Source organism: Hirundo rustica, chromosome 2 (genome assembly GCF_015227805.2).
Source record: "Hirundo rustica isolate bHirRus1 chromosome 2, bHirRus1.pri.v3, whole genome shotgun sequence".
NCBI lineage: Eukaryota > Metazoa > Chordata > Aves > Passeriformes > Hirundinidae > Hirundo > Hirundo rustica.
The window spans coordinates 8,526,772-8,598,860 of NC_053451.1; the positions used below are offsets into that span (position 1 = coordinate 8,526,772).

Here is a 72,089-nt window from a genome sequence, read left to right on the forward strand (position 1 = left end):
TCCCTTAAAACCCCTTTTTTATGATACTCTCTGAAGATGATGGCTAAAATAAGAAGGTAATTTGTGACCACATAGAGTCAAAACCAAACCAAGCAGTAACCCATTGTCCCATTATGTTACTATGGAGTTGAACTTGTCAAAAATTAAAGGTAAAATCTATGAAACAGGTATGATTATCACATATACCTCACAGCAAGTATTTTGAAATCTGCTTAAAGCACACAACCTAAATTCTGAAAAAATTTTAAATAAATATAGAAAGAAATTCAAGCAACTTCAGCACTCAGCACTTCCTTGTATATTTTCTAGTTCTTGGGGAAAATTTAGTACCTTTGGACTGCACTGCAAGCATTAGAAAACATGACAAAACCAGCTGGGCATTAAGATGCAGTGCAGGAAGTTAGGAATTTTTTTTTTTTTTTTTTTTTTCCCCCTTTCTTTCTCTCGGGGAATTTTCTCCCATTTGTTGCCTAAGAATGATACTTCAGAGACAAAAGATGTAGCCAAGGCTGCACTTTCTTATCTGGGGGGGCTTTCTCTTGGGAAGGACAGAGACACCACCAAATTTTTGGCTGGGGTGTGAGGGGCTGGGCTCATCTCTTGCTCTCTTGGTCTTGGGACTGGAGGAGGACAGGGTGCTGCTGTAACTGTGGGGAGAATTCACTGCCACCACGGAATTCAGCCCTTTTCATGGATTCTCCTGCCATGAGTGAGGCTTTGCTTGTAAGAGCGGACACTGGACTGGGACCTTATTGTTATAAATAACTATGTAGTTGTTGGCTTTCTCTATTATATATTGGCTTTTGCAAATTATTTTGATAAACTACAGTTTGTAATCTCTTTTTAATTGCTTTTGATATAGTATAATTTGTCAGCCTTTTATGGTTAATGCCCTTATCCCAATGTGGATTGTATATTTTAGTGTGATAAATATATATTATAGTTTAGATTTTCACAAAATATTAGAATAGAAGCTATGTGCTGTGTATTACAACATTAGCTTTTGCAGAAATAATTGTAGATGTGAAATTATAACTAATGCCTTTATTTTTGTAACTAACTGACAACAGAGAAATAGCTAATATTGATTGAAAGTACTTGTAAAAATCACTAAAATACCTGTATAATAAGATAACATTGAAAAGAACTAGGCAAATAACACTAAAAGAACAAGGAAGAATCTACCACTGACCCATCGGCTATCAATTACTGTCAAACAATAGACCAGTTGTCAAGTGATAGGTTATACAGTTGTTAACCTAAATAGCACCTTCAAGGTTTTATCTGGGAAAAAAAAAAACCAAAAAACTTCTGTATCTTATATTTGCTTTGATTTTGGCAGCTAAGGTCTTTGGGTGGAAGGGCTGCTTTTTCTGTATCTGTGGGAGTTATTTTTAGTGGCTCTCCTGGTTTTGACACTGTTAGTTGTGACACTGCTTTTATGTTAACTTCTCCCAGGTTTTACTTGCTTTACTTTACTTTAGATGTCCTGTTACTTAACACTTATTTAATCAATGCATAATGTGCTCATAACTTTGATGTCTTTATATTTCTTGTCTTCAAAAATCTATCTACTGACAATAAGTATTTTTGCTATTCTAGATTATTCTGATTGGGATTATTATCTGATCACCTTTCTGTTGTTTAATTTTTGTTAAGAATTATCTCTCTGTGCAGGACAAAACAATTTTTCGTCATTTTCTTAATTTAAACATGTTACCTTAGTTTTTAACATATATGTAAAAGGCATCCTCCACAATTTTTAATAATAAATATAGTTAATTATTATGCTTATAATCAAAGTTAGTATTCCAGGCAGAATATTCAGTGTCTCTTTAACTTTGTTTATGCTTTTACTGAACTCTGGCTTTAGGTGCCAAAAGGGCAACATAGCTGATGAAGAAGACTCTGAAGGACAAGTCTGATGAGGTGTACCTGAGAGAGCTGGAGGTGTTTGACATGGAGGAAAGGATGCCCAAGGGAGACCTTATCACTCTCTACAACTCCCTGACAAGAAGGTGTAGTCAGGTGAGGGTTGGGCTCTTCTACTAATTAACAAGTGACAGGACAAGAGGAAATGGCCTCGAGCTACACCAGGGGTTTAGTTCAGATATTAGGTAAAATTGCCTCAGTGAAAGGGTGGAGAAGCACAGAAAGAGGTGACTCAGGGAAATAGTGAAAAAACTGTCGGTTGAAGTGTTCAAAACCTGTGTAGCTATGCTGCTTAAGGATATTGCATACTGGTGGACTTGGCAGTACTGAGTTAATGGTTGACTCCTTTATCTCAGAGGCCTTTTCCAACCTTAATGATTTGATCATGCTGTGTATTCTAGTGGCACCTGTTGTGTCGTGTGGCACCTGTGGTGCGTGTGCCCAGGGAGGTTACAACCACCAGCAGGGAAACAGATGAGAAAGTCTTTGTTATAAGCACGAGAATCCATTTATTCCCCCCTACCCTGGGCCAGGGAGGGGGTGAGCACAAAGAGAGGTGAAGATGAAGAGTGCAAGCAGGGGCAGGATTATGGGTTTTATCAGGTATTTTAGGGGAGGAGTCTTAGCGTTTAGGTCAAGGGAGGAGATCAGATTTCAGCCTTCCTAAAGCAGGACTCGACAACTCCTCCGTTTATAAATTGGTTAAAAGGTGTGTCAAATAACTTGTAATAAGGGGATTCTCAGGAATATGACTAATTGGTTTGCAAAATTAAAATGAACATTATTAAGCTGAATTAATAAGCAACAGAAAAGAGACTTAATTACAGAGGATAAAGTAACAGAAATGATGATACTGAATCAAATGAATACATTTTCACTTAATGGATTAATACTTCAATCTCCTTTGGCTTTTGATCTTCCTGCCAGAAGGGGTGCAGTTCTTTCATCTCCTCTTCACAAGGGGTCCAGTTCTTACTGTTTGGTCTTGGCTTTGGTGCTGGTGTTGTGGGTGTTAATGTTGTAGGTGATAATGACTGTGAAGTGAGGAATGGTGAAAGCGGCAGTGGTAGAGCTGTTAGCAGCACACAGCAGGGTCCGGCCTTGTCTCGGGGTTGTGCAGCTCTGCCACGCCTCCTCTGCTGTGCGGGCCCGGGGTGGGGGCAGCTGGGCCTGGCACTCTCTCTGGCCAGCCCCGCCTCTCCTCTACTGCTGTGCGGGCCTTGGGTGGGGCCAGCTGCAGCCGCGCAGCAGGAAGCGGGGGGGAGCGTGTAGGGAGAAGGGCCAGGACCAGAAGAGAAGGACTTTGGCGGGAAAGAAGGGATCTCAAAACTGCGTGGTAAGCGCCATTTTTTAGAAGGAGTGCCCGAGACGGTGCAGCCACTGCCTTCCCAGGTAGGGAATGGGGGATATGGAAAGACGGGGGTGCAAATGAGGACACAAGATGGCAGGAGGACGGTAACACACTCACGTCACTTCTAGACAGTTTCTGACCTTGTCCTGCCTTAAGGGAAAGGGGGATAGGGGTGGAGAGGGGCACAGGGTGACAGAGAGACGGTAGCAACTCCATGCCATCCTGGCAGTTTTCCCTCCTGGCCGCGCTCTTAGGAACAAAAAGTAAGGAAAGATATAGGCAGCTTCATAAAAACAGAAAAATGTGAAGGTTCACAGGAGGGAGGACCACTTATCTAGGGCACCAACACTCTGCATGCAAATCATCCATAATCAACCATAAGTAGTCTCCAGGGCTTTACCGTCTATAAGTTGTAGCAAACATGTCAGGAGACTTGGTAAGAGTCCCCAGCATGGTCCTTTTTACTGGCAGACTAGCTGCTTGTAGCTCTTAAAATCTCCCCATGAAGAATGAAAAGACTTGTGATGGTAGATGTTAGTGTCATTTCTTGGTTTCAGTAAGGTGGTCCCCTTACTGAATGTTTCCCTCCCTGAATACTACTTCCCTCTAGCCAGCTCCCAGCTCTCGCTAGCTCAGTTATTCAGGGGTTTTAGGGAAATATATTTCAGAGAGACAGAACAGAGATTTCAAAAGAGTGGCTCTCACCCCCAGCTTCCGTTCAAGCTTTATTCTCGATGTGATGTTCCAGGAGGCCGAGGAGAGAGAGAGTGAACCAGGAAGAAACAGGGGTATATCTAGTTTTGGGCCAAGGAAAAATATTGGCCCTGAGCCAATGGAGTCAGGAGTAGGTATGATAGGGAAAAAGGGTTGGACTACATAGCACTGGTTTCAGGGGGATTCTGAGGGGAAAAACCATTCCTCAGAGGAACACAACACCTCCCCATAAACTTTTACGCCCGTGTTTTTATAGGGGTCCCGCAGGGGAGACTTATGGAGTGCTTCTCCTGTTTTCTTCACTGGTTGCCCACATTCTTCACCATCTGTTGCGTCGTGTGGCAACAGTGACCATCGTGCCCAGGGAGGTTACAACCACGTGCTGGAAAACAGATGAGACAAGTTTTGTTATAAGCAATTATTATGTTGTTATTTCCCCCCTACCCCAGGCCAGGGAGGAGGTGAGCATGAAGAGAGGTGAAGATGAAGAGTGCAAGCAAGGGCAGAGTTATGGGTTTTATCAGGTACTCTACGGGAGGAGTCTTAGGGTTTAGGTCAAGGGAGGAGATCAGATTTCAGCCTTCCTTAAAACAGCACTCCACAGCACCTTTTCTCTTTTTTGTGGGCTTTGTGTCATAATACAATTAAGTAGGTCATATTACAAATTCAGATGTGTTTGGAAGGTTTTATTTAGGATTTGTGCATTGTCTGGTGACTGATTTACAACTGTAGATATTTTTTTCTTACAGATATTGATGACATATTTCAGGCTGACTTCCTTGAAGATACATGCTGTTCTTCATCTGTTTACTTTAAATTATCTACCTGTCCAAACAACTTGTTCAGTCACTCTATTTTGCTCTGAGATCCATGTTCCCATGTAAACTTCTGAAATTTACTCCACACATTTACTCAATCATTCTCTAAGTTTATGCATCACTCATTTAAAGAGTCTCCCACCTGAAGCAAACCTAGGGTGAGGTAAGGTGTAATGGTGCCCCTGATGCTTTTCAAGCTTAAATCATGATTTAGGTTTAATTATAAATGAGATGAAGGACTAAAAAACTTCTTCGATAAGCTTATATGGGTAGTAGTGAATTCACAGATGCATGAAATGAAAAAAGACTGTCAAAATTAAAAAAAAAAAAAATGTTGCCAGTAAGAAGATTCAAGATACAGCATTTATCAAGTTAGAAGTTACCAGAACTTGTTAATGAAACAAGGTGTTTAACATGACAGTGGTGGTTGAGTTTGAAGGAAGTTATTCTTATATCTCTTTGACTCTTTGCTCTGCTGACAAACTCAAATTTTTTTACTTGCTGTTAAGGTCTGACTTTTGGCTAATGGCAAATACTCTGCACCCTCATCAAAATCAATCTAGCAGAAAATATTTTTGCATGCACTTGTTGTCTTTATGCTGCCATTGTTAGACATGAGCAAAATAAGGGGTTAATACATATGCAGCTTTAGTAAGTATGAGCAACAAAAATATACATTTAAATTTACAACCTTTTGGTAGTTAAAAAAAGATTATGTCTTCTGTTCAGACTTGGAAATGAACCGTCTTTTCACATTCTTCATGACCCACATTAAAAGAGCATTTGGTCTCCTCTCTATCAAACTGTGAAAAGAGCTTCAGCATCTGCCTGCTGATGCTGAAGACCAATACAGCCACACTCCTTCATACACTCTACAAAGTCTTTTCAGAAAGTTGTTCAGTCAGATCAGTGCAAGATGAGGGATCAGAGAGGAAAATCCAAAGGTCCATAAGTTATGTAGTTCTCCCTTATTTATCCCCTCTCTTCCCTATTTCCTTGCCTCTCCCTCTCTTTCCTCCTCCCCACCCCACTCTGTCTCTAAGATAGAGTCCTCTCTAAGAGTCCTTCAGATGGCCCTTCCCACAATCTTTTAAACTTCATTCTTTCTCTCTTCCTTTTTATTTCATTCCTTACCTTTCAACAGTGTTTTAATTTTTGTTTCCTTCTTCTCTATGCATTGCCACAGCTTAGTCAATCTCTTGGATCCCTCCCTTTGTATCTTCCTTCAGCTTAATATGACTCTTAGGGTCCATAGGCTCCATTTGTTTGTCCCTGTCTCCAGATCATAAGAACCTGTTTTAGGCAAGGATACATGGCTTTCTGTCTGACTTAAAATAAAAGATGTTAGCTTTTAAAGAAAGTCTTATCTCACCTGTGATTAGAGTGGCTTGGCAAAATGCCAAGCGTGTGTCTTTGTAGCACTAAATGATAGTCTGCTTGGTTTCACTGATTAACACATAGCTGGAGAAAGGGTACTGTCAAGATAACATCTTGGTTTTTCCTTTCTTTTAATTTTTCCCAGATCTGCAAGTATTTAATCTTTTCTGCCTTGCTAAGCTAATTATCTGGCCAGGACATACTCTCTCCCTGTCTCTCTCTCTCTCTCTTTTTTTTAAAATTATTATTATTATTATAAGTATTAGTATTAGGGGTTTTTTTAATTATTATTTCCCCCTCTCTGTATTTCCACTTATTTTCCTGGAGATTATTCTTGGGGACTTTTTCTAACTTCTGTCTAATATCTTATTTCTTTGATACTTCCGGGTTTTATTCCTTCTGGACCATTTCCCTTTTCCTTGTAGCCTCTCTTATACAATGGAATAATTCAAAAGGACCTATTGTAACCTATCATCACATAGTTATTACTGTTTTTTTCAGTTTTTGGAGTGCCTCAACAACTCTTAAAAGAAACATTAAGAGTTAATTATTCAGGCAAAAAGAAATTGACCTCAGTTATAAGTGGTTTTGGCATATGAGGACAAAAAACACAGGACAACCCATATTACATGTCTTTCTTCTGCCTAGTTTTAAAATTGCATGGTGGGCTGATTACATTTATCTTTCTGTCTCTCTCATGGTTTAACTTGATCTCTTTATTGATGCTGTCTGTAGCAACATCATATTTTCAGATTTTTTTTCAATTTGTGTTCATGTTCTGCTATTCTTATTATTAGAATTATTAGCAGTAGTGGTAATTCTTAGCAGTAGCAGGAATTCTGTGGCCCACTTCTATTAAATATCCTTCAGAGAATGTTGCATTTTTCTTTGGCAAGGCAGGCTGTCTGAATCCAGAGATAATAAATCCACCCTTTAGGAAATAATGTTTTTATGATACATAAGGAAACAAGCTTGTCTTGAACTGATTAATTTGTTCTTCTATCCATGATGATATTCAGTAGTGAATCACAATATCCTCTACTTTCTATCCATAATGTACTTATTCCTCTGACACTAATCTCTTTTTGCTATGTTTCATATGAATTTTCTTGAGAAGCCATGGAGAAGGATGATTCAAAAAGCCAATAAAGGGCAGATAAAGTCTGTGTGTACAGTGAGCATTCTCATTATCTTCCAAGAATATCTCAAAAAAATTAAAAAAATTACTTGAGAACTGTGAAATGTGACAAAACAAGCATCTCCAGAAATAAACATTTGTCCTCAATCTTTCTGAGGTGTTGATTGCCTGCTGCAGTAGGCCAACAAAGAAATATAGACTCTTTAAACTAGCTTCCTGTGTTCCCTGTTAGGAGTAGAAACTTGCTTTTTCTAAAAAGGTGGTATTTACACCTTTATGAAGAGTGTCTTGTCATTGGCTTGCTAGATGCATTTCTTATTTAGAAAGTATGTTTTTATGCAGCAAATTTGTTGTGAGTCAATAAACTTCTCTGTAGTCAGCTTCCTTGCCCTCTTCCCCCATACCTTTAGAACATGGGAAATGGCTTGTACTTTGGTAAGTAACCCACTATAAAAATGTTTATCTGTTGTTAGTTATACAAGAAAATAAGACACACCTTTTTGTTGTTGTTTGATCTTAAAATAACCCCTTTTTTTTTTCTGTATCGGCTTCTAACTTTCTGCTATACTGGCTTAATACATTTATCTATACAGTGGGATGGGCTAGGAAACATTTAAATCATTTAAATCATGTAAACATTTAAATCTGAAATCTTGCATTCTAGTGAATGTAACAAACATTATTAAAAGAGCACCAAATGTTCAGAATATGTCAATTTTAAGCACACATGCACTGTAAATAGTTCTGTCAGGGACTCAAAAATGGCAGAATGCAGATATGAGTCTTAGGAAAAGTTATCTTTCACTGTTCAGTATGGTCACTAATGTGATGTGACATCTCAGCATGGTAATTATGTACAGTGCATTATGTTCCTGGCTTTTTCTATGATGATATTGTATAACACACCCAACCATTTTCATTATATTATATTTTCTAGAAGTGTGTTTACTATAATATTCAGAAGCTATTATTGTACAGTGCAATGTGATTCCTATAGCCTGGGAACTTCAGACATCCAGTGGTGAGCCAGAGCTATGCCAATCAGTGTTGTGGTAAGAGGATAGAACTTTGGCAGAAAATAACCCCCCTTGCTTTCCAGCTGGTCCTCAGATTTCAGAGGTGCTCGCTGCAGGCTGGGCTGAATTTCCAATACCAAACTTGGCACTATAAATCTGGTTGCATTTAATAAGATCCCAGAAGAACCAATTATGTGGGTTACACTCCTTAATGATCACAGATTCACCAATAGTGTTTGTTACAAGCAACAGTTTACAGATTCTTATTATTGCAGTGATAAATTGATCTACATAATGTGATAAATGGACTAGATCTGTAAAATATCAGTGTCTAGCTCTCTCTATAAGTGTCCCCAAGTTAAAAGGGCACAAATCTTACTAAAGAGGTGTCCCTATTTTGGGTAGGAGAGACGAGCAAATATGTCAACTTATCGGTGAGGGGATTGTATTCCCCTCCTCTACCATCACGGATTTCAAATGTCAGTTTGTTGCCCAACGAAGAGAAACACAAACCACAAAGTAGTTTATGCGGTACTTTATTCGGGCCCGGGGACCTGGGGACTAGCGTCCCAAATCAGAATCCCCCCGACCCTCATTTTCTTACAGGTTTTATACTATTTCTTACAGATTACATTATCAATGTACGTGCTATACATGACATTTCAGTTTAACATTAATCTTCTAATTTCTATAGACTATATCCCGTTCCCACAACACCTGCTTCCCTATCTTTATTTACACAAAGGCTCCCACCATAAATTCTATTCTTCTTTGACTACCGTGATCACCTAACCGCGACGTCTTGGTCCGTTCCTCATGCTTCATTTGTCAGCACATTCTTTCCTTGTACTTCTCCTAGCAACATGGTTAATTTCCAACAAGTCCCCCCTCTTGAGCATTCTTCAATTCTATTGCAAGGATGCTCAATTTCTTAGGTTTGAGTCTCAGCTACATGAGGTTGTATCACTTCTCTTCGGGTAACTGCTTGTATTACCCTTTTGGTGTGAGCCCCTTCTTTCAGAATCATTCCTAAAAGACATCTATATACAATGATCACTACAATTATCACGATTACAAACATTATTACATATTGTACTATAGATGATACCTAACCGGAAACCTGGATCCCTAAGGAGCTCAACAGGGCTCCTACCCAATTATGCTCAGCATCTTTTTGTATCTCCTTTGTTTTGGATTCTATTTGTTCTAATTGATCTATATCTTTTTCTATTTCCTCCATCACGTTTGGGATGTGCACACAGCAATGGTCTACTCTGTTTCTTAAATATCCACAAACCCCATGTTCCTTAAGTAGCAGCAAATCTAATGCCATTCTATTCTGTAATGTCATTCTAGTAGTCGCTTGCAGCTGAAGATTCAAGTCTCTAAAACCTTTTTTAGTTGTAGCTGCAAGCCTCTCCGTCTGTCCTAATAATCGGTACAACATCTCCCTGTTTCTGTAAGATGATATAGGGGCAAACAGTGATTCTAACATCCATCCTACTTTTACTCCATCATCAGGTTCATGCCAATCTTCCTGAATCGAAGCATCATCTTCTATCTCCCTTTTCTTTCTGCTTACCAATTCCTTTTCTTGCAGCTTAGAAGTTTTCCAGAATGGGCATAAGGTAGGAACCCCTAATGTAATTTGTGTAACTGCACCATCTATGGGCATGTGCGTAGTCCATAATCCATGTCCCATAACCCAAACTAAATTTCCTGGGCTCCTAACCGTGGTCGTCTTGCAATCGCAGGGCTCCTTTTCTTTCTTTGCAAGGGTGTGATTATATCCTCTACATTCACATCTCCACTGCAACAGCACTCGCACTGGTTCGAGTCCAATCTGCACTGGTGGAGTGTCACAGGTTAGTACCTGTGTACAATTCCATAACTCCATCATCTCCACCTTTTTCCTATATTGTTCTTTGAATAATGACTTCTGCCCAAAATCTTGATTCTTTCTCCCTTCCCACATTATGCACCAATTCACTTTCCCTAGGTAACTATAAGTTTCTAACAGACTAGGTCCCTAGATTGTTTTCTACTCTTCCATTGTCATTGTCTCAGTGGTATTCTGACATACTTCTTCTATCTTCTTTCTCTTATTCCGAACTCGGATCTTATTGCATGGCTCGGACACCTTTCCAATCACCAAACAATTTCCCTTAAGCTTGGATCCTCTATCCATCCATAATATCCTGGTATTTGCTGACAATTTTGGATCCTCTATCCACTGATAATATCCTGGTATTTGCTGACAATTTTGCTTACTAATCTTTCTTCGTAACATACAAACCTCTACCTAGTCTAAAATTTCCTTAGACACTATTTCACAGTTCCAGGTCACATTTGCGGTGGCACTTGGCATCTCCCTTATGGGTATAATTCCCCACGGGATCGGGTCTCCAGCCGCTTGAGGAAGAGGCAGGCAGGCTGTTATTGAAGTTGTATTTTGCATTCTTCCGAAGTCTCGAATTAGTCCTACTATTAAATTTTCCTGTCCTTCTATTATTTTTAGGGTTTGATTTCTCTCCGGGACCTGTCTGGTAACTCCTATGTCCCTTACTCTTAACGTTACCTGACTGTGACCCCACCAATTATCTCGGGCTATCCAACACCAATATTCTCCTTCGTCATTCCCTTTCCGTACATTATGCTATTTCCTTTCTTCCTGCCGTGATTTTATACTTTGATCCCGGCCTAATCCTTGTTTCATGCCACCACCCATACTCAGTGTAATTTTGTGATGTTGTACAATGTAAAGCAATATTTTCCCTTTCTACTGCTAAGATTGTTCTTCCAGTTGCTCCTATTCCCTGATCCGGGTTTGTTCTAGCGACCACTTCCCGAAGTCCAAATCCTCCATCTAATCCACACTTAACTATACACAGATAATTCCCTGCCATAGTTGTTGAAGCAAAAGATGTGATATTATACCACTCGACCCCTTCAGACTCTTTCTTCCACTCACTACTTCCTTCCTTCAATTGATCCCATTCCATCTCTCTCTCTTTCCACCAGCTAATCCTTATTCCTCTTTTGCAATTATTCTTCAAGGTGTATTGACAACTAATTCTCAATGGCGGGCCCAACCAAATATCCTGGCTCGTTCTCAAGGGTGCTACTATTACCGAACCTGCACTGGTATAGTTTTCATTCATAATTTCCAACTTGAAATCCCCATAATCAAAACTATCTTTTATCCATACTACACAGGTGTATCTACCTTCTCCAGAAGTTGTGATTTTAGGAATCCTTAAGGTAGTGTTTCCTGATTGCTGATGGTCATCCCAAAGTGTCATTATTCCTTTACTTACGATGTCAAGGCCTTTTCTCCATCTCACATTAATTTCATGGGATCCAGCTTTCTGGTTGTCAGAAAACAAACAGGTTAATTCAACATTTCCACTTTCCGGTACTAAGACTAAAGGGTCTGGTACATGAATTATAACTGCTGAGGCTACTAACTGACAAACAATCAGTATCAAGATGATCAGGGCTTTGCCCGGAATACTATCCGGGTGTCTGTTATTGGCTGCACCTCCCATCTCGTCGGTACCTTCTTCACCCTGGTGTAGTGTATCCAGTTATCAATCCCAGCGACCTTGACGGCAGTATACGTGGTCATCAGCACTTGGTAGGGACCATTCCATGACTCCTTTAGAGGCTCTATGCTCCAATTTTTCACGTACACATGGTCTCCCGGCGAGATGTCATGAACTGGGTTCTCTAGTGGTAGCGGGCGGTTCCACTGCAAGGCTCCCCCTACAGCTGCAAGAGTCTTATTCAAAGATAACACATAGTTTAATAATACTTGGTCTCCTGTTAAATGGGGGTCCCCCTGATAGGTTGCAGCATGATAAGCTTTACCATACAATACTTCATACGGACTGACTCTTATCCTCTCCCTGGGTTTTATTCGGATGCGCAATAATGCTATTGGCAGAGCTTGGGGCTACTGAACTTAGGCTTCCTGGAAATCTTTTTCAACTGATTTTTCAATGTTTGAGTCATCCTTTCTACCTGGCCACTAGACTGCGGTCTCCACGGAGTGTGTAAATCCCATCTAATCCCTAATGCCTTGGCTACACCTTGAATGATTCTTGCCACAAAATGCGGTCCCCTATCTGATGACATTCCTAACGGGATTCCAAACCGGGGGATTATCTCTTTCAAAAGGGTTTTAACCACTTCCTTTGCCTGATTCGTGCGACAGGGAAACGCCTCCGGCCATCCTGAAAAGGTACATACATACACTAAAAGGTATTTATTACCTTGGGCTTTAGGCAGCTCCGAAAAGTCTATTTGCCAGTAGTCTCCAGGCTGTGGGCCTACTTTTAACCCTCCCATCTGAACCTGTTTTCGCACTAGGGGATTATTTTTCACACAAGTGGGACAGGTTGCATTAACCCGCTTTGCCATTGTTAACATCTGATTAGAGATTACCTCATTCTTTAAAAATTTTACCAAGGCCTCCGCTCCCCAGTGGCACTTGTAATGTTCAGTCTCCAAGATTGCTCGCATTATCTTCGCAGGTACTACTACCTGCCCGGTTGCTGTTACATACCACCCTTTGTCATTCTTCTGAGCTTTCACCAGGTGGGCCAACTTCACGTCATCTGGTAGGTATGGAGGCTCATCTTTCATGTAGGAATCTGCCGGATTTCCCTTAGCTGGAATAAGAGCTGATTGAATCCTTATTTCCTTCGCTACTCTTTTAACCGTTTTATCTGCCAATCGATTACCTTGGTATATCTTTCCATCTTCTCTTCGGTGTCCTGGCACATGCATTACTGCTACTGCCTCGGGTTCTCTTACAGCCTCTAACAGGAGTAGGATCTCGTCCCTATGTTTTATTGTTGACCCTTGAGACGTTAACAATCCCCGCTCTTTCCACAGAGCTCCATGTACATGCACCACCCCAAAGGCATATTTTGAATCAGTCCAAACATTGACCCTCTTTCCTTTGCTCAATTCGAGGGCTCGAGTTAAGGCTCTAATTTCTGCTTTTTGAGCCGAGGTTCCAGGGGGAAGAGCCTTTGCTTCTATTACTTGAAGAGTTGTGACTACCGCATAACCCGCATACCTGGTGCCGTTCTCGACAAAGCTGGACCCGTCGGTGAACAACTCCCAGTCTGGGCTATTGATCGGTGCATCCTTCAAATCTTCTCTGCTTGCATAGACCTGCTCAATTATCTCCACACAGTCATGGACGAGTTCCCCTTCCTCTCGCTCCGACCTGAGGAATTCTGCTGGGTTTAAATGGGGTGTTATTTTCAGTTCTATATCATCTTGTTCCCGCAGCAACGCCTGATATTGCAACAGGCGGCTGGATGAGAGCCAGTGACCTCCCTTTTGCTCTAAGACTGCAATTACCATATGGGGCACATATACTTCCAGCTTCCTTCCCAAAGTCGGCTTCCTTGCTTCTTGTATTAGCAGCACCGTTGCCGCTACCGCTCGCAGGCATCCTGGCCAGCCGGCACTAATGGTGTCCAATTGTTTAGAGAAATACCCCACAGGCCGCTTCCATGGCCCTATTTTCTGTGTTAGTACCCCTAATGCCAACCTGTGTCTTTTAGTAACATATAGCTGGAAATCTTTGCTCAAATCTGGCAATCCCAGCGCAGGGGCTTCCTTTAAGGCCTGCTTTAGTTCTAGGAAGGCTTTTTCCTGTGCACGTCCCCAAGTCCAGTGCACTTCTTTGAGGGCCTCATATAGGGGCCGTGCCAGCAGTCCAAAGTTCAGAATCCACAGCCGACACCACCCCACCATTCCGAGGAAAGATCGGAGTTCCTGATGGTTTCGGGGGACGGGTATGGCGCAGATAGCCGCTATGCGGTTAGTCCCCAATTTCCGTACCCCCTTAGAGATTTCACACCCCAAATAGACAACCTCTGTTCTTACCAGCTGTGCTTTGTCTCGCGAAACTCGATATCCTCCTTGTCCCAGCATGTTCAGAAGGCTTATGGTTAATTGGGAGCAGATGTCTCGTTCCGTAGCTGCTAGGAAAGTATCATCCACATATTGGAGAACCACATAGAACATGCTTGGTACTGTTACCTGGGTTGTCTTCCACTCTTCTAGTTCCCGAGCTAGTTGGTTTCCAAAAATGGTAGGGGAGTTCTTGAATCCCTGTGGTAGTCGGCTCCAAGTCAGCTGCCTTCTTCGTCCTGTGTCTGGATTTTCCCATTCGAATGCAAAATATTTCCTACTTTCAAGTGCCAGTGGGATGCAGAAAAAGGCATCTTTTAAATCAATCACGGTAAACCATTCAAATTTCTCTGATACAGATGTCAACAAGGTATAAGGATTAGCAAGTACGGGATGAATATCTTTGGTTATCTCATTTATTGCTCTTAAATCCTGCACTAACCTATACTTTCCATTAGGCTTTTTAACTGGAAAAATAGGAGTATTATATTCGGATTCACACTCCTGCAAAATGCCTAAATTTAGGTATTGATCAATAATTGGGGCTACCTCTCGCCTGACTTCAGGTTTGATTGCATACTGCTTTAGTCGTACTGGTTCTTTCCCCTCTTTTAGTTCTACTACTACTGGCTGTGCTGCCTTTGACTTTCCGGGGGTCCCAGTTTCCCATACCCAGGGAACTACAGCTTGCTCAATTTCTTCTCTAATGGGTTGGGGCTCTACCTCCTTAATAATGAACATTTTACCAATATTTTCTCCCGGAATTTCTAACTTGACCCTACCTCCTTCAAAAATAATTCTGGCCTGTAACATCGACAATAGGTCTCGTCCTATCAATGATTCAGGCCTATTTGGCATGTACAAAAATTGATGATCAAATTCCTTTCCCCCAAACTTTATATCTACTGGCCGAAGAAATTCCCTTTCTTCAATTTTTCCAGTAACCCCCACTACTTGTATCTTTGTGTCACTTAATGACCCTACCCGTGTATTAATTGCAGAATATGTGGCACCTGTATCTATTCTAAATTCTAACGGTTCTCCCTCTACTTCCATGATAACCTTGAGAGATCTCGGTCTAGTCAGCGCCATTACCAGCGCCTGGGCGACCTCTGCCGACGAATTCCCAAACTGCCTCGGAATTCCAATCCCACTATTCAATGGGCACTCATTTTTCCAATGTCCTTTATTTTTACAAAGGGCGCATTGGTCATATCCCAATCTCACCTGGCCCCTGCCACGACCCCTACCAAATCCTCCTCTGCCTCGAGCACGCCCCCTCCCATTACCTCTCCCCACAGCTTGCTGGAGTACTGCCAACATGCTAGCTTGTTGCTTCCTGACCGATTCCTTTTCCTGATTGTTATAGACCTTCCAGGCAACTTCCAACAATTTTTCTAAATTACGGGTATCCTCACCTTCTAGCTTCTGCAATTTCTTTCTAATATCCTCCTGGGACTGCCCCATAAAGATTAATGCCAATTGTAACCTTCCCGCTTCCCCCTCTACTTCTAAACTAGTATACTGTCTCGCAGTTTCCTTCAATCGTTCTAAGAAAGCAGAAGGGGATTCATTCTTTTCTTGTTTCAGTGAATAAAGTTTGGACCAATTTACCGTCTTTGGAATGCCTGTTCTAACTCCTTCAATTAACAATTCCTGGTATCCCTTCAATGCTTGGTGTCCCCGTGCTGTATTGGGGTCCCATTCAGGGTCTTCCCTTGGTACTAATTCATTCAGAGTTCCATCCGCCACCCGCAACCTTATCAGTTCTCTCGCCCTTTCTGTCATAGCCCGCAACACCATTTTCTTCTCAGTAGAGTCCATCAAGGTATCTAATAAAACCTGTAAATCATTCCAATCAGGGTTCTGAGTTTTTATTACCATTTTTACTACCCTGGCCGTACGGTCAGGATCCTCCCTATAAGATCCTGCAGATTGCTTCCAGATTATCAGGTCATTTGGGGAAAACGGAACTTTCACCATTACTCGATCTCCCTGGGGTCCCACCGCCTCTCTCAGCGGGGCCATTACGTGTGTTCCCCCCTCCCGGCCCCCTTTCTTAGAGACTAGGTGACCCCTTGTTCGTTTAGATATCGGGGTATGCCGTTTACTCTTGCCATCCCCTTTTTCCCTTGTTTCCCCACCCTCTTCTCCCTCTTCTTCCGAAGCGGTTTCAGGTGGGGGAGCACTAGGGGAGACCAGTAGGGATACATCCTCCTCAGGGTCTTTATATTTAACCAGATAGTCCGCCTTTTGATCCCGATTCTCGCAACCCCGACACTTCTCATTTGCCACAGTTAGAACCATTATTCCACATTCTTTCTGCCAATCCGTTCTCCGTCCCAAGTAATAAAACAGATCCAAATATGGTATCTCTTCCCATTTACCATTATCCTGTAAATAATGCATCATTGGAGTAATAATATCATGATTCAGCGTCCCATTCCTAGGCCACTGCATTCCCGCGGTGTCATATTGCGGCCAAACATGATTACAAAAATCAATCAACTTATCTTTAGCTAATTCTTGACCAAAATTCCCTTCTTTCCATTTCCTTATTAAACAACCTAGTGGTGAGTCCTCCGGGATTTCAATCCCTGTCGAGGACGTTTTAAACCCTTTAAATGGCAAATTTTTTTTTTTTTTTTTTTTTTTTTTACCAATTTATGTCCTTTACCACCTTATATCCTTTACCACCTTATATTCTTTACCACCTTATATCCTGCTAGCAGGTATTGATCCTACTCAACTTTCGTCGAGATTTACGGTCAATTTTTTTTCCACCAACCTGGGACGTCCAAGCCCAACTGTGCGGAGCGTAGGTCCGTCTTAATCGGCAGGCGTCTAAAATCCTTTAAGAATAAAGCACCTTTTGGGCTTACCTCGTAGTTGTCCGACAGGTGCGGGGTCGGGCACGGGTTGATGTCTCCCCAGAAATCACCTGGTGCCGGCGTGGAGTAGATCACCTCGCGAACCGCCCCAGCAACCTTCGGAGTCCTGCCACGGTCACCAGAAAACTGTTGCCCAACGAAGAGAAACACAAACCACAAAGTAGTTTATGCGGTGCTTTATTCGGACCCGGGGACTAGCGTCCCAAATCAGAATCTCCCCGACCCTCATTTTCTTACAGGTTTTATACTATTTCTTACAGATTACATCATCAACGTACGTGCTATACATGACATTTCAGTTTAACATTAATCTTCTAATTTCTATAGACTATATCCCGTTCCCACAACACCTGCTTCCCTATCTTTATTTACACAAAGGCTCCCACCATAAATTCTATTCTTCTTTGACTACCGTGATCACCTAACCGTGACGTCTTGGTCCGTTCCTCATGCTTCGTTTGTCAGCACATTCTTTCCTTGTACTTCTCCTAGCAACATGGTTAATTTCCAACAAGTTTATACTTTTGGGAGAAGTGGAGGTGAGACTGTAATCAAATGTCCTGTTACTGACCTCATAAATGGGGGAGAAGAACATTATATGTAAATAGCAACTACAAAGAGAAAGCTTACAAAGCCTGTGAGTCTTGTGCAAGGGCAGAATAGAACCGTGACATGTTAGTATCACTCCCTCTTCCAAGTGGCTGATTGCAGTGTGTGACAGTTTCAGTTCGAAACTGGGTGGAAACACCAATTTGTGTAGTGGTTTGAGTGTCTACTAGAATTATTTACTCTTTCTCTGCTATGAGATAGGATTAGGGGAAAAGCAAAGCAAACTCAAACTCAAAAGGGTATAAAGACAGGTTTATTAATAAAACTACAAGAAAGAAAGAAAAAATTAATAAGAATCAGAATAAAACCTTCAAAACATTTCTCCTTCCCCACAAGTTTCCTTTCCCTTCTCACGGACAATGTATAGAGACAAACTTGGAACTCTCAGTCAGTTTACCAGCTATAAAATAGTCTCTCATCCATTCTTTTAGAGAGAGAAGTCTCTTTTGATATGTTATGGTAACTTCCCTATGAGAAAGAACAGTTCTCTTGTGGCTTTAATTCTCACAAAAGCAGCCGCCTGGGAATCTACATTTGTGAAGTCCCTCCCATATTATGTAACCTTCTCACAGCTGCATATGGGCCATATATACTCATGGGGTACCATTTTAAAAATGAACTGTTCAAAAGCAAAGATTCTCTTCATCTCTAAGAACAGAGATCTTTTCTCTTTTTGGGGGCAGATTTTCATCATCTCATCTCTCTCTCTCTGTTCAAGCTTCTCATAAGATCACAGTTGCCTTAATATTTGTTTAGTCCACCACAAACACCATTGCTCAGATCTACAATTTGAATACTCTCATCATCTCCCCAGTATATATTTCCATGACTTAGAGATACTCTAATATATTATAGTCCATTACCATGGCTCACAAAAGAATTACAGCCTAAAACCAAGGCATCTTCTCATTCTCTTCCATCCTTCACAGACTTTGATGTCTTTATGTTGTCTCTATGTGTCTTCACTCTGCCTTTCTCTCACTCATAGAAGATTTAATGTTTTGCAAGTTTCATCTGTCAAGGAAAGAATTAATATTCTCCCAGGTCTGCAGAGGGTATGATGGTTCTTGGTAGCAGTGGCTGGAGCGTGGGGGGTGGGGAGGGGGTGGAGCACAGCTAGAATCTCACAACAGCATGCCCGTGGCTGGGGCTTCCCCCCTTTCTGCACAGCACCCAATGGGGGGGACTTGGCCTGGTGCCACCAGGCCTCCTAGGGCCGCGATGGAGGGGCGGCTTAGTGGCAGAATGTTAGCAGCTGCTCGGGTCTGATCTGGCCGGGACAGGGCATCCTCCCCTACCCCTGCATGGGAGCTGATCGGGCCAGACCCTGTCAGGTCTAACACAGTGGCAGGGCCCAGCCGGGCTGTGCCAGGCCCAGTGTCTTGGTTTGAAAGACAGGTGTCTGCTAGGGAGAGGCGGGGCCTCTCTAGGAATGGGGAATTCCAATCCCTTCCATCCAAGTTATTATAATTTAGAAGATTAAAGAGGCTTTTCAGTTGGAGCTATGGGGAAAGGAATAACAGTTCTTTACTAGTAAATATAACAGGACAAACAAACAACAACTACAGCAATAATAATAATAATAATAATAATAATAATAATAATAATAAAAAACAGAACCAAGAACCCCAAGGGGCTTTGTCTCACAAGCCCCGGGCAGTCTGATCTCTTGGGACTCTGAGAGCACTAAGCCAAAACAGTAGAAACTCCGGGGCTGATGACTGGAAACAGCGGGTTTTCCTGGCAGGCAGGGGGCGTGCCTTGGCAGGCAAAGTGAGCAGTGCTGAAGAAGCTGCAATGGCTGGACCAGGGCTGACCTAGCTCCAGCAGGGCAGGCGAGGCGCTCCAAATTCCTGGGCACTCCAGCAGATGATAGAATTCCCAGGACCGGACCTTCCGTTAACAGTGGACTCCTCACATAGCTAGCAGTCGCCTGACCGTCCTCTCCAAAACAGAGAGCAAAAGAGACCACCCTCAGCTCCCAGAGCCCTCGAGCCTTTCCCTCCCCCCCAAACTAAGTGATCTACTGCCCTCGCCACCTTTTTTGTGTGGGTCAAGTACCCTTTAAGCATCAGTATTTAGTTTCTTAGAAACTTATGGGGGGGGGAAAATTCTATAGGGAAAGGAAAAAAACAAAACTAAACTTAACCCCCAACACCTGGCACCACACAGTGGAGCAGGACCAAACCCGCTGGCCCCTGTTACCTCTTTCCAGACTGGAAGGAAAAGAGAACTTCTCGGGATTTCCCTCCTATTTTTAACCTGTGTTTCAGCAGAGGTGTATCACCTTTCTAGTGGCTTTACCAGTGTCTTGAGTTATGTAACCAAAAAATGTGTATTCTGTTTCATCTGTCAAAAGCCGTTGGGGAGATGTTTTTTCCTTATCTCTTGTAACTCTGTGGGGGAAGGCGGTGGATGCCTTCTGATAGTGGCCCAGCCGTTAAAACCAGGTGGGGCAGTGTTTCTCATCTCTTCCACCACCTGTCCATTCTCCAGGGGGATATCTTCTGATAATGGACCATTAAGGTTTACCAATTACATCATCTCATTGTGTGATGCTCCACCCAGTGTGGGGGGAGACAACTGTCACTACCTAGATAAAAACTGAGACTCAAGAACACCAGGTATTTGGTTTTTCCACTGTATCTCTGGAGAAAGACCGGACCCATCTCACCACCATTGGACTTTCTACAGGTTCATCTCTATTCCACAGAACTACCTCTGTTATTCCAGGAGGATTTGTTTGGAATGCTTTCAACACCCTGACCAACAGGATGTCATGTCGTATCCCTGACTCTGTCAGGGATTTTCCAGGATTTTTGTTTGCTTGCTTGCTTGGGTTTTTTGGTACTACTACATTTGTATTTTCTTTTTTTTTAAATATTCCTAGTAAAGAACTGTTATTCCTATTCCCATATCTTTGCCTGAAAAACCCTAATTGCAAAATTATAATAATTTGGAGGGAAGGGGGTTTACGTTCTCCATTCCAAGACAAGCTCTAGCCTTCCCTGGCCGACAACTATCTTTCAAAACGAAGACAACCAGATGTCAATATTCAAACCTAGTCACTGATTGGTTTTGCTGTGACTTTCTTGGAAAAAATCACTTCGGTGCAAAACCGGCACAGAGTAATAACGGTCTGATAAATTATCATCCCATCATGCCTTTGTACCCTGGGAAATCCCTTCACTGCATATCTCAGGACATATGTCATAGAGATCCCTTCACCACTCACATATCTCACAGCTACAAGCTGCATTCCTGCAATGAGATCCTTAGAAATTTGATGATCACTGAGAAATTTAAATTAATCTTAATAAACAACAAATTTATTCTTTGACCTCCAGAACCTGGCTCCATATTTTCGGTGTCTATTCTATGTGATGCCTGCAACTGGAATATTCTTGAAATGCTTTTTATATTACAGTCTTTTTCTTTATTGTTGTTCAGTCATCCAGTCCTTGATTTCTGCAGTATATGTATTTCGAATAGCAAAGAACTGTTCTTTAAAGCCAGGGACTGAGCATACCTAGGACTTTCTTGGAATTGCTGAAGAGTTCTATATTTTCTAAGCTGTGATTTATTTTTTTACAGACAAGTTCTGATAATTTCTATGCTTCTCTGGATCTACAGATCAGTGTCTTTTGATTGTGAGTTTACTGACACTCTGTAAAGAAGTGAACACTGAATTGTTAAAGAACTGTCATAGGTTAGTACAGTTTAGTTTTTTAGTCATAGAGGAATGTGGAATGATTTTCTGGGTCAGGACCTGGGAATTGCTTTAGAAAGGACAGGGACCTATCAGAGGGTTAGTTAGAATATTGGCATCTGTTTTGACCACTGAAAAATGTCAGCTGCGACTTTGGGAAGTATCATATAAACCCCCTTGATTTCCTGCAGGTCAGCCCCTTTTTTTTTCCTTTGGGCCAGAGAGAGACAGGTAACGTCGAGTTGGGCCTGCTGTTCCCCCCCCTTTTTGGGGAGGGGGGTAGGGTGGGAAGCTGGCCTGAGGCCTGGCCGGATTCTATTGGCTCCTGGGTGGGGGTGGGGAGGAGAGGTTGCTGCTTTACAACAACTACTTTCTCCAAACTTCACTGGAGCAGGCAGGGATCTCTGCCAGGCCTCTAATAAGAGCTATGGGCACCATTTAGGCTGAGGTTGCCCTGATTTACACCGAGGGGTGGGCCAAAAAAGCATTTATGACCCTGCCTGGGGTTTTTTTTTTTGTGATTCCGGAATGCCCGGGTGCTCTGATCTCTGATGTTTCTGCTTGAGTTCTTCCCTCACCACCGTGGCCTTGAACATCTAACACCAGGAACTACCGCAAGAGAGAAGAGACTCTGGGCAGATTTAACCCTTTCCTGAGAACATAAAGCTTCCAGGGCTTGGCCCTTCTCTGAGAGAGAAAAAAAAGAGACAGAGTGAACATAAAGAAGAAACAGCATAAAGTCAGTGGAGCGAGAATGAAAAGAATCTTAGGACAGGGGGTTGAAGAGTTTGCCATTCCATCCTTCTTAAACCATAGAAACGAACTTTATATTTAGATTATCCCTTTAAATCATGAGAAAGATATGCATTTGGGGAGATGATTGTTTAGATTTGTGTGTGAATTTGAGCAAAGGTGTTTGTAATAGACTAAGTGATATTCCTATAAGATGCTTAAACTGAGAAGTCCTCTGTGCCAGTGAAGAAGTGTAAAGATATCTCTGTGCCTTAAGATGAAGAATTCTTTGCCTTTAGAGTTATTCATCTTTAAAAACTGACACCCCAACACACAAAAGTCTAAGACCCATGACCCATAAGCAGCTTAGGAAACTTCTAATGGGAGGGGTCACAAAAGCAAGTTTCCCTGGGTGGCTGTTTTTGTGACTGTTAAAACCCACAAGACAATTGTTCTAGGTTGTCAGTGGGATCCATAACTCTAACAGAGACTCTTCTCCTAAAGATTAGTGAAAAACTATTTTCAAATAGTGAAACTGACTGATAATTACAGGTTTTGCCTCTTTATGTTGTTTTGTAAGAAAGTTAACAGTTTGTAAGGGGAGGGAAGAGTGTTTTTAGAGCTTCATTCTGTTTTGTTTTAGTTTTTTCTCCACTTTTTTTTTCATTCTTTTAGTGTATTTTAATAAACCTATTTGTTTATTTTCAAAGGTAAGCCTTTTTCTCCTAGTCTCTCTCCCACAGAAAAAAAGTGAGTAATAAGACCAGAATTTAATAAATGTGAAACCACTACAAGAACAAATTAAAATAATCTGAATGAGAGAACAGGAAGGAAGAATAGGGAACTATGCAGTCAGGTGTGTCAGGTATTGCCTTGCAGTGACTTGCAAGTTTAATATGCTGAGAAAACAACTTGATTCGGGGACTGCTGGAGGGTACAAATTGAGTCTTGCTGTTTGGATTTTTATGTGCTTCTTTTTCAAAAGAGAAATTTTACTGTTATAAAATACCCCATAAAAAACATCTGGCAAATGTTTTATTCATTACTAACCTTCTGGTTTAATAAATATTACAATGATGTAAACCTTTTAATTAGTCTTTTGGAACTTTGACTCTTAGGAAAACCATGCTTGTTCTTTGAGATTTTAGGGAGGCATCAAAGAGGATGCTTGTGGAGGTAGATAAACCTTCCAGGCCTCTGCCCTGGAGGGATGTCCCTTGAAGAGAATGTGATAAACTCATTTCAATCCCTCCCCGGGAGAAGAGAACCTAGATGAGGCAGTTGTCTCTCAGGTCTGGGAAAGGTACTCATAATGCTTTGATACACTGTTCCAACCCATTGGTTCTTCCCCTTTGGTACCACGCCTGCTTTCCCCCACAAATACCCCAGAGTTTACCCTGCTTGGGAGGAAACTGCCATCCCTGGCTACCCTTTGCAGGGTGCTGGACAATAAAGGCTACTCTGTGGAACCGCCACACGGCACTCTTGTCTCTCTGTCCCTGAGTCGGCCTGGGATAACCTCACAAGGCAGAGCTGAAATCATGGCTGAGAGCTGAAATCACTGCTTAGAGCTGAATCACTTGCAGCCACTGGCTGCACCTTGCTAACACCTGCCCAGTGGCCGGAGACTGCCCGAGGCCCCCAGAATGCTGTCTCTAGAGAGACCTCTCTCTCTGGGAAGATTGCGGCTATCCGGGTGGGACTGCAGACTCCATGGCTCTTCACAGATACTCACAGGAAAAAAGGTGTAACAACACCATAAGTATATGATTCATACAGAGTTGCTACTGGATTTATTATGGATCGAACAAAACATTTAGTTAGTCACTTTCAAAATAAGTGATGTACAAAAAAATAAAATCATCAAAGAATTGTGCAACCCTTGCATTCATTGCAATGATGATGAGGCTTTTTTCCTCAAAGTCAGGTTCATTACATCAAAAGTGAGTTGAAATCTATAATCCCTCCAAAAAGTACTCAGAATCTACCTTTGAAAGTTACATTGCCTTTCTGAGATTCTTGTGTGGTGAGACATGCACTTATGGGATATTTTAATGATCAGTTCTACAAAAATGCTGAGTAACTATAGTCGCATCCATATTATCACAAGTCAAGTTGACTTAATATTTCTTGTTTAATCCTTATAACTTGCCCAGAGATGTTTCTATTCAGCACGAAAACAGTCTTGAATAAGTCTGAAATAGCCCTAGAGGGAGATATGGTCACTCAAAACAGGCAAGTCAAGAAAATTATTATAAAAGGAATATGTGTGTTTGCATTTTATTCTAACTACAGGGCAAGACATTAAGCAAAAGTAGATTATTTTTGGTCATTTCATAGTGAGTTTGCTGTTCTGTTCCTTTTGGGTTCACATAGATTGTTAATATATAACAAAGGGATATATAGGAAAAGGGGATCATTAGACCTAGAATATGCTTAGGGGAAAAAAAAAAAAAATCAGAAAAAGTATGTGATGAGTGGAAGTATGACACTTTTTAATTTGTTGTTCTTTTGGAGCTTATTTCTAAACACTAAATTTTAGTCCATTAGTTTACAAATCTGTCTTTTTTTTTTTTTCCTTTTTTTTTTCTGTCTTTCATTAATATCTTCTTGCAGTTAGAGTAGTGCAACATTTTTAGTAATTTTTTATACATCACAAAGGTGTTTTCTGACTGTTTCTAAGAGGAAAACAGAATAGCAGAAATACTGAATCTTGGCTTCAAGTGTTTGATTGGGAGACTACAGAGGGCAAAGTCTACTAGGTTGTGGGAAACTGACTCCACTGAGGAGTAGCAGTTGAGTCAAAAAGACTTTCAGAAATCATTTAAGACATTTTTCATGAGTCACAAAGAGGAGGCAGCACAGAGTATAAACAAAAGCATTTCATTTTACTTTGTCAATATGTGTGCCTGGAGGTAACTATTATTTTGGAAGATCCATCTGTTGGAAGTTTCGTAAACAAATATAAGTAATGACAGAATAATTTGTGAGCTTGTGAATCACTGATGGAAGTCACACAGGAGGAAGAAAACACTGGAATAACAGAGACTGGCCATGACAAATGCTGTTATCTGGGATAAAATGAGTTGTGTGGGAAGGAGAAAAGGAAGGGCTGAGCACCAAACAGCAGGAAGCCTGGAGGAGTTAGCAGATGAAAACTGTGAGCAGTGAGGTATGATCTGCCTCAAAGAGCAGCTTATGTCATGAACTGCATTCCTGTTGTAGCGGTCAAGCATTTTTCAGTGCTTGTAATTTTCTTTATAACAGCTCTGGCTTATGTGGCTACCTTTGGGCTCAAGTTCCCTGTTTTCCACTGATGTAATGCAGAAAGGTGGCTAGAGCAGGTTCTAGATCCCTTTGGAGTAGGAGCATTGGCCTTGCCCCTTGCTACCTTGACTTTGTTGAGCCTGAGTTTTCTTACTGTGTCCATAATTTCTGTGGCTCCTCAGTGGCCTGGGGTGTTCCTGTGAAAAAAAAAAAAAAAGTATTTTGAACATTTTAAGCAGGATGAACTCCCCTGGAAAGCGTTAAGAGAATGGGCAGACTTGTTTGGAAATGTTTCAAAGGGAAAACATTAAAAAATGCAACCCAAAACACCAGCTTTGGTATTTGAGAGTTTTGTCTGTAAAGGATTTGCTTCTTTTATTGGTGTTTTCTTACATAGGAAGCAATAAAAATAATTCTTATTGGTTAGAGAACCAAATGCATGCAGAATTTACTTTGGTGCAGAAATGAAACAGTATTGTGGCTGGTAGATCAACAAGACCTATTTGTCAGTAACACTGCAAGCATAGGGAGTAAGATAAAGGTAGTTTGAATATTCCTTTGAAAAAATACTTCAACTTTCTTGAAGTATTTTTTCAAAGGAATATTTAAACTATCTTTTTACACTTAGGGACAGTGCTGTAATGAGGAAAAGTAGTGGCTTCAATAGTCCCAAGGGCAAAGACAAAACAGGAAGCTGAAATTTTAAATAAATTCAAGTGAAGCATTTAAAAAGTGCAATCACACTGGCAGCATCTATCCTGCTAATTAAGTTTGATTTTCGGTGCAATCCATGTATAATGTGCATCATCCTTGAATAAATGAAGACATGCATATGGAATGCTGTCTGCTCGAAATTGATACAAGTAGAAGAAAGAAGGATATCCTTTTTATATATATATATATATATATTCTTTTCTTCAGTGATAATTGCTTTGCTAACAGTTTTGAAGACAGAGCTTTTCAGTTGACTTACTTATTCTTATCAGGAAAGAAATGCTGGAGAGATATGAAACATGTTTTGTGAGCATATGAAAGATCAGTTGTTAAACTGATTCCACAATCAAATCATTGTGCATTAAGGATACCCTATAGCAGAAAAAAAACCAAAACCAAAAACCTTCAGTATTTTTATTTTTCAAAAAATTACTTTAAAAATATGTTGTTTTATCACCTTGTGTGTGTATGCTTGCACTTTTAAAAAAAATTTTGAATTAGACCTTTATGCATCGCCAATTCCAACAATGGCTAGTAAACATGATTTCAGTGTGTGCTGAGGGATTTTTTTGGGAAAAAAGTCATGCTAGAGGATCTACAGATTCAGCAAGCAATCTAGAGATGTGTGAAAGAGATGATGAAATAAATCATTATTTAATCTCATTTATCATAAGGCTTTTGATCACGAGATATGCAAGCAACCTCAGCATCCTAATGCATGACAGCTTTATGGGCTTGGTCCTAAAAATGGAGTGGACAGCTGTGTGGTAATTATGAAAATTAAACAAGTATTACAAAATTGAAGCATTTAAAGTTGTCTAAAATCCATGCATGGCCTTTTATATTTTGATTATCGCTAAACAAATCTAAAAGTAAATGAAGACATTTATAGGCTGCTACAAGTAATATATCATTACATGAATGCATGCTACCTTGATTATGCATTTAGAAATTACCTGATGAGAATAGTTTACACGCTCAACAGTGGAAAATCAAAGTGCAGTTGATTGATGGGCTCCATTTAGAGATATCTGGGAAACAGTCACAGAACTGTAGTGTACAGTAGATAATTACTTTTCCTTGCAAGTCAGAAATTTATATAGGAAAAGTAAAGCTCTAAAAAAAGTAAGTGTAAAAGTATCATAGCTGCCTATGCACTTTTCCAGAACTGATTCAAATTCCTAACAGTGGAAGAAGGCTACAGTCTTGAGACCTGAAGCAGCACGTTTTGAGATAGCTTGAGTTTCCCTGTAGAAAATTGAAATGTAGATTGAGACCGTAAAAATTACTATAAAAATCAAGATTCAGAAAGACAGTAGCTAAGAGTGATCAGTCTAACTGATTCTCATCATACTGATGGATCCTCTTTCATTTGGAGTGTAAGTTAAGAACACACCTGAAGAAGAGGAGACCATGTGAGGGAAGAGGAGGAGGAGGGTGTGATTTTCTTTCTGAGCAGAGAATCACAGTTTGAACCAGTTTCAGGATGAACATGGACAGAGATAAAAAGGCAACATGTATGGAGTTAAGAATATGTGGCTCTGTTGGAGACTTAGGGGCTGATGAAGAGAGCAGGGAGCATATAGCAAGAGAGGTGACAGAAAAAGAAACACTGTGGAAATTGGCAGGGAGTCTTCTAAACTTGCTGAAACCATCAGAGATATTGAGCCACCTGGCTGATACTATTAACTGTGGAGTGTCCCTCCAGGCATCCTTAAGTTTGTAACTAAAGTTAGCAGTCTCAGTAGGCTAAATAAATCCCAAAGAAGAGGAAAAAAATCTGAACACTGAGTTCCTGTTCCAAACTACCAACTGCTCATTTACATTTATACCACTTGTAGCACAACATTTTCTGGAGCCACTGCTGACCTTCCTGTGTGAAATTTCTCTTTTCTCCACCTTTCTCAAAGAAAGGGATGTGATAGTTTCTAGTTGTTATTGTTTCTGTTCAGTGTATTTTTTAAAAAATTACTAAATTACTTAAAATAATTTCCTTCTCTCTTCAGTTAGTCTCAGTATTTGAGTTCTGGTACATATCTAGAATGTTAAGAGTGAGACTTTGCTATGGTGGCTTGAATTTGGACTGTATGCCCAATATCCAGTACCAGAATTTCTGTCATTTTCTTTAGTCCGAACCTTGAGTGTAACTCAAAATGTTAATGTATTCTTCTACAATGGAAAAAGGAAGTTGAACTTAAGCTAACCACAGAGGAGAAATAACTCATTTCATACCACAAACATACTATTTCAGTCTCTGTCTTTCTTTTCTGACCTCAGCACCTTCTCTTATCAATGTGTTACTGCCTCCCTCCAACTAATTGCTCTTGCTACCAATGTCACTATCATACCCCCTTTATAATCTGAGACTGGATGCCCTTAGTTGACACTGCTGACTCTTTTTTTCTTTCCTCTTATTTATAGTCCATGTGTTTGGAAATGGGGCTGTGTGTGCTGCCCCATTCACCTTCCAGATGCAGTGCAGCATTTCTCCATCTGTGTGGAAATATAAAGAAAAACAGCACAGCAGGTCTTGGGGGACTCCTGTAATTTGCTTTAACAATTTGAATTGGTTTTGTCTATTTAGATCCTGTTTGATCTGGATTGAATCTGACTTGTGAGCAAATGTCCATTGATTTTTAAATCTATTTATTGTTTATGAATGTATGAAAAGGATAATGCTCTGAATAGGGGTTTAATGTTCTAAATTTTATTCTAGTTCTAATGCATGCTGCTAATCCAACCTAGTATGGTAATCCATCTGATTTCTCAGGTGCTGTCAAAATGCAGTATGTGGGTGTGTGCAAATGTATACATACACACTGTAGAAGAACAGATCAGGAAACCGTTATATCAATTTAAGGACCAAATAATGGCTGCAAACTATCCATATTCAACTGGCATTTCCACCACAGTTTTGGAATGCAGTATGTTCTAAGATAAAAATGCCATTAGTGACTCTTAGAACACCCAGACCTCAAAATTTTCAAGCTCTTGTCTCCATAAGGCATAATAAGCCACCACCTAATCCACTTATAGTTTTGTATGTTTTTCTTTTCTTCAAGGTGAATAATGGGATGATACAGATTTTTTTGTGCCAATCTTACCTGCTTCCAAATATTCCAAAATATATTTTTCCCTTTGGAATTGATATTAATATCCATCCTCTCATGAAGTATATCGCTACATATTGCTAAAGGAGAAGCAGCTGCCTGAGCATTTGACACATATGTGAAATCTTCCATAATATTGATTATCATCCTACCCAGTTTTGGGCACCACAATATAAAAAAGATATAGAGCTATTAGAGAGCATCCAAAGGACAGCTATGAATTTGGTGACGGGCCTTAAGAAGAAGCTGTAAGTGGAGTGGCTGAGGTCACTTAGTCTGTTCAGCCTGGAGAAGACTGAGGGGCACTTCATTGCAGTTACAACTTCCCCTTGCTCATGAGGGGAAAGGGAGGAGCAGACCCTCTGCTCTGTGGTAACCAGTGACAGGATCTAAGGCAATGGCCTGAACTACTGTCAGAGGTTTCAGTTTGATATTAGGAAAGGGTTCTTCCACTAGAGGGTGATCAGGTGCTGGAACAGGCTCCCCAGGGAATGGTCACAGCCAGAACTCAAAAAGTGTTTGGACAATCCTCTCAAGCACATGGTGGGGTTGTTGGGGTGTCCTGTGCACAGCCAGGAATTAGACTTTGATGATCCCTTCCAAGTCAGCTTATTCTATGGTTCTATGTCCTAGTGAGGTTGTTCCTAGGCTGCCCATGACGGTGGCTTGAAGCTCTTAATGGTGGCTCAAGACTTTTTGGAGTTGGCAAAAGTAGCATCCTGAATAGTCTGTTCAAGGAGGACTTGCCCAGTGAGGTCAATCTCTGTCACTCAGGCTTTTCCCTTCAGATTGCTAGGGGTTAAGTTTTCCTATAGAATTCCACCCCCCCCCCCCCCCCCCATAAGTTGCTAAGAGACTAAATACTGATGCTTAAAGGGTACTCGACCCCACAAAAGAAGTAGATCACTTAGTCTGGGGGGGAGGGAAAGGCTCGGGGGCTCCAGGAGCTGAGGATGTTCTGCTCTCGGTTCTCGGAGAGGATGGGCGGGCGACTGCTGGCTGGGTGAGGAGTCCACTGTTAACAGAGGGTCCAGTCCTGGCAATTCTACCACCATCCATCATCTGCCTGAGTGCCCAGGAATTCGGAGCTCCTTGCCTGCCCTGCTGGAGCTGGGTCAGCCCCGGTCCAGCCATCACAGCTTCTTCAGCACTGCTCACTTTGCCTGCCAGGATATTCCCCCTGCCTGCTGAGACAACCCACCATTTCCAGTCATCAGCCCTGGAGTTTTCCACCATTTTGGCTTGGTGCTCTCAGGGTCCCAGGAGATCAGACTGCCCGGGGCTTGTGAGACAAAGCCCCTCAGGGTTCTTGGTTCTGTTTATTATTATTATTATTGCTGTTGTTGTTTGTTTGTCCTGTTATATTTACTAGTAAGGACTGTTAATCCTTTCCCCATAGCTCCAACTGAAAAGCCTCTTTAATCTTCTAAATTATAATAACTTGGAGGGAAGGGATTGGAATTCCCCATTCCTAGAGAGGCCCCCACTTCTCCCTAGCAGATACCTGTCTTTCAAACCAAGACAGAGATGTGGCTCAGTGTCTTTCTGCAGTCTCTGCTCAGTGTAGAGAGTCCCAGGACCACAAATCTTCTGATGCTTATTTACACCCCATGACTTCCCTAAAACAACCCCAAGTGGTTCTGACATTAATTCTGTCATATTCTTCTGCAGCATCTTGGGATGAAATGTATCAGGCTCGGGCAGTGTAAAACTTTCCAGTTCTCTAATACCTCCTTGTGCATTTCTGTTGCGGTGGTGAAGGTGCCGCAACCTTCCTCGCTAGAAGCGTCTTTAGAAAGACACCTACATCATCGGAGGCACAGGCACTCTCAGGTAGAAAGTGATTCAGCTCTTTGTGCTAGGTGCAGAGTGATTTCGCTCTTTGGTGCACTCTCAAGTGCAGAGTGATTTGCTCTTAGAGGAGCTGCCTGAGCAGCAGAACTGTGTTTGCCACCCCTGGTGACACAAAAGTAAAAGCAAGACAGGGTCTCTCTAATCTCCAGAAAAGCTTCTTTATTCCACAGGTCTGGGGCAGAAAAAAACCTGAGAGCCCCAGGTGAGTGGGATTATATAGGACAGCTGGGGGTGGGGTTTCATAACTTGGCCAATGGGGAGAGAAATTGGGAAAGGGACCAATCAGGGGAAGGTTCCAAAATGGACCAATTGGCTGGGGCAAAAAGGAACCAATGAGGTATAACTGATTAACACATTTCTTTCACCAGAACATAGAAAGCTGTTTGCCAGGGTTCTGGCTTTAGGGGGCTGTGTTTATATTCTGCCTGACCTAACTGCTCCCTTTCCAAGGAGGCGTATTTATATTATTGTCTGGCTTCTCTCCAGGGGAGTGTGTTTGTATTAACACTCTTTGTATTAAGCTGTTTGCTTAACAGCCTCCACACATTTCCATGGAGGCAGTTATCCCAGCACAGGGGCAGTTAAAAAGGGGGCTACAGGCTCGTAAAAAGATATGAACTTATGTTGTAATGCATTAATTGGGTTTATATTTCATTGGATTTGTAATGGTTTTTCTATGTATCTGACCTATGATCTGCCCATCCCCCACACTGAAATGTAACCCAGCCCTGTTCCCTCCCACTTCTCCCTGACTGGGTGGTGCCTCTGGGCCCTGCCTCTGGGCCTTGCCCCTTGGGGGAAAAAGCCCTGATGGGGGAGGGGCGAGCTCTCTCTGGCATCAGTGAACTATCAGGACAGTCCAGCTAAGCAGAGCAGGACTTGAGAATAAAAGCTGTAAAATTCCATCTGAAGCCAGAGAGCAGACTCTGTTACTTTTGCCATCGGTGGCCGTCTAGTCTCTTGGGGAAAGCTACAACTGGTGCGCAAGGTGCGGCTTGAAGCCACAAAAGGTTCCCAAAAAGCTGGAAGAACAACTTGGGGAGCACGTGGCCAAGGAATCCCATGCAGAGACAGACCCATCAGGCTTGGCGTTCACTGTGGAGTCTCTGGAACACAGGACCCTACAGGCCAGGGCTGCAGTTTTCTCCCTTGGACTCAAAAATCCCATTAGAGTGCTGCAAAGAAGCCCCCCCGAATGGCAAGCTGCCCCAGAGAGTGGCCACGTGTTCGTGGAAAACTGATCACGGGGACTGAGACTGGAAGCGCTTTTTGCACAAAAAAGGGTCAGTCTCAGGCAAAAGGAATGATTGGGAAAGAAAGGAAAGGAACGCTGGAATTTTGGTGAGTACCACTTTTGGTTTTCCAAGGGAAAATCTTTTTCAGAGGCGATGTTCCTCAGGGAAAAAGGTGTTTTTTTCTTTTTCAGGGAAGGTTTTGCTTTCAGAGTAAACCTTCAAAGTGCTTTTGGCAGCCTGGCGGGGTGGAAAAGGAAACTGTTTCCCCTTTTGGCTTTTTTTTTCTCTCCAGCGAGGTTTTTTTTTCCTTTCAGTTTCTCTGCCACAATAGACAGGACACAGAAACTCAAAATCTGAGCCAAAAATGGGTGCAGAATTTTCTGTGTCTCAAAAGAGGGTCTATTACCATATTTTAAATGCCTTGGATGATGGGAAAACCCATTTTTCCAAGAAGCAATTAAAAAATTTCCTTTGGTGGTTATTTGCTCAATTTCCAGAGGTATCATCTGAGCAAATAAGCTCCCCAGAATTTTGGGAAACTGTTGTAAAAGAATTGCCTCAATCAAGCTCCCCTAATGATAAAGAAAAAGCAAATTTTGCTCGTTGGAGCCTGCAGATTCTATTTGCAATGCAAAAACAAAACTAAAAGAATAAAAAGCCATTTCCTTGTAGACTTTCCCCAGTTTCCTCAGTTTCTCCCTATCCAAACCCCAAAATCCCTTGCCCAAAATCAGATATTCCTCGAGAAACCCCTAAGCTTTCCCCAAAACTCCCTTCTTCCCCAGGTGGTAAACCCTGGGTTAGGTTTACTTTTGCCGGCAGTTTGAGTGCACAAAACCCCCATCTTAGTGAATCCCAAGCTAGTCTTAGTTCAGAAAGGGGGTCACAAGATGCAGTGGACTCCTTTGTTCCCTAAAATGGCTGAAGCCATGTGCTCCTGAGTCACAAGGAGCCCCTCTCTTTGTTTGTCCCTCTTTCCCGCAATCCCTTTTGCAATCCCTTCCTCCCCCCAGATCCCCCCTTCCCTTTGGTGCTGCACCCAGCACTGCCCTCCCCTCTGACTCCGCCCCCCCACCCTCAAACCTCCACCCTCCAACTCTGCCCCGGGTGACTCAAGCCTCCAGCCCCTCCCTGCCCCTGGTTGGTTCCCACGGTTTCCCTGCCCACAGTCCCAGTTCCCATGCCCCAGGGAAAGGGGTGGGGAGGAGCTGGGAACCCGGAAGCAGGAAATTATCCTGGCTTTTCTGCCAACCCTGTCACATACCGATGGTCAAAAAAGAAGGGGTGCTGTCCACAGTAATTGGGACTCCTCCCCCCAACAAGCAATTCAGGATTTGTGTAAAGCTCAGGCCAAATTCGGACGAGAAAGTGAATACTTTCGCAGCCTTTTAAAAGCAAATTTAGCAGGGAATCCTATTGTTCCCTTTGACTTCTGGCAGCTTTTTTCTGCCCTCCTTTCATCCACACAGTTTAGGCTTTGGGACTCCACATGGAAAAAAAGATTAAGAGATTTACTCCTGGAGCTTTGGCAAAATCCTGAAATAGATGTTGATAATAATAATTTGCCAATTCAGTTAGAACATCTATGTGGTGATGTTGAATGGGTTGCAGCACTAAAACAAGCTCAAGAAATTCCTTTAGCTGTTTTAGAAAGCAATAAAGAGACTGCTTTAAAAGCATTCTTTTCAATCCAACCCGATGGGTCCTTCCAACCTTACAGTAAAGTAAAGCAGCTTCCATCAGAACCTCTTGTAACATTTGTTGGGCAATTAACCCGAGCTATCGAGTTACAGGATAAAAATGAAGGAGCCCAGGAACAGGTCCTGGAGGAGATGGCACTGACCAATGCAAACCGAACAGTGCAAGGCAGCTATCCTCAGCCTGCCCATGGAACCGGCTCCAACCTTAGATGACATGCTGCATGTTTGTACTCAGAAAGTTCCTTTCATGAGTGCACGTCTTAATCACAGTTCCAGAGATGCATTCAGACCACCACAAAGAGCTGCTGCAGCAGACGCCATGCCTCCTGTGCCTGCGCCACAGCCACCACCCAAGAGAAGAACAATGTATCTTCTGTGTGATCAGGCTGGACATTGGGCATCTCAATGCCCTTTAAAGAAGCCATTTCTGGACTTTCGGGACAATAGCGATGGGAGGTTTCAAGAGTTCAAAGGGAATTTTTCAAAAAACTAAAATGTCAGAGCTTACTTGCCCAGCATGCCGACATAAATAGGGCAAATCCAAGGAGAGGGGGGGAGAAAGCACCAAAAAATGCAAATGTTAAATTAAATAATCCTGTTATAATCAGTTCTACCTTTCAGCAGAAGTCACCAGATATGACCCTTTCAGATCATGACGTAAGCAGACCCTGTCTAACCACAGAATGTCTCCAAGAGCCTTTTAGGTTGCAACTGACAGAATCCTTGCACCTAAGTGACACAGACTGGCATTTAGGTTCATTGGATCTACAAGTGCTAGGCTCCTGGCAACATGTTGGCAGTATGTCATCCTTGGGGACACCAAGTACACACCGAGAGAGATCGAGATCCTTCCTGGTCTCGTCTCATCAAACCCTAAAAACCTAGTTCTCTGGCTGTGCTGTGTCCATCCACATTTGTTTCTGCCTAAGGGGCAGATAATAGCTCAGGCAATTCCAGCACCTGACCCGTTCCCTGGAAAAAACAGCACAAGGAACAAACACCTTGAGGTTTGCCCCACATGAGTTATTGGGAGGGACAAACTCATAATAGGGTGTGAGGTCTGTCACAGTGGGGAAGGAGTTTTGGACCTCAAAGGAGTTTTGGACACAGGCACAGATGTAACAATTGTACCAGAAAGGATGTGCCCCTCACATTGGGAACTGCAAAATGTGGCCGGGCACGTAGAAGGTATAGGGGGAATGAAATGGGCAAAACAATCAAAAGTGTTGTGGAAATTAAGGGGGCAAATGGACAATTAGCTGCACTGTGTCCATTTGTTTTAGATTATTCAGAGCCCTTGTGGGGGAGAGACCTGATGGCCCAGTGGGGGATCATGACTGGCATTCCAGACGCCCTCCCTGTTTTTCAGGCTGCAGCCACTGAAGAGCACCCTACCCAGAAACTCAGTTGGAAAACTGATTCACCAGTCTGGGTAGAGCAGTGGCTGCTCAGTAAGGAAAAATTGAAGGCACTTCAGGAGCTAGTGGATGAACAGCTGTCTGAAGGCCACATTGTGGAAACCACATCTCTGTGGAATTCCCCAGTCTTTGTTATAAAAAAGGCAAACAAAGGCAAGTGGCGGCTCCTCCACAACCTTCATGAAATTAATGTCATTGAGGACATGGGTTCTCTCCAACCAGGGATGCCATCCCCAGAAATGCTCCCCCAAAACTGGAATTTGGCAATTATTGATATCAAAGATTGTTTCTTCCAGATCCCTCTGCTCCCTGATGATGGCCCACGTTTCGCCTTCTCAGTTCCTACCCTCAACCGAGAAACCCCAAGGAAAAGATACCACTGGAAGTTTCTTCCCCAAGGGATGAAAAACTCACCATTTATTTGTCAGTGGTACCTCTCTTCCCTGCTGTCCCCAGTCGCGCAGCTGTAGGAGAAGCCAACATCCTGCACTACATGGATGATGTGCTCGTGTGTGCCCCCAATGATGACTTACTGTCCCATGCACTTGACCTGACAGTCGATTCTTTGGTTGCTGCAGGGTTCGAGCTTCAGGAGGAAAAGATTCAAAGGATGCTGCCTTGGAAGTACCTGGGTCTGGAGACTGGTAAGCAGACCATTGTGCCACAAAAATTGGTTGTCAAAAATAAAATCAAGACCTTAGCAGATGTCCAGCAGTTGTGTGTCCATAAATTGGGTAAGACCTTGGCTAGGTCTGACCACTGAGGACCTAGACCCCCTCTTTAATCTGTTAAAAGGGGGAGAGGAGCTACGTTCTCTGAGGACCCTCACCCAAGAGGCTAGAGCAGCCCTAGGGAAGGTTACAGGACTGTATGGCCACCAGACAGGCCAACAGGTGCAAATCAGACTTGCCATTTAAATTCATCATTTTAGGCAAATTGCCACACTTACACAGGATGATTTTTCAGTGGGAAAGAGTGGAAAAATCAAAAAAGGACAAAGACTGTAGGGATCCCCTCTTGATCATAGAGTGGGTTTTCCTCAGTCACCACTGGTCCAAAAGAATGAGCAGGCCACAGGAATTGGTAGCAGAATTGATTCAGAAAGCCAGGACCCGGATCAGGGAGTTGGCAGGAAGTGATTTTGAGTGTATTCACATCCCAATTGAGATAAACTCGGGCCAAATCACAAAAGCAGTGTTGGAGCACCTGATTCATGAAAATGAAGCTTTGCAGTTTGCTCTGGATAGCTACACAGGTCAAATTTCAATTCATTGGCCTGCTCAGAAATTATTTAGAGAAGAAATTCAGTTCAAATTGTCATTAAAAATTGTTCAGAGCAGGAGGCCTTTAAAGGCTCTAACTGTTTTTACAGATGCATCTGGAGCATCTCATAAATCAGTAATGACGTGGAAAGATCCTCAAACTCAGCAGTGGGAAAAAGATATTGTCGAGGTGGAAGGATCACCTCAGGTAGCTGAGTTGGCTGCAGTTGTTAGAGCTTTTGAAATGTTTCCTGAACCATTCAATTTGGTCACAGATTCAGCCTATGTAGCAGGTGTAGTATCCAGAGCTGAACAAGCTGTACTGAGTGAGGTCTCCAATTCTGCACTTTTCAACTTGCTCTCAAAACTAGTAAATCTGATCTCCCACTGAGAGCAACAATTTCATGTGATGCACATCAGATCACACCCCAATTTACCAGGATTCATAGCTGAGGGCAACAGAAGGGCTGATGCTTTTGCTGCGCCTGTGGAGGTGGCCCCACTCCCAGACATCTTTGGGCAAGCCAAAATCAGCCATCAGCTTTTTCACCAGAATGCACCAGGCCCAGTCCGCCAGTTCCACCTAACTCGGGAACAGGCTCGGGCAATTGTGTCAATGTGTCCCTTGTGCCATCAACACGCACTCCCAGCCCTGAGTGCAGGAGCAAACCCCAGGGGATTGAACAGCTGTGAGGTATGGCAGATGGACGTGACCCACATCATGTCCTTTGGTAGACAAAGGTATGTCCATGTCTGTAGACACCTTTTCTGGAGCTGTCTATGCCTCTGCGCACAGAGGGGAGAAGTCTAGTGATGCCATGAAACACCTAATACAGGCTTTCTCCTTCCTGGGCATCCCCAAATTAATCAAAACTGATAATGGACCCATGTACACATACAAAGAGTTCAGAAGCTTCCTGCAGCAGTGGGGAGTAGAGCACAAAACAGGCATCCCCTACTCCCCGACAGGTCAGGCCATTGTGGAAAGGACCCACCAAAATCTCAAAAGGGTCCTCAACCAACAACATCAGTCTCTAAAATTAGAAACACCCCAAATCCAGTTGTCCAAGGCCCTGTTCACTCTGAACTTTTTAAATTGTACGTTTGAAAATCTTAACCCACCAATTGTGTGCCATTTCAGAGAGAAGTGCCAACTGCAGCTGAACGCAAAGCCACCGGTAATGGTAAAGGATCCAGCAACCAGGGAAACAGAGGGTCCTCATGATCTGATCACCTGGGGTCGTGGGTATGCCTGCGTGTCCACTCCCTCAGGTTCCAAGTGGGTGCCAGCCAAGTGGGTGAAACCTTTCATCCCTAAAACTGCAAAACCACCTGCAGAGGCTCCACAAGTGGCCAGTGCTGCCTGGAGGAGGAGAAAGCGCCGAACCTTCTCCTTATCATTATTTCTTAACAGTGTTTTTCTGGACAGTTTTGTTTGCACTAAAGGTCATTTTTTTTTTCAACTTTAAAGGTACTCAAGGTCCGAACTCTGCGCATCTCCCATGAACCGAGCCTTCCTCCTTCTTAATTTAATAAGAAAAGGGGAAATGTTGTAATGCATTAATTGGGTTTATATTTCATTGGATTTGTAATGGTTTTTCTATGTATCTGACCTGTGATCTGCCCATCCCCCACACTGAAATGTAACTCAGCCCTGTTCCCTCCCACTTCTCCCTGATTGGGTGGTGCCTCTGGGCCCTGCCTCTGGGCCCTGCCTCCTGGGGGAAAAAGCCCGGATGGGGGAGGGGCCAGGTCTCTGTGGCATCAGTGAACCATCAGGACAGTCCAGCTAAGCAGAGCAGGACTTGAGAATAAAAGCTGTAAAATTCCATCTGAAGCCAGAGAGCAGACTCTGTTACTTTTGCCATCGGCGGCTGTCTAGTCTCTTGGGGAAAGCTACAAACTTATAACATGATGTTGGCACAATTGTGTTTAGTTTCCTTCACTGTGAGAATCCTGTATGTTTTTTAGCTAGTTGCAGTGGATTTGATATGCAGATGTTTTACTCATTTGCGTAATTAAAATGGTTAAAACTCTCTTGAAATCCAATTCTTTGCAATTACACACTCAGAAGAGCTTTTCTTCTGGCTTTCAAGTGAAGAAGCTCCCTTACACATTTCCAGGTTATTAAGTATGGAGCCACAGATTCTGGCACTAGGGGCATCACAGATTGGAGGTACCTGTGAAAAAACCCTAAACTGCAGCTGTTTGCTGTGCTGTGATGTACAGCAGTCCTTGATTGTGCCCTTGGTGAACCATGAGCTCTCAGAGCCTCGTGTTTGTGGAGTAATGGATGCTCTTCCACTGCCACCTCCTGAACAAGACCAGGGGGACTTGAGAGATCTGATAGTAAAACAGTAAATGAACTTGCAAAGGTACTAAACCAAAGAGAAAATATCTAACTTTGATGATAAACTTTGACATTTTAAGTCTTTCACTCGACCCTTTGAATCTGACCCCAAAGCACAGCAGTGGGGGCAGCTGCAGATAGAGACACCCTCGGCACCAAGAGATGACTGAACTCCTCTGAAGATTTGCGTGTAACTTATAGATTTTAAACAGTGTTTAAAATATTCAACTTAACACTTAAAAAAGAATACTTATAACCACCAGGAGTGGAGGGAAGGCTGGGAGGTGAGGGCTGCATAAACATGAACTATTGACAATTGATAGAGAGACAGGAAGATTCGGTGATCAGAATTCGATTTTACTCAGGTTTTCCAAAAGCTTATACAACATTTCAGGAAGGTTAATAATTTTCCACTACAATAATCAGGTTAAAGATCATACAGGCAACTCGTGCATTCATAACATGTTTTGCTTGCAGAGGGTTGATTGAATCTCTAGTTTTCCAACAGGTTTAATCCCATGTCCTGTAATCGTCAAAGCTCTGTTCCTGCCATGCTATCTTGGTTATCAAACCAGCCATGCTAATTAAGTCTGTTTTACTCTCTGTCTTGTGACAAAGTGACATCTTGTGACATCTCCCCCTCCAGTATTAACCCAAACCACTCCTTTAATGGCCTTATCAATTAATCTCTGCACACATTGAAGCAAGTTATCATAACTAATAGAATTCTTATTAAAATCATCACATGCATTCCTATCCTAAAAAAATCCTTTAGCCAAGATGTCAAACCCCAGCCATTAAACAATTTATCTAGCCAAGATCCAGATTCTACCTTTAGTTTAAACACACTATCCTTTAGCTGCTGTATGCTTTTATGGGTAGATTCTTAGTGATCAGAAAGATTCATACAACACATTCCATCAAAATCTTCACATCCATGGCCTTGAGCCAGGAGGAGGAAATAGATGGCGGCCTGGTTTTGCAAAGTAGCTTGCCTTACACTGTCAACATCTGTTAATAAATTTGATAAAGCGGAGCTGGTGGCATTTGTATGTTTTGCCAGCCAGCAGGCTACTTTACTTAATTGACTTAAGGCCTTTTTAGCAGCCAGTCCTGGCCAAAGCAAAGAGGCCCAGTTCATCTGAGTGACAGACAATGCATCATCACAGTTTTCATCAAATGCATGCAAACTGCACCTTGTTCTGTAGGGATACTTATGCTGTAAAATCATGGATGCGTTAGGTGTTAGCACAATCAGCCATCCCAGACTACAGGGACCTCCCTTTATTTGCAAAGGGATAGCTGCCCAGGCCCAATCTCCACAAACCAGAAACATTCCCAGTGGCAGCCACAGGGGGGTGTTGCTGGATTTACAAGGGCTGCCAGAAGTGTAATTGCACCAAAAGGTCTGATTCTTATACATGGGATGATAGGGAGAAACATCCCAAGCTTTAGACTGATTTTTTCCTGAGTAATTAAAATTAACACAAAGATCCATTTTTTACAGAACCCAGGAATTCTAATTCTTTTGTCTCCAAGGGTGTTATAAGAAGGTAAGGAGTCCACTGATCCCATGTATCAATGGGATTTGAGCTCTGTACAATGCTTTTGGTAGTTTCTGGTATTGGCCAGCCATCTAACGGCAAACTGACTAGACAGGTTGAAAATGGATTTTCTGGGGATGCTGCAGTTAAGCATAAGGTATCTTGTTTGGTTGCATTAGCCAGAATTATCCAAACATTTGTTTTGGGTTGATCAATGGGCCAGGCTGTACTAAAAAAGGCAAGCAATGCTAATAAGCATAGCATCAGATTTAACTCCATGGTGTTTTGTTTGTTTTGAACTATGTTGTGGCGAGAAAAAAAGGAACTCCTTTTAGCTTATCCTCTTTTTGTCCTTTCTTATGATCAAGGACCAGCCAAATATAAGGCATTCAGTTGTTTTGTCTGCACTCCACTTTGTAAATACGGTTATTTTCAGATTTCCTCAAAACTTCCCTCCTGAGAATAGGGAGGTGAGGACTATCCTTTCCTTGTAGCCTGCTATAATTAAAAATTCAATGGCTTTATACCTGATTTACACTAAATCAGGTATAAAATCAGCCAAAAAGGCCTCTGCAATATCACCAATTTTCACACCCTTTATTCTGACATAAAATCCAAAGTTCACAGTTTCCTTTGCAGGTAGGACAAAAGATGTCATTAGCTGCAGGCTGGGTGAGGTTCCTCCTCTTTCTCCTCTCTCGTGGGCTCGGTGGAGTCAGCTGCTGGTAGGGGTTCTCCGAATGGCTTTACATTCTTTGCAGGAATCCAGCAAGGCCTTCTTTCTGAGATACAAGCAAAGCCCCTCCCCCAAGTGATCAAAGGGTAAGGGCCAAGGATTTTACCGGATTCTGGGTCATGGATAAGTACTGGTGGTTTTTCCTTGCAGGAAAGAGATGTGGATGATGCAAAATGGCTAGTCATAGGGGATTCAAGTTTGTCATTTAACAGTTCAAGAAATTAAAAACATACAGGGCCTTGCATATCCTTTCAGCAGGTATGTCTCCAGCCCCCTGCCCCGTTCTGTTGTACCAGAAGACCATTTGAGGGAGCCATGGGCACGCTCTATAATGGATTGCCCTGTGGGTGAGTATGGTATGCCTTTTTTGTGGGTGAAACCCCCTAAGGTGAAAAAAATCTGCAACTCTACTGGAAATGTAAGCGGATCCATTGTCTGTCTTAATCTGGTGTGGAATTCCTAATGTGGCAAAGGCAGCAGTGAAATGCTGGCAAGGCAAGCATCATCCTTCGTCCTTAATCCTTTGCTGTCTCTCCCATGTGAGCTGAGGCAAACAGAGCACCTGAATATGTATCAATAGAAGCATGCACAAATTTCAAGTGGCTGATTTCAGGAAAATGTGTTACATCTGTTTGCCAAATTTGTAGGCTCTGTAAACGTCTCGGGTTGACTCCTGTGTTCACATTTGGAAGAGAGCAACATTGATAATCCAGATGTATTAATAATGTTAGAAGCTTGTGCTGGAGTTGAGTCAAAAAGTCTCACTAAAGACACAGCATTCTGGTGAGAAAAGGAGTGGCTCAGCCTAGCTTGTTCTATTTTGTTAGGCAAGACATGCTGCACTGTGTTACCTTCAGTGAGAAACCAGATAGATTGGAATGTGACCTAATATGCATCACAAAGTGAGGACCTGTCCTTTTGTCTAACAGAGTAACCAGCAGTTTTAACCAGGAAAAAAGAATGTTACTTTTAACATTTTTCAAGACAGAATTCTCTGCTCTATGCACAATACCTGCAACATATGCAGAGTCAGTAACCAGATTAAAAGGTGTGTTGAATTTCTGAAACACTCTGACCACAGCAGCTAATTCTACTATTTGTGGAGACCCTTCAACAACAGCAATATCAGATTGCCAGGTTCCAGTTTCAGAATCCTTCTATACAATCACTGATTTATGGGGTTTTCCAGAACCATCTGTGAATATTGTCATAGCTTGTAAAGGAGTCTCACTTCTCTTTGACTTGGGGAGTAAATTAAAAGAAGAGCTTAACAAATTGTGTTTTGGCGGATGGATATATATCTGTCCTGCGTAATCTGCTAAGGCAATTTGCAATTTTTCAGACATCTGTAGCAACCAATTCAAATAAAACATTGTAAGAAGTAGGTAAATACTATCAAAATCTTTCCCAGCCAAGGAGGTCAGTCTTTGATGAGCATTGAGAATCAACATGGCCATAAGTTCATCTTGCATGGAAATAGTTTTGGACATATTATTAGGCAAAAAGACCCATTCAATAATTAGCAGAGGGTCTGGGTTTTTTGAGTCCCACTGAAATATCAAGGCATGAGGTTGCCTGCTGGGATTCAGAATGATTAGGTACATTGGCAATTCTGAAGCCCACCTAGCTGAATGCCTCTGAGGGATAGCATCAGCCGCTTTCTGAAGTGCAATGTGTGCTTCTTTATTTAAGTGTCTAGGTGATAACAGGTCGGGCTCTCCCCCTAGGAGGGCAAACAATGACTCTAAATCTGCATTTGAAATCCCAAGCAAGGGACAAACCCAATTAATTGTTCCCAGCAATTTCTGTGCATCATATAAAGTTTTGATTTCAGTTGAGATTTGCAAGGGTTGTGCTGAAATAGAATGCATGCCTAATCACCAGCCCAGATATTTCCAGGGAGATGCCTTTTGAACATGTTCAGAAGCAATGGTCAGGCCAGCTGATGTAACAGCCTGGCAGACTGCCTGCACTGCTTCTTCCATTCGAACCACAGTTCCTGCAGAGATAAGAATGTCATCCATATAATGATACAACAGAACATCAGGTAGTCTTTCCCTGGCTGGACTCAGAGTTTTTGCCACGTACCATTGGCAAATGGTGGAACTGTTCCACATTCCTTGAAGCAATAAATGATATTTTTCTGGTGTCTGCATATTAATGCTTGGCACAGAAAAGCTAAATTTGGGTGCATCATCTGGATGCAGCGGAATATCAAAAAACCAGTCCTTTAAATCAATTATTGTCAGATGCCAATTTCTAGGTGTTATGGACAAATCAGTAGCCAATTTAATATAAAGTAATTTTATTTTGCCATTTTAAAAATAATAACAGTCTGAAATAGCCACAATAAAAGAGACAACTTCGATCCCTGGTTATCGAAGTTGGGTGAACGTAGAGACGGTCACAAATGAACCAGTCTTCCCCCGTTCACGATTTCCTAGATCCAGTGGTCAGGTTTTATAGAGATTTTCTCCCCTGAGGCAGTTTTATTGTTAGTTTGTATTTGAAATACATATTCATGTGTTTTCTTTCTCTGGCTGCTTGGTCCTGAATGCTTCTTCCTGGCAGAGTTTGATGCCTGAATGGGGTTCCGAGAAATCGGTATTCAGATGCTGATGGTGACATTTCTGGGTCTTCCTCTTCTAGGCTGATATCATGTGTTAATCACTGGAGGAGGCAGGTGGTTCTTCCTTGATGGATGGGGCATCTCTGGCTTGGCCACTTCTTTTGGTTGCTAATCTGGGCTTTGCCCTGCTATTGTCTGGAGTCTCTACAATTGCAAATCAGTCTTGGCAAACAGGAGAGTTTTCACATCTTGGTGGACACCCTCTGCTTGTAATACAGTTTATAGTTTATAACATATAGAACAAAAATTTATCACAAAATATCTGTCACATAGGGATCATAGAAAGGGAAGGGAGCCCCTGTTGAAGTGGTCCTGTCGCCGTGTCCGTCACGCCTAGCAGGCGTTGACCACAGGCTAGCACAGTTCTGCACTGCCACAACGAGGATCGGTCGGGGTTACAGGCAGGGCAAGTAACCTTCTCCCGGTGGGTTTTTGGTTCCCCACAAAGGCGAGTGGACCTGATAGCATTACGACTGCGGTGACGGCAAAAGGGTCAACTCTCTTTGAGCAGGGTAGAAGGTAGTTTATTAAGGCAAGTCCGGCAAGGAGCTCCGCCTCAGATTACTGCTGCCCAGAGAGAGCATAAATCAAAGCCTTGCGGCCGCTTATAAATGGGGGAGGATCCAGGGGTGGTGACAACGAGTCAGCCAATCAGGGAACACGGGGGTGTAACAGGGGGTGTCAACTTCTGAACAATGAACAAATGACAAGAAGGGAGGAGGGGATTCCCCGGGCACCAGCCTATCTCTCTACGCCTCTCCTGGATCTTTCCAGAATCCAGAGAAGGGTCTCGAAGTGATAGACAGGGTGACCAAGAAGAGAGAGGGGGGATTGACAGGGACAGGTGCAGGGGAGGAATGATTGGCATATAACGTCTGGTTATATAACTAACTCATAGGGAGAAAACTATTACAGAACACAGGGGAGTACAGTGGACTGAACCATTACAAAAATAACTTATAAATCTTACAAAAATAACTTAATAACTTAATAAAACAACTCTTGCACCACTACATGGCCCCATTCCCTCAATTACTTCATTTATTTTCCTCATGTCATGCAACAGCCACCACCCCCAAGACCATTTCTTAATTACAAACATGGGTGAATTCCAAGGGCTATTAGATGGGACTGTGTGAGGAATGACAAGATTTGTCTTTACAAACAAGCCCTGGGTCTGCTGGTAGATAAAACTAGCACTGAGAGATAAGAGAAACAATGGGAAGGATTCTATTGATTGATGAATGGAAAAGAAGATACTTACCTTTACAAACAAACCATAGGTTTGTTTGTAAATGAAACTGAATATTGAAAGATGAAAGCAACAATGGGGGAAAAACCATAAATCCCATAAAAATTAAAAATTAGAGGGGTTCTACATTAAAAGGGGAATTTTAGGCATTTTGGGAAGTCTGTACGTCTCAAGTACCTCAGCCAGTGGGGAAAGAGAGAGGGAAATGCTGCTGGGAAATTAGGACAAAAAGGAGGCTGTGTCCTCCAAAAAACTGAGAGACCCCAGGGGAAATGCCCCATGGCCTCTCCCTTTATTCAAATAAAGTAAAAGGACTCCTCTGTCTCCTTTTTGGACATAAACCTCTGCTGTTCTTGGATTAATTTTCCTAACAGGATTATATGTCCTTTTTTCAGCTCTTCTTGTACAAGTTCTTGTAATACGCCCAGTTTTTCTAATGATATGGGCCATTGGTCTACCCAAACTGAATCAGAGGTTTTCCAAGTTAGTTTGGGGGTGTTGCATGCCCCAATGACCCTTATAAAAAATTTAACTGTATGGAAATTCCCCACTGTGATAGAACATCTCTCCACCACAAGATCAACAGCACAGACAGCACAAAAGGCCTGACTGTGGCTACTCTTCCCTCAGGTCCTGTAATTTGCACTAAGTGTTTACTCTGGTAGCTTTGACTATTTCCACCCATCCCTGAAAGGACTTGGGGGACAAGCATTAATGGCCAGTCATTAGGCCATTGACTCCGGGGGATAAGACTAATCTGCACCAGTATAAATGAGTCTGGTTAAAATTAACCCTTTGCCTTTCAGAGACACTTTGCATTGGCGTGTGGGATGCTGAGAAGTGATGCATTGTGTCCAGAAAATCTGTGGCACCCCTGTGGAACTAAACCCACCTCCCCTCTGTTTAGCTATTGAGGGTGCGGATAAGGGGGCTGCTGGGAAAAGGACAATCTAAGCGATTTTGCTGTCTGCCGGGACTATGTAGGGAGGCTGTGGAGTCCAAGCCATGATTTTTATTTCCTCAACTGTGTCAGAGTCAATTACTCCTAGTAAAACAAACAATCCTGTTACTGAGGAAGAAGATCTACCTAAAAGCAAAGCATGATAACCCAGTGGCAAAGGTCCGCAAATTCCTGTGGGGCACAAAATACTGAGTTATTGGTCGATGTTACTGTGTTACTGGTTGATACATCCAATCTGGTGCTTCCTGGTGTGGCTGCATGAAGTTCTGCGATGGACCGGGTGGTGGGAGCAGGGCTGGCTGGAAGCTGAAGGTTGACTCTTGCCTTTGCCACTGGGTAGGCTGTGGGACTTGTGTCTTCACGTGTTGCCATCCCACGCTGTGAGATGGATTTCCCTGTAAAGGCTGGCCATTTTTGTGAAATTTAGAGCGACAGGAATTAGCAAAGAGAGGACCTTTCTGGCAGCGAGGGCACACACTTGGTGCCTGGGTTTTGTGCCTTTCGGCAGTCTTTTTTGAAAGTGCCCCAGCTTCCCTCAGCCAAAACAAACCAGCTACTTTCTGGGAATCATTTTCAAAGCAGCAAAAGCATCAACTATGCCTTGCCCCACAGCTTGGTATGTCACTGCTGTAGTGTGCTGCAGTGTCCCCAGGCGGTTGCAAGCTTCAATCATTTGAAGCAGTGTGGGCTCAGGTTCTGGGGACAGGGTTTTCAAGACACATTTTACAGTCCTCATTAGCATTTTCTATAGCCAGTTTGAGGAGCATGACTTCCCTGGCTTGATCATTATCAATCTGTCTTTCCAGTGTTTGTTTTAATCTGTCCACAAGCTGCATATAGGGTTCTTGTGAAGCCTGTTTGATGTTTACAAAGGATTGTTATGAGGTTTTGGCATCAGGCACTTTAAGAAATGCAGAACGGGCTGCCTCTGTGATTCCTTCTAGGGCTTCTCTTGGTAAGGCAGCCTGGCCATTAGGATCGGTATGCACCCCTTCCCCCACTAAGTGGTCAATAGTTAAGGGAACCAGGGCTTGGTTAATGTGCCCTGCATATGTTATTATTAAGTTCTCCAGTCTTTTTTTCCATTGTGCCATGAATATTGCGTATTGCATTGGGGTGAACAAAAGATTTGCCAAGAGTTTAATGTCATGAGGAGTCATGAGGTGAGTAACAAAAATTGCTCCTAATAAATTACTGAAGTAAGGGGACCCCAGACCATATTCTGCCATGGTATGGCTCAGTTCCTTAATTTCTAAGTGGCCACAGGGCTCCCATCATGGATTCCCCTCGCCTGGGGCTGAGTCACATGGGGGCTACAAAAATTTCTGCTGCAGTATCAAAGTCTGAGTCCTTAAGGGCTTTCTTTTTTATCCATAAAAAATTGTTATGCACATTTGAATGGAGTAAGTCCTTATCTTTTTTGGGGCCAGGGTCAAAAGGCTCTCCATCACTGCTAGAGTCAGAGTCCACACAAGCAATTAGCTTTTGGTGGCTCTGGAGTTGCTGGTGGGGTTGCGGTGGGGCTGTAGATGGTGACTGTGCTCTATCCTTGGTGTTCATCGAGGAGGGGGTGCAGACAGGGGACAGGGAGTGGGACCTGGGCAGATCTTGGTTTAGCACAGCCACGGGGGCCGTCTCTGCAGTAGCCTCACAGGTCGCCTCACTCCCCCCTCTTTTTTAATCGTGTTCATTTCCCCCCTCCATGCAGGAAGCAAATGTAGCTCTAGCAGTGTAGCCAGGTCACAGAATTTTACACCAACCTTGTCCCAGTAGCAGAGAGTAAAAATAGAAGAAGGGGTGATATTGGGGAACATGTGTGACACCCGTCGTAGGAACAATTTAAGGTCCCACTTATGGATGGGGGATCCATGCTTGCTCAGGAGGTGTAGCATGGTTTCATATACATCTCTCTCACTGGACGTTCCTTGTTCCATACTTTTAGTTCTCCTGGCTCACCTGTCACGTCACAGCGTGCAGGCAATTGTGGGCCTAAACATGGTTCTCTCACCGTCACGATCAGTCCCAGGGGCGTTATCAATTGCTGTCAGGTAGCTGGTCCTTCTCTGATCACACAGAACACCAATTATTGATGATTGATGGAGAGACGGGAAGACTGATTCAGTGATCAGAATTTGATTTTACTCAGGTTTCCCAAAAGCTTATACAACATTTCAGGAAGGTTAATAATTTTCTACTACAATAATCAGGTTAAAAGATCATATAAGCAACTGATACATTCACAACATGTTTTGCTTGCAAAGGGTTGATTGAATCTCTTCTCTTCCTGTAATCAGGTTTAATCCTATCTTTTGTAATCTTCAAGGCTCTGTTCTTCCTGCCATGGCATCTTGGTTATCAAACTAGCCATGCAACTAAGTCTGTCTTACTCTAATTAAGTCTGTCTTACTCTCTGTCTTGTGTATTCCCACATAGGCACAAATCACTTTGCTGTAGAAGACTGGGAGAATATTTTTCTAAGTTAGTATCTGCTGTTTCCATTCTTACTAATATGCACATTTTTTAACCAACTTTGCATGTCTGAACAAAAGCAGGTTTTACAAGATAAATTTAATTTGCATTCTAGTAAGATGACATGAAGACACAGGATGTTTCATTGATAGATTCCTATTTAGCTGTTTTTACTTGTGCTTAAGTATATTGGCTAATACTTACTATCCTTATTTCTGCAGGATCAAATGTGCATCTTCCATGTATCAATATTTTGTATTATATTTCTGCTATGAAGTACTTGAAGCATTTCTATTCCTCTATTAAAAATATAATCACTGGATATGAAACTGTGGTCTAGGATAAGAGTTTAAAGGTTCTAACCCCCCATCCCCCCCAACCCCCACCCCCCACCCCAAAGCAAACAGTCAGGATCTCGGGCAAAATTTTCCCTGTAATTTTCCAAGGGAGCTAAGGTAAGATCTTCTGACTTTATCCAGAATTCAGCAAACTTTTGAACAGAATGTAAATTTGACAATGCTCTACTGCTAGTGTAAAATCTCTAGTTATTGAGCATGGAAACTGTCCAAAAATTTCCCATGTAGTTCTGGGCCATAGTATTTATGAGTTGCTAGGGCAGCCTAGCACATGGGTTATATGTGCTCATACTGAGGCCTTAGGAATGCTGACCTGAAACAGAGACTAGACAGAGAGAGAGAATAAAATATTTATTGAAAGGCCTCCAGGATCTACCTTGGCCAAGACAGGAGCCTGACGAAGGCTGCACCTAGGGTGGTCACAAAAGAAAGACGGCTCCTGGGTCACAAGATCTTATATTTTTATAAGTTTTTGTCCATTAGCATATTGGGGTTTAATTGTCCAATTACAGCTTCAGGCTGTGAGGTCCCATCCTTCATGTTCCTCCCTTCAGTCCACTGTTTGTGCTTTTGGACTGAAAGTTGTTCTTGGTCTCCAGCAGGAAAAGGATTTGTTTTGTCTACCTACTCTGTGAAGAGAGCTTACTGGCACTTAATATAAGGCTCAAAACTACAGCCCTAGGCAGCACAGAATCTGAAAATATGAAAGCTAAAGCTTAAGGCATCAATACTAAAGTGCTAGACAAATATGATAAATTATCATCCTCTAAAGTTCTCTGAAAATACTGTCATTTACTTAAAATACTTCATAATTAATAAAGTATTTAGTTTCTCAGCATTATTTGCACAGAACACTGCATGATGTGCATTATTTTGATTTTTTCTCTATTTTTCTGCCAAATTCCAGCTGAACCTATACCTTTAACATTTTAGCACAGTAATTCCTGTGCCCAGACTGTAATAAAAATTAAATTCACAGCAGAATTCAGGCTACTTGCTGCTCAGCATTTAGTGTTGGAATGCAGAGGGCTGGATATTTTTCTAAAACAGATAATTCTGAACCTTGTTAAGCAAGCAATATGATTAATATATTTTATGATACAGCTTAAGACATAGCAAATAATTTCTCTAATGCCATAGGATGGATAATGAAATGAATTGGAAGACACTGAACGATGATACAGCTACGGTTTTTAAAATAAGGATTAATAAAATAATTTCTGTATGAACTGGGGTGGTTATTGAAGAAATGTTGGGCAGAAAAATTATAGCTTGTTTAATGATCTACATCACCAGTGTTATGTGTCATGGGGAAGAAGACAAAGGCAAAAGAGCCAAGTGCAGAAATGAAGGAGAAATGCAAAATCTGCATGGATTAAATATGGAAAATAGCAATATTATGTAAAAGGTGCTGCTAGATTCATCTGGAGTGCTGTGGACAATTCTATTCAACCATGTTCAAGAACAGTGTACTCAAACTGCAAACATAGATAATGGGTATGAATATTTCAGAAAGAGACCCTGAGGATGCTGTGAGAGTTTGGCAAAATGAAATCTGAGAGCAGATGTTTAAGATGCATGAAGGAAGGTAAAGATTACTGAAGTAGAAAGCCTATTTAAGCTAAAGCTCATTGTTAGTGTAGGAAGTGGGTGAAAAAATAGCCTTGATTCAAACCTACATTTGGAATTCAATGGAAGTTTATGCATCTCAGAGGAATTCCGTTCTGAAGTAACTTTTATGTACTAGGAGATGGTGACTGAATTACGCTTAGTATCGTGTACCTGATACATCTATGGAGAGAATTGCAATAAGGTGATCTCTGTAACATCAGAGAATGAGACCCAGTGTCTTGGGAAATTGTTCCAGTTCTAACTTGTGCATGCACAAGCTGTGCCAGTTAACTCTTAGCTGAGACTCTCCTGACTGTCCTGACATATATTGTCAGACATCAGAATATGGTTTTGTGTTAGTTTAATGTAATCTGATTTTAAGTAGGGGTAGAGAAAACCACAGAGGCTGCTTCTGAGGCAGAAGCTCCTTGAAACTTCTACTATGTCCAGCAGAGCCAATCTATAAAGACTCTGACAATGGACATATTGGCTTGCCCAATTAGAGGAGTTAGCAACACCTCTGTGATGACATATTTAAGTAAAAAAAGGTGGTCAATTCTTCTAACTTCCTCCACTCTGAGGGGTAGGGAGGGGGCCCCTGGGCCCTTCCCGGTGTGGCTGCCAGGGCCTTGGGCTAGGCCACTGGGCTCATGATGCTGGGGAGGTCATCCTCTGCCAAACAGCCACACAGCTGAGACCCTGCTGACAGGGAGCACCCATGCGGCTGGGAGTGGCCAAGATCAGCTTGGCCAGGGTTGTGCAGCCAGGACAGCACCACGTGGCTGGTGATCTCAGCATGGCTTGCAATGAACTTTATTTGCTTAGTCACTTTTAGCTAGCCGTGTTGCAAACAGAAGCAAAAAAGTGGTGACAGCAGCTTTTCTTTTTTGGCACCCCACATGAAGAGAGGTGCTGAGTGGAGATGGCAGCCAGCACAGCTTGTACAGTGCTGACAGAGACAACATGACAAGTAGCGAGAGGCATGGTGAACAATTCCCCAATGTGGAGCCTGGACAGGATCAAAACCTTTCAGTGCTGTAGCACTCTATAAAAACTTTTCAATTGATAGAACTTGAGAACAAAGGAACCTACAAACATCATTCTCTCCTGAGTCAGAGAAAGGGAAAAGGTGAAGAACCTGTGAGGAGAAAAACATGGCAATGCTAAGGTTGGTACAAAAGATGGAGGGGTGAGAGGAGTGACATGGGTTGGCACAGTTTGGTTTTTAGTTAGGGAGGAATGTGAAGTTTTTACCCTGTCAGGAACTTGAAATTGTTTTAGAAAGGACAAGGAGCTATCAGAAGCTAGGTTGGGATATTGGCATTTGCTTTGACCACTAAGAATGTTGAATGCGACTTTGGGAAGTACCCATATAAATCCTAATGCTGTTCAGGTCAGTCCTTTTCCTCCTGGTCAGCTGAACAGGTAACATTGAGTTGGGCCTGCTGCTCCACCCCCCCTTTGGTGGGGGAGCTGGCCCAAGGCCTAGCTGGGCCCCATCAGCTCCCAGCGGGGGAGGAGAGGTTGCAGCTTAACATCAACTATTTTGAAAAAAAACCTCCCCGGAGCCACAGAGCCCTGGAGCCCCTGATTACAATTATAGGCCCGGTTGGGCCAAGGCCACCCTGACTGTGACTGAGGAGTGGGCAGAGCTCTCTCCCGCTGTCCTGGTTTGAAAAGACAGGTGTCTGCTAGGAAGAGGCAGGCCTCCCTAGGAATGAGGAATTCAAATCCTTCCCTCTGTGTTATTATAATTTGGAAGATTAAAAAAAACTTTTCAGTCAGAGCTATGGGGAAAGGAATAACAGTCCTTTACTAGTAACTATAACAGGACAGACAAACAACAACAGCAATAATAATAATAGTAAAACAGAACCAAGAACCCCGAGGGCAAACGGTGGAAACTCCGGTGCTGATGGCTGGAAGCGGTGGATTGTCCTCGGCAGTCAGGGGGGTGCCCTGGCAGACGAAGTGGGCAGTGCCGGAGAACCCGCAGCGGCTGGACCCGGGCTGACCCAAAATCCAGCAGGGCAGCAAAGAAACTCCGATTTCCTGGGCGCTCCAACAGATGATAGAATTCCCAGGACCAAACTCCTCCGTTAACCGTGGACTCCAGGCAGTTACCTGTCGCTCGACCAACTGTCCTTCCCGGAAAACCGAAAGCAGAATGAGTCCCCCCACCCCCAGCTCTCGGGAGCCTTTTCCCTCCCCCAAAACTAAGTGATCAACTTCCTTTGTCCGGGTTGAGCACCCTTTAACTATCAGTATTTAGTCTCCTAGCAACTTATGGGGGGGGAAAAATTCTACAGGAAAACTTAACCCTCAACACCCGTCCCCTCCCTTCCTCTGGTGTCGTCCAGACAGAGAAGAAAGAGTGGAGGGAGGAAACCTGTTGGAGTCCAGAGCATGTGGAAAATCCCTCGAGCTGCCCTGGGGGATCCGAGACCCTGGCTGGGACCCCAGGAAAGCATTGCCTTTGACCTTAGTCCATGGGAAGAACTTCCAGCACTTAAAGATGAATTAAAAGCACTGAAGGTTTGAAATAAATAGTAGTTTAGTTTGTCACAGGGTGAAAATTTGTAGTTTTGGGGTTTTAGTATGGAGATAGATGAGAGAAAGATGGAGGATTTGGGGCAGTGTCTTCTTCTTCTTCTTCTTCTTCTTCTTGTCCATTTTCTGCTGTGATGGTGGCACAAAGACATTGGTAGAATGGGTTTGATGCAGAAATTGCATGTTTAGGATAGGTAGCAATTATTGGCACAAAACTGTAAATATAGTACGTTTTAAGAGCTAATTGGACTAGAAACCTTTAAAAGACCTTGGAATTCGCTGGCTGGCATTTTTGCCAGCTGTGTTTTCCAGCACGTTAGGCCAGGTGTTGGCGACATGCAGACCCTGAGATAAGAACCTGAATAAACATCTCTAAAGACCAAAAAGCTGCAAGTTCTGTTCATCTTTTAACCCTAGTACAGGACTTTGTGTGTGAGAAGAAAACTTTTGCCTCTCACAGAAACCAGGCCGATCTGAAGCGCAGCGGGGGAGAGACTGCTGTTCAAGGCAGAAATTACATGGCCACTACAGGCCTGGGCAGATTTAACCCTTTCCTGGCAACATGAATCTTCCAAGGCCTAACTCTTCCATGAGAGAGAAAAGAAAGAGACAGAGAGGATGTAGAAAAGACACCTCATGAAGTCAGTGGAGCAAGAGTGAAAGAACTGATAAAAATTATTGGACAGAGGGATTGAGGATGTGGACATTTTTAACCGGATTTCTCTGGGGAAAACTATGGCGAAATAGACTGTTTCTTGTAATATCTTAATGTTGTTTGGAGCTATGCTGGTTCTAATCAAAATTGGGGATTGATATGATTGAGATTTAAGTGAGAATCTCAAAGCTCCTTGCTCTTGGGGTAAAAGGGAGTCTCAGCCTTTGAGACAAAGATGATTTTAGAAGGTGATTTGAAGCCCTCGGCTCCTGGGGTAAAAGGAGGTCTCTATTTCTTTTGAGATAGAAACAGTTTTGGAGAAGAAGAGAAATTTTGTTTTGTACTAGAGGAAGCATTCTTAAACAGTACCCCAGATACACTGAGAGGCCCATGAGTAGCCAAGGGAAAGGCTGTTAATGGGTAGAACAGCACAATCTGCAAAAACTCCAAGCAGTTGCAGATTTGTGATATTGGGAGCCACAAGACTGTTTTTGTCTTGTGGTGAATGTCTCCATAAGACTCTGGAGAGACTCCTCTCCCAAAGTGATGAAAGATTATGTTTACATGGCGAAACTGACTGAAAATCACAGGTTGTATCTCTCTAAGTTGTTTATAAGAAAGTTAACAGTTTGTTGAGGGAAGAGTGTTTTGAGGTTTCATCTTGGTTTTTTTCCCATTTTTCTTTTCCATGCTTTTAGTGTGTGTTAATAAAACTATTTGTTTATTTTTAAGCTTAAGCCTGCTTTGCTTCTCCTGATCCTCTCCCACAAAAAGAGAATAAACAGTAAGACCATTACACTAAACTTGGCAAACGGAATTTGGTGAATGTGAAACCACTACAAGGAAGTGCCATGAGCCTCAAAGCTGAGATTCTTTTGCAAACTGTGGTCAGGACTATAATCTAACAACATGTTTTTTCATGTAATTCATAAAATGCATGTAGGGATGTAAAAGTCACTGCCACATGAGAAAAGATACTCATGCTGGAGTGTGTAGATGCGGAAAAACTATAATCTATTAAGAAACTTGAAAAGAGAGAGAAGATCCTTCCTTCCAAAGACAGAAGACCCTTACTTCCAAACTAGAATGGCTTATCCTTAAAAGACTATATTCCATGAACTAAAATGACCCACGCCATGTAGTTTGGGAAAACTATTTTGACCATGGGAGGGACTCATGTTGCAGTAGGTTGGGTGAGACTGCTACTCGTGAAAATTAAAACCACATTTGAAAAGTTCACAGAGAACTGTCTCCCATGGGAAGGACCCCACAGCATAACAAAAGAGACTCTTCTCCCTAAGTGAACTGAAGGAAGATTTTTAAAAGTGACAAACTGACTAAAAAACCCATGTTTTGTCTTCCTGTGCTATCAGTGGAAAGGAAAAAAGGGCTAAAGGCTTATTTTAGTTCTCATTATCCTCTTGTAATTTTGTTAGTATTTTTTTCTTTATACTTTTTAAATTTTGAGCCTATTTTGCCCTTGAAGTGTTTCTTCCCAATCCTTACCTCAACTCATGAGCCCCTTTGGTCTTTTCTTTTCCCCTCCTGTGCTCAACTATAGCAGAAGAAAATGAATGAATGCTTTTTTGTGAGTGCTTGGCTCCTAGCCAGTGTCAAACCCCCAATAGGTTTGTTTACCTGTGTCCTAGGTTACAATGTAAGATGTGCCCAAAGTATGTATTCTATCACCATCTACATGAGCTGTTGAAACTAGGTTGGGCAGTGTTTCCCTGGCCCCCTGCCTCCGGCTATCTTCTGTTCATGGGCCATCAATGCCCTGCTGCATGACTCCCTCCAGGAGCTATCTCTGTTTAATGGGCAATCAAGGGGGCAATCAAGGACCCATTGCATGACTCATAGAATGATATCAGCCCATTATGAGATGCTCCACCCAGGGGAAGGAGCCAAGCATTCCTACCTGGATATAATCTGGGATTTGAGAGAGCACAGGCAGTCTTACCCACTGGATTCCTGGTGGACAAGAGCTACCAGACCTTTCTATGGGATCACTGCTTCAACAAGATCACTTCATCTGACTGCTACCACTACCACCACAGGGTATCAGGTTGTATTCTGACTCTGTCAATGATCTTTTGTACTATTGCATTTGTTTTTATTTTATTTTACTCTCCCCCCCCCCCCCCCCCCCCCCCGCTATTAAATAGTTTTTCTTACTTGGAGTCTCTTGCTGGTTTTGCTTTCAAGCCAGCACAACCTGCTTGATTTTAATGCTTTGACAAATATCTTATCTAGTATTAGCATCTCATAGACATTTCTGGAGTCTGAGGGTCTGAATTGTGAGGGCAACTACTGCAAAATCTGCAACACTGCAATTGTCATAGATTTCCCAAGGTTAACCAGAAATGGTTTTGATGTTTGGAACTGAGGATGCTATGACTCATATTAGTGACAGATGGCAGTAATACAGTTCTTGCAAGCAATTTGCAAGCCAGGCACAATACAATGCACAAAAGCCTAGCAGAATATTTGACAGCAAATGATGAGTTTACATTACAAACTTTAGATTACACTTAATGGTTCACATATAGATTTGGGAATAATAATAGAAGGCAAATGCAACATTGCATTGTACAGAACTTCTGCCTTTTGGAGAATCTTGAAGTAGATGAAGACATGGATAAACAGGAAAATCCTGACTCAGATCAAATTTTAAAAAGGCACTATACAGAAAGTGGAAGCAGGGATGGGATTTGTAGGAGGAATATAAAGACATTGCTCCAAAGTATTGGAATGGACAGTCAAAGCTCATCTAGAACTGAAATCAGTGGTGTGAAGGGCAACAAGAGGGACTACTGTAAAAACTGAGGACATACAGGAGACTGAGATACAGGGGCTTTTTCTGCTCACTGTTGAGGCCTTACAGTTCTCCAGGCTGATACAGAACCTGTGGGGATGCAGCACTGTGCCCTGTGCAGGAAAAAGGATTTAGGGAGTACATAAACCAGTGTATTGGCTGTAGAGGAGCGGCTTTTTGTAGTGGGGAGCTGTTGGGGTCCCACTGTGAGTATCATCCAGCACTCCTCTGTGCTGGATGCAGCTGCTTCCAGCCATTTCCAGCTGATCCACTGCAGGGCATGGCTGATCCTCACAGCCCATGGTAGTGTCTTGGGAACAGCAGGGATAAGAGAGGTCAGAATGGTGAAGGGAACAGTGAGAGAGACAGCCCTGAGAGCCCCAAGGGGAGAGACAGACAATGAGGTGCTACATGGTGATGGAGAAGATATTTACTTTGGGCAGTGGAAGAGCAATGCTAGGACAGATCGATATTCCTCAAGGAATTGCAGATCTCATGGGGACCCCACACTGGAGCAGGGGAAAAATGGGAGAAGAAAGGAGCAGAGAGAAACAGCTTTGTACTGATGGTTGCCAATGTTCTCCACCTTACGAGGACTTAAAGAGCACAGTTGCCTGTCTGAAACTGCCAAGGCCACAGAAGGAACTTGTCATAAGATCAGCCCTTGAAACATGAACTTGATATGAGCACAGAAAGGAGGAATCTGTGACAGGAGGGAGCTAATTCCAGCCCTGGTGAGGCAAGCTATGGTTTAGCATATGTTAATGCATCCAGACACAAATTCCCACTGTGGCAAACTGGGAAAAGAAGTAACTGCTCACACATATATCACCTAAAGTTATGCTATGGCATCTGTGACCACCCCATGGATACCCAGAACCTGGACTATATAAAGGTGGTGCCCCCAGAAGAATGACACTGGACCCCCATAACTGAGAAGCCCAGGGTGAAGAAGAACCAATGTGAAGCCTCTGGACCCGTGGATGGTGAGATTTTCTGCTTGATCTCTCTCGCTCTCTCTCTCACCTTCCCTCTTGCCTCTTTTCTATTTTTTCTCAATCTCTCTACCTCACGTTTACTGTTAAATAAAATCCCTATTATTCACTTTGCATATGGACTCATTTGCACCTTAATTTGGGCAGAGTCATCTCTCACTAATTGGATCACAACATACCTCCTGCCTCACCTTGCTGAAGAGACTGATTAACCTGTGGGGGATAATAAGAAGGAAGGAGTGGACTTTGGAGTGATGGAATATAAGCTGGGAAATATGTAGGAAAGGTATTTCTTTGAAGTGCGTGAATATTTCCCCCATTTGAATGTAAAATCTCCATTTCCTTTACAAGTGTAAAGGAGAGTATCTCTGCTCTGCTGAATTGTGCAGCTCTCCCTATGCACAGAGATGATCAATGTTGACTTTGTCCAAAAGAATTCCTTTGGCTTGAAATAAATGGGTAGTCTTTGAATTCTGTGAGGCTCCACCTACTCTAGCAAACTGCATGATCATACACACAAAGCTGAAGAACGAAGCACTCCCCACATTCTGTGGAGTTTTCAAGATGCTCAGTAACCATAAATAAAGCTTTTAAAAATTATCAGGCTTGTAAACATTCTGATTTTGTGAGTAGAACAGGAGATGTATACAAAAAGATATTAATTTCTGGGTCTTCTGGTATGTTTACCTACTTGTGCTGGCTTGAAGGCAAAACCAGCAAGAGACTCCAAGTCAGAAAAAAACCAACAAACCTATTTAATAGGAGAGAAAAAAAAAAAAAAAAGGTAAAATAAAATAAAATAAAACACATGCAATGGTACAAAAGATCACTGACAGAGTCGAATACAACCTGAAACCATGGTGGTAGCAGTCCAGATGAAGTGGTCTTGTTGAAGCAGTGTTCCTGCAGAAAGGTCTGGTAGCTCTTGTCCTCTGGGAATCCAGTGGGTAAGGCTGCCTGTGCTGTCCCAAATCCCAGATTATATCCAGGTGGGAATGCTTGGCTCCTCCCCCTGGGTGGAGCATCTCACAATGGGCTGATATCATTTTATCAGTCTTGTAATGGATCCTTGATTGCCTATTAAGTAGAGATAGCTCCTGGAGGGAGTTATCTATGAGTCATGCAGGAAGGCATTGATGGGCCATTAACAGAAGATAGCCGGAGGCAGGGGGCAAGGGAAACAGTGCACAACTTAGTTTCAACATTTCATGTAGATGGTGAGAGAATACATACTTTGGGCACATCTTACATTGTAACCCAGGACACTACTCTTACAAGGTCTTAATCTTAGTGGGATGCTCATTCACAGTTTTATTGATGCCATGGTTTAAACCAGTTTGTTTTAAGCAGAAATTAGGTGAAAGCTTAGTGAAAAACAAACTGGTTTTGGGTTGGGTTGAATAAGAAAACATTTTAAGAAGAACAACTAAGATTTCTGCATAATATCTGTACTTCTGAAAATCCTGGAAAAATTATATATTCACATTTTGTCACTGTGACAAATTGCAAATGTTTTTATTGAAAAATAGCTTTTGCAGTATTGAAAATTTTAATGGATATGATAATGGAGAAAACTTCCCTCTTTTTGCTTTATTAAAAAAGTTGTATTTGGTATCAGTGGGCAAAAATAAACTACAGTTCTTTCTATCCCCTTTCAGTCCCCTACTGCTGATTATTCTGCACATTGTTGTGGGTCTTTTATTTCCTCAGTTGGAGACAGGATGATTTAGAAAAAAGGAAAACAGCTTTCAAACAAAGAAAACACTTGGTTTGGGGAAAAAAATATCAGGGAAAAGAAGTTTTAAATAGTTTTTTTTAAACTTTGAGTGAAATGATTGTTGAAAAAAATTTGGGAGACTATGTATATTTTTCTTACATTTTTGCTACCATATTTTTCTTACAAATAACTGACTGGACCAGTGCTGGTCTGTGTACACCTAACTGAACTTCACTGTGAGCTAAGGAAATTCAGTATTCTGTCTAGAATTCCACAGGAGCAAGCTCTATGACTTTTCCTTTATTGGGGAAGAGAAGCAAACAATTTTTGTACATCTGAACAAACAAGGCTATGCTGTTGGATAAGTGGGTTGTTCTACCCTTCTGGAGCACTAAATGATATACAGCAGCAATCTTTTGTTTTGATGCAACAGCCACTTACTTGGCTCTGAAGATTTTGATTATTTCCACTGTAACATTTTCCTAAAGATTACATCTATTTATGTTGGTGGGGGTGTTTTGTTGTTTTTTAGTTTTGCTTGTTTTTGTTTTGTTTTGTGCATATGTGTGTGTGGTGTGGTGTTTGTTTGTTTGTTTGTTTAGTGACGCCTGGCAGGCATACAGGCTAGCACAGTTCTGCACTGCCACAACAAGGATCAGTCAGGGTTACAGGCAGGGCGAGTAACCTCCTCCCGGTGGGCTCTTGGTTCCCCAACCAGCAAGTGGACCTGATCGAGTTGCGGCGACAGAAAAAGAGTCGTCTCTCTTTAGGCAGGGTAGAAGGTAGTTTATTAAGGGGAGTCTTGTAGAAAATGCCTCTTGCTGCTGCTGAGGACTCCAGGACGGTGTCGATGAATGTAGACGAGAGATCTCTGAAGTTAGGTTTTAGAAGAAGGGGTTTATTGTATAAGATGGGAGGCCTTGCTCAGAGCTGCCAGGCGCAGCTGTAGCATGGCCTTGGAAGGTGGGGGTAGTGAGAGATAAGGAAATTCCAAGAGCAAGATGCAAGAGGTAAACAAAGAGAAAAGAGGAGAGAAGAAACAGAAGGGACAGAGGAAACAGAAAAAACAGAAGAAACAGAAGGGAGGCCCACTCTCGCAGCCCCCTGATAAGGGGTCTCGAGGTGGGCTGTAACAGGGTTGTGCCAATGGGGTTACAGATACTTGATACTTCAGGGGGGGGTTACAAGTGTGGGATAAATCATACATTGGGGGTTGTTTTCCTAGGCATCCAGCAGCTAGGACATTTCAAACATCAAATCTTACTTTCAATTCTATCTCAGTTACAGGGTTCACATTCTCAGAATCTAAGCAATCATATTTATAGGGCTTTCTGGCTTCATCCTTCCCAACAGAGTCTGGCAAGGAGCTCCGCCTCAGATTACTGCTGCCCAGAGAGAGGAGAGATCAAAGCCTGATGGCCACTTATAAACGGGGGAGGGCTGACAATGGGTCAGCCAACCAGGGAACATGGGGGTGGTAACAGGGTTGTCAACCTTTGAACCATTAACAAATCACAGAAGGGTAGGAGGGGATTCCCTGGGCACCAGCCTACCACTCGACACCTCTCCTGGATCTTTCCAGAATCCAGGGAAGGGTCTCGAAGTGACAGGGCGACCACGAGGAGAGGGGGGGTAGGGATTAACAGGGACAGGTGCAGGGGAGGAATGATTGACATAAAACGTCTGCTTACATAACCAACTCATAAGGGGGGAAAACTAATTACAGAACACAGGGGGGTACAGTGGACTAAACCATTGCAAAAATAACTCATAAATCTCACAAAAATAACTTAATAAAACAACTATCACACCACTACAGTTTAGTTTGGTTTTGTTTTCATTTTTGTTTGGGTTTCTTTTGAGCTACAATATGACATTTTGAGCAGAAACCTTTCTGAGTTTTATCATCTTAGAATTGGGGAAGTCAGATTTACTGTTTTCTCAATTTTAGTCAGGTTTCTGAACTATCCAGTGTCTCTATTACAACTGAAATTAAGGAGCAACTACTAAGCTTTCTTTTAGATACAAAGATTGTTTAAGTGTTAAGTGGGTGCTATTTAAAAAGAGAGTAAACAACACTCCCAACAACCTCACTTCAGAACTCACAAATGCTCAGCTTGCATTCTTCTAAAGTCAGTTTTGATTGGAGTTATCTTGGATATTTATGCATTTCAACCCTTAGATTATCAACTTTCACCTTTCTTTTCTAAAATATCTCACAGAGAAATTATTAAAAAAGCAACTACTGCCTCCAATTTTTTCAAATATAATTTTTGAGCCTGCTTGCACTGCATTATGATTTCTCTTTCTTTGTGTCTTTGGTTTCCTTTCCTTTAACAAAAAGATAAAATTAGGAAATACTGATGAAGGACAGGCAGGCAGTGTCTTCACAAGATTGTAGTGTAAATGAAAACAGCAGATGCTGAAATTTCTACAAAGATTTAAGTAATTTATTTTCCTGTTTGTTATCTGTAGTTTCAGAGTTAATCAGTTTTTTAAAAGTGGCACAAGTTTACAGTCTGTAGATGTGTTCCTTTAGTTGAAACAATCAGCATGCTCTAATATTATTTGTTACAGAAAGACAAAACAAAACTGTTGTAACACATTAATTTGGTTTATATTGTGTTTAATTTTTATATTGCGGTTTGTAATGTTTTTCTATTGTATCCCCTGTTCCCCTTGGAAACTGTTATCCTGTGGTTTGCCCCTGATCAGCTGCGCCCATCCCCCACACTGGAATGTAACCCAACTCTGTTCTACTCCCACCTTGTCTCTGATTGGGCAGTAGCTTGTCCCTGCTTCTAGGCCCTGCCCTCCAGGGAAAAAGCCCCGGGAGAGGTGGGGATGGGCTCTCTCAGGCACCGGTGCATCCACGGGGAAAGAACTCCAGCTGGCAGGACCAGGACTCCAGAATAAAGCTGTGATATCCCCCCAGTGAGAGAGCAGGCTCTTTCCTCTGGCCATCAGCAGTTGTCTGGGTCTCGATAAAGAATTACTACACAACCCGTGCCTAATCGTGGGGCTCAAAGCCACAAGAGGCTCCCAGAAAGCTGGAAGAACCACTCGGGGAACACGTGGCTGAAGAATCTCACACAGGCACGTGAGTCAAAAAACGTAGCCCACCCACACAGAGACAGACCTGTCAGGCTTGGTATTCTCTGTGGAGTCTCCGAAACACAGGATTTCACAGGCAAGGCTGTAGTTTTCTCCGTTGGACTTAAAGAACCCACTGGAGTGCTGCAAAGAAGCCCCCTGAATGGCAGACTGCTCCCAGAGAAAGTGACCACATATTCATGGAAAGCTGACCCTGGGATCCAAGACCGGAAGCTCTTTTTGCACCAAAAAAGGTCAGTCTCAGGCAAAAGGAGTGATTGTGAAAGAAAGGAAAGATTTGTCTGAACGCTGGATTTTTGGTGAGATAACCACTTTGGGTTATCTAAGGGAAAATCTTTTTCAGAGGAAGTGATCCTCAGGGAAAAGGATTTTTTCCTTTTGGGGAAGGTTTTTGCTTTCAGAGTAAACCATATGGGTGCTTTCATAGCACGTTCCTTTCGGCAGCTTGGAGGGGGGCAGGGCGTGGAAAAGGTAGCTGTTTCCCCTTTGGCTTTTTTTTCCTCTCCAGCGAGGGTTTTTTAGCTTTTGGTTTCCCAGTCACAGTTAAAGGAGATACAGAAACTTAAAATCTGAGCCAAAAAGTGCTAGGCTGTCTGTGTCTCAAAAAAGAGTCTATTATCAACTTTTAAGTGCCTTGGATGATAGCAAGACCCATTGTCCAAAGTAACAGTTGAAAAAATTAATTCACTATTTGTTTTCTCATTAGAGCAAATAAGCTTCCTGGAATTTTGGGAAGCTGTTGCAAATAAAATAGTTGAATCTGGATCCTCTAATAATAAAGAAAATGCAAATTTTGCTTTTTACAGCTTAAAAATTAAGTTTGCATTGCAAAAGCAAAATGAAAGGGGGAAAAAGCCAGTTCTTTGTGGATTTTCCCCAGGTTGTACCTTTGCAGGCAGTCTGAGTGCTCAAACCTCCCATCTTAGTGATCCCCAGGTGTGGGGGGGTCACAAGATGGAGGGGACTCCTTTGTCCAAAATGGCTGAAGCCATGTGCTCTTGAATCACGAGGAGCCTCTCCCTTTGTCTGTCCCTCCTTCCCACAATCTCTTTCGCAATCTCTTCCTCTCCCCAGACCCCTCCCTCCCTTCGGTGCCACCCCTAGCATTGCCCTCTCCTCTGACTCTGCCCCCTACCCTCAAACCTCTGCCCTCCGACTCCACCCCATGTGACTCAAGCCTCCAGCCCCTCCCTGCCCCTGTTCCCATGGTTTCCCCACCCACATTCCCAGTTCCCACACCCTGGGGGGGGGGGGGGGGGTGGGGGAGCTGGGAACCTGGAAGCAGGAAATTATCCTGGCTTTTCTGCCAACCCTGCCACATACCGATGGTCAAAAAGAGGGGGTGCTGTCCAGAGTAATTGGGACCCCTTCCCCCAACAAGTGATTCAGGATTTATGCAAAGCTCAGGCCAGATTTGGATATGAAAGAGAATACTTTTGCAACTGTTTAAAAGCAAATTTAACAAGGAATCCTACAGTTCCCTTTGACCTCCGAAAACATTTACTTCCGGAGCTTTGGCAAAATCCTGAAATGGCTGTTGACAATAAGAATTTGCCAATTCGATTAGAACATCTGTGTGGTGATGGTGAATGGGTCTCAGCACTCAAGCAGGCTCAGGAAATTCCTTTAGCTATTTTTGAGTGCATTAAAGATGCTGCTTCCAAAGCATTCTTTTCAATCCAGCCCGATGGGTCTTTCCAACTGTCATGGGTTAGTACAGTTTGGTTTTTTAGTTACAGAAGAATGTAGAATAATTCTCCAAGTCAGGACCTGGGAATTGCTTTGGAAGAGACAGGGACCTATCAGACAGTTAGTTAGAATATTGACATCTATTCTGACCACTGAAATTGTTAGCTGCGACTTTGGGAAGTACCATATAAAACTCTGTGAATTTTCTGTAGGTCGTCTTTTTTCTTCTTTTCTTTGGCCCGAGAGAGACAGGTAACATCGAGCTGGGCCTGCTGCTCCTCCCTCTGCAGGGGAGCTGGCCTGAGGCATGGCCGGATTCCATCGGCTCCCAAGTGAAGAGCGGGGGGAAGGAGAGGTTGCTGTTTTGCAACAGCTACTTTCTTCAGACTTCTCTGGAGCAGGAAGAGATCTCTGCTGGACCCCTGATAAGAGCTATGGGCACCATTTGGGCCGAAGCCACCCCGATTTACACCGAGGGGTGGGCTGAGAAGGCATTTATGATCCTGCCTGGTTTTTTTTGTAATTCCGGACTGCCTGAGTGCTCCATTCTCTGATGTTTCTGTGAATTCTTCCTCCCTCACCAGCGCGGCCTTGAACATCTAACACCACAAGCTACAGAGAGAGAGAGACAAAGACTCTGAGCAGATTTAACTCTTTCTTAGCAACATGAAGCTTCCAGAGCTTAGCCCTTCTCTGAGAGTAAGAAAGGACAAGAGTGAACATAAAGAACAACAACATGAAGTCAGTAGAGCAAAAGTGAAAAGACTATTAAGACAGAAGGTTGAAGAGTTAGTTGTTCTATTCTTATTTGAGCCATGGAAGTGAACTCTATATTTAGGTCATTCCTTTAAATAATGGGAAAGATATGCATTTAGGGAGATGATTGTTTAGATTTGTGTGTGGATTTGAGCAAAAGTGTTTGTAATGAACTAAGTAATATCCTATAAGATGCTTGAACAGAGATAAAGATGAGAAGCCCCCTGTGCCAGTGAAGAAGTGAGAAGATATCTCTGTACTTTAAGATGAAGAATCCTTTGCTTTGGATTTATTAATCTTTAAAAGGTGACACCCCAGTATGCAAAAGTCTACGACCCATGACCCATAAGCAGCTTGGGAAACTGCTCCTGGGAGTGTCACAAAGGCAGGTTTCTCCGGGCGGTTGTTTTTGTGATAGTTTAAAACCCACAAGAGAACTGTTCTAAGTTGTCAGTGGGACCCATGACTCAAAAAGATTCCCCTAATGAATTGATGAAAGACTATTGTCAAATAGTGAAACTGACTGAAAATTACAAGTTTTGTCTATTTATGTTGTTTTGTAAGAAAGTTAACAGTTTGTAAGGGGAGGGAATAGTGTTTTTGAAGTTTCATTCTGTTTTAGGTTTTTTTCCAACTTTCTTTCTTTATATTCTTTTAGTGTATGTTATTAAAACTATTTGTTAATTTTAAGGTTAAGCCTGCTTTGTTTTTCTCCTAGTCTCTCTCCCACAGAAAGAGTAAGTACCAAGACCAAAATTTCGTGAACCTGAAACCACTACACCAACCTTACAGTAAAAGAAAGCAGCTTCTATCAGAACCTTTTGTAACATTTGTGGAGCGATTAACCTGAGCTATCAAGTTACAGGTTAAGAATGAAGGAGCCCAAGAACAGGTCCTGGAGGAGATGGCTCTGGCCGATGCAAACGAATGGTGCAAGGCAGCTATCCTCAGCCTGCTCATGGAACTGGCTCCAGCTTTACATGACATGCCACAGGTGTGTGCCAGGAAGGTTCCCTTCATAACAGCTCATCAAAGCCACAGTCCCAGAGTCAAGCCACCACAAAAAACTGCTGCTGCAGACTCTATCCCCCCTGTGCCTGTGCCGTGGCCACCACCCAAGAGAAGAACAACATGTCTCCTGTGTGATCAGGCTGGACATTGGGCATCTCAATGCCCTTTAAAGAAGCAATTTCTGGACTTTCAAGACAATGGGGGCAGAAGGTCTCAAGGGTCCAAAGGGAATTTTTAAAAAAACTAAAATCTCAGCGCTTACTTGCTCAGCATGCCGACATAAATAAGGGAAATCTGAGGAGTGGGGAGAAAAAACTAGAAAATGTAAATGTTAAATTAAATAATCCTGATTTAAGCAGTTCTGCCTTTCAGCAAAAGTCACCGTATGTGATAGTAAAGGATCCTGCGACCAGAGAAACAAGAAGTCCTCATGATCTGGTCACCTGGGGTCGTGGGTACACCTGTGTGTCCACTCCCCCAGGTCTCAAGTGGGTGCCAGCCAAGTGGGTGAAACCTTTCATCCCTAAAACTGCAAAACCACCTGCAGAGGGCCCACAAGTGGCCAGTGCTGCCTGGAGGAGGAGAAAGCGCTGAACCCTCTCCTTCTAATTATCATCTTCCCTTAACAGTATTTTTCTGAACAGTTTATCTGCACTAGATGTCATTTTTTTCTTTTCCAACTTTAAGGGTACTCAAGGTCCAAACTGTGAACATCTGCCCTTCCTCCTTCTCAATTTAATAAGAAAGGGGGAAATGTTGTAACATATTAATTTGGCTTACATTTTGTTTCATTTTTATATTGGGTTTTGCAATGTTTTTCTATTGTATCCCCTGTTCCCCTTGGAAACTGTTATCATGTGGTTTGTCCCTTATCGAGCGTGCCCATCCCCCACACTGGAATGTAACCCAACTCTGTTCCACTCCCACCTTGTCTCTGATTGGGCAGTGGCTTGTTCCTGCTTCTGGGCCCTGCCCCCCCCCCCAGGGAAAAAGCCCTGGGAGAGGCAGGGATGGGCTCTCTCAGGCACCGGTGCATCCACGGGGAAAGAACTCCAGCTGGCAGGACCAGGACTCCAGAATAAAGCCGTGATATCCCCCCGGTGAGAGAGCAGGCTCTTTCCTCTGGCCATCAGCAGTCGTCTGGGTCTCGATAAAGAATTACTACACAAAACAAAAACAAGGGGTTACACATGGCTACAAGTTCCTTTTTCTGCATTTTGGGAGCTTTTAGATTTGGATTTTACCCCTCTTTTTAATCTCTTACTTCTCTTGCCACTACCCCTAGTATCCGAGGTTTTATTCAAATCCTTAGTGTTACTTGACTGCAATTTGTATTTAATAGATTTAGGTTTCAGTAAAATACTTCTAGGTTATCTGAACTCAGAGATTTGGAAAAGTTCTGTAGAAAAGTTTCTAGGAATGAAGGCTTAGAGAAAGTTCCAGGGCTCAACAGCTCTGAAATTGCGCTGCTTGGTGTGGGAAATGGCAGCTTGCTTTTTATCAGCAGAAAAATGCCTTCCCAATTTGAATAATTGCATGTGCTTTGTCTTATAGCAATTGTGTTTAATGTAAGACAATACTTGGAAAAGATCAGATCATTATTCTGACTCAATTGCTCATTCAAACTAGATACTTCCAAAAGGCATTTGGAAGAAATTTGGGTCAGGGGAGGCAAAGTAGGGACTGAGAAATTATTTTTTCCTTTCCCAGATCTGCCTTGCATCCTCATTCTCCTTATATTAATATTGGTTCCATCTATGGTAAGCTAGTGTGTTTTTTGATGGGGGACTGTGCCAAAGTTTGTGAAACAAAATGATGGATCACTGACTTAGCAAGTCTGGATTATAATAAGGATTTGCACTATGGCTTTGGACAAAATATTTTTGATAGAAACACAGCCTTGACTTATTAAAGAAATATGGCTATTGATCTAGTATCGATACCCAACTGTGACGGACAAAAACTCTCTAACAGTTTAAAGTTAGAAAGTGTATGTTTATTACAGCTGGGCAGCACGTGGGATAGCTCCCTAATTCACAGTGCAAAATTCACAGGTAATTACAAAATTACTTTATTTACAAAAGTGTTGAATACCCAAATTACAAATACATATTCATACCCCTGTCACCTCCCATTCCTCACTTCATATGCTAACTGGCAAAAAAAGGCTATTAAGCATGCGTAGTTTGTTTCTTTAAATGAGTCAGGGGTCTGTTCTGGGGAGGGGTCACCCAAAATGAGGAAGTAAGATGAGTTTTCCTTGTTCTGACCTTTCTACCTTTTCAATGCATTAGTGACAAATGAATCCTTGGTAGAACTTATAGTTTCCTGTGTTCAATGGGTTCTTTAAGCAGGAAATCTGCAGCTATCTTATGTCCCATTTATCATATTTTGTTTTTCATTACAAGCACAGCTACATAAACATAAAGCTGACAAGCAATGAGTTACTAAATCTGGGATAGCTTATCTAAGATCTGGCTTCTGTTAACTGTGAACAAAACTTATTCATCTACTTCAGCTAATTCAGCAACTTATTATCTTAACTTTCCTCAAAATCCCTAATTCTTCAAAATTAATGACTCAGCTTTGACACTTTCCAATAATAGCAGATGCTCTGTTCTGGTGGCAATGCACTTTGAAGTGAAGGGAAAGCACCAAGGTCAGTTATTCCACATTTACCACCACCACGAAACACCTGAACATGACACCTCACTCTGCCTGACCCTGTGGCACTTTTAAACTGCCAGTTAACTTTTTAATTGCCAGTTAATTTTTAAAATGTTCTTCCCCATCAGATTTGCCTGGATTTGTCCAAAGACTTCAACAAATTTGTCAGTTAAAAAAAAAAAAAAAGGAAACTAAGTAAGTGAGAGGGAACATAAGAACTCAATTGAGTGCAAAATAGAAGGTGCAGTGAAGAAAGATTACCTGATAATTATCACACATTAAGCTTTGGTTGCTAGTGCTGTTGAAGGAGCAAGTATGTTTCTGTTATGACACCTTAGTTTCTAACCTAACCTTGTCAATGTGAACATTTTCCCACACAGAGTATACATTTAGGCTGATTATTTTGGGATAATTTCAGCTAAAAAAGGATTTTGCATTTCAATGGAATAAGATAAAGGAAAAAACACTCACAAAGATATTTACAACTCTTCAGTTGTCAAGCTCTAATGCATTTATAGGGTAAAGCAGAGATGCAATATTTGACATGTAGATTGGTTTTATGACAAAATGTCATAAACTTTGCCTTTTTCTACTTTTTTTAAAAAATGTTTTTCCTCTTTGGATGTGGCTTTTGAAAAATATTGCTTTGCCTATGTTCTGTAGAGGCAAGTGTACTCACGGTAGGTAAATGCATTAGAATTCATACTCAGAGATCTTTCTCTATATCATGCATGGTAGGTCAGAACACTTCCTAGAGGTACTTTTCCTCATTTCCAGAGCTGTGGTATGACTGAACAGAAATAAAAAGCAAGGATAATTTTTTTTTTTTCTTTTTTTTCCCCCCCCATAGGAATGCAAGAAATACATAGACATAGGGACAATTATCAGAATAGGTTAGAACAAGAAACTGTAAAATATTGGAAGGAAGAGCAGAAACCAGCAGGCTTCATTTGAAAAAAAAATGTGGGAATTGGGAAAAGAAGCTGCTGATAAATTTGTTCTGCTGCATGAATGGAATGCTGAAGGACACTGTGATGGGACAGAGAACCTGAATTTGAATGTAAATTTGAGGGCAGTAGAAAGAGCATTGTGAGGAAAGGAGTTTAAAGCCTTTGGGGAGAAGCTTTGGGGAGAAGAATGGAGTAAATTTTTTTAAGAAAGGCTCAGATTCAGATCCCAAAACAGAATATTGATGAGATTGAGGACAAAATAAGGGACTGGATGGATACAGAGAGGAAACAGGTGAGTTCAAGTACAGATAATTTGAGGTTGGGGAGCAAATGCAGTAGGTATTTTGTGCACAGCAATATGGGTGAACCCCAGGCTGGGAAGGTGAGGGGAGAAAAAGAAGTTCAGGAGGACAGCAAGTTGTGTGTGTGAACCATCCAGACATATTTGCTCATCTTGTTTACGGAACTGTGAAAAGTGGTACTATTATGTCTTAACTGTGGGAGAGATAGTCCCTCCCTGCTGCCATGTAATTTCTCCCCACCCTTGCAGCAGATATCTTGGATTTTTGCGGTGCTTGTATAGGTAAAATACGTTAAAGCATTGGTGTCAGTGTTTTGTCATGCTGAAAAATATTCTGGACCAGTCTGCTGTGGAAATAGAAGTAAGGCAGACACTGATTTAGTGAGGTATTTTTAGATTTGCAAGTGAATGCAAATTCATGAAGTTGTTTCCACAGTTCTCTGAAAAATTCCATTCTTTTCCCCCTCAATGTTGGATTTATGTTTTCCTTACCTATTTTCATGAAACTCAACAAATAAGAGCAAATCTAAAAAGCCAGCTATATCTGCCTAGCTTTTTTTTTTGGCTTTTGATGGAACAGATAGAATAAGCTTTACCTAAAATGCAGTTAAAAGAGAAAATTTGTTAAGAACATTTTCAGGTTTTATTTTACATGTGCTGTCCTTTTATGAGAAGAAAAGAAAACCTTTTGAAGGCAAGGATTTTAAGGTTTGGTTAAACTCATCAGTCTTGGAGGATGCTTCACAGTCTTTGAAGAAATTTGCCTAAGTTATTCTCAATAGCAGAGAGATATAAACTAATCTGAGAACTTTCCATTATCTCCAGTTTTGAAAGAAGCAGCTTGATTTCCTGCAATTATAATTTAAAGCCAGGTTGGAAACCTGTCCCATTGTTCTTCCTGTGTGAAACTTGTTCCAAATTGCAACAAATTTACATCATTTAAGAAAAAAAAAATCTACTTATGAAGGCTTTGCTTTTTCACTCTCTTTGCCCTTTAAGAATAATTATGGGGTTACTAATGCTTATGTGCCCATGTAACTCCCATTAACTTTAATGAGGCTTTACGTGCGTGCTTGGAGGAATGAATACAGAGCTTCTATGTTTGGAAGAAAGAGGACAAGTTCTTTATTCAGCTCAGATTTCATTAGAATTTCAGATGTCAGTTTTTAAGAGGAGGCTCAGTGGGTCTGTGTTTCATATAGTGCCCAGGACAAAGTAAGTCTGGCTGCTGTGCTTTATTTTCTTGATGGTGATATTCGAAATTGAAGTTGTGATCATTTTTGTAATGCATTAATTGGGTTTATATTTCATTGGATTTGTAATGGTTTTTCTATGTATAGCGTGATCTGTCCTTGCCAAGCAGTGCCCATCCCCCACACTGAAATGTAACCCAGCCCTGTTCCCCTCCCACTTCTCCCTGATTGGGTGGTGTCTTGTCCCTGCCTCTGGGCTCTGCCCCGTGGGGAAAAAGCCCCGACAGGGGAGGGGTGAGCTCTCTCTGGCCCCAGCGAGCCATCGGGAAGATCTCCAGCCAAGCAGGGCAGGACTCGAGAATAAAAGATGTAATATCCCACCTGGTGAAAGAGAGCAGACTCTTTTACTTTTGCCATCGGCGGTCGTCTAGTCTCGTGGAGAAATACAACAGGTCATACTACTGATCTCTTGAATATGGTGTCTGAGGAAAAAAAACCTGTTTCATTCATGGCTTTTTATTTTGACTGTTAAAGTCCTTATTAAATGTAAATGAATACATTGTAGGCCAAATCTGAATTACAAATACTCTGTTTGGAATTTTGTGTGAATATTATGCAAATTGTGTTCTTCTTTAAAAGCTGTGGGCATGGATAGTATTTTGTAATATGGCATCTGCTAAAATCTCCTGATTTTCTTAAACTAAGAAGCTTCCGCATTTCAAATATGGAAAAGCTGTATATATACACATATATGTATGTATTTAGGCATGCATACTATAGATATGTGTATGTATGTATATATGCACAGAAATAAATTAGAGTAGCTCTTCTTTTATTCCAAAATCGCTCACGTTTCAATACTAAACTTATATATTTGTGAGGCATAAGTTTTGTTAATACATATTATCAGAGAATTGTAGGGTACCCAAATGTAAGTTTGCCAAGAGTTTAACTAAACCTCTATTGTGAGGTTTTATCTAGCAGTTC

General features: G+C 42.3%; 1 long non-coding RNA gene across 1 annotated transcript; it reads left to right on the forward strand.

Moving 5' to 3' along the window:
- Positions 1 to 3,192: 3,192 nt before the first annotated feature.
- Positions 3,193 to 38,755, forward strand: LOC131378493 (uncharacterized). The gene is made up of 3 exons (XR_009207570.1): positions 3,193 to 3,268; positions 36,098 to 36,163; positions 37,923 to 38,755. It is a non-coding gene; the product is annotated as an uncharacterized LOC131378493 (long non-coding RNA).
- The last annotated feature ends 33,334 nt before the right edge of the window (positions 38,756 to 72,089 follow it).